Source organism: Acomys russatus, chromosome 14, assembly GCF_903995435.1.
Source record: "Acomys russatus chromosome 14, mAcoRus1.1, whole genome shotgun sequence".
Taxonomy (NCBI): Eukaryota; Metazoa; Chordata; class Mammalia; order Rodentia; family Muridae; genus Acomys; species Acomys russatus.
The window spans coordinates 48,708,726-48,769,673 of NC_067150.1; the positions used below are offsets into that span (position 1 = coordinate 48,708,726).

At 47.4% G+C, this 60,948-nt stretch overlaps 2 protein-coding genes and 1 pseudogene across 2 annotated transcripts; 1 reads left to right on the top strand and 2 right to left on the bottom strand.

Annotated features, from left to right (window-relative positions):
* Positions 1–1,514: 1,514 nt before the first annotated feature.
* Positions 1,515–10,792, bottom strand: Scamp5 (secretory carrier membrane protein 5). The gene is made up of 6 exons (XM_051156543.1): positions 10,732–10,792; positions 9,824–9,952; positions 5,277–5,433; positions 4,244–4,345; positions 3,737–3,854; positions 1,515–1,967 (listed from the first exon to the last, which is right to left on the bottom strand). The coding sequence occupies exons 1-6, from the start codon at positions 10,736–10,738 to the stop codon at positions 1,773–1,775; spliced, it is 708 nt and encodes a 235-aa protein (XP_051012500.1). The 5' UTR covers positions 10,739–10,792; the 3' UTR covers positions 1,515–1,772.
* Positions 10,793–42,889: 32,097 nt separating this feature from the next.
* LOC127197907 (tetraspanin-13-like) lies at positions 42,890–45,738 on the bottom strand (annotated as a pseudogene).
* Positions 45,739–55,628: 9,890 nt separating this feature from the next.
* Rpp25 (ribonuclease P and MRP subunit p25) lies at positions 55,629–56,494 on the top strand. The gene has a single exon (XM_051156547.1). The coding sequence runs from the start codon at positions 55,874–55,876 to the stop codon at positions 56,471–56,473; it is 600 nt and encodes a 199-aa protein (XP_051012504.1). The 5' UTR covers positions 55,629–55,873; the 3' UTR covers positions 56,474–56,494.
* The last annotated feature ends 4,454 nt before the right edge of the window (positions 56,495–60,948 follow it).

Consider the following 60,948-nt stretch of genomic DNA (forward strand, 5'->3'; position numbering starts at 1 on the left):
GACAACTGTTCTCCGGGGAGGGGGGGGCTAGGGGAGAGAATCACCTAAGCCTAAGGGGTCACGAGGAAGGGGACTTTCCAGAGTCTCTTGGTTTTTCTTACAAGGAAGAAGAAAACCAAAGCTCAAAGCAGCCTGTTGCCCAGGTCTTAGGTTCCAAGGAAAACCAACCTAGAATGGTTGAGTAGGGTCTGGTTTTCCAGTCTACCTGGCTCAGGTGGGTTTCTATTGAAAGGTGAGAAACAGGCAGCCGCTCCTTGGTAAGGTCTACCCACCTCAGGGCTCACACGGAGCTGGATCCACCACCAGGCAATGTCCACCCACTGTTTGAAAGAGACTGCCCCAGGGAACTAAGATCAGTCGTGAAAGGGATGAGGGTTCTAGCAGAACTAAGGGAGGACCAGGAGTCAAGTCCCATAGTCCTCTTGAATGGAAGAGGGAAGAGGGAGGGAGGGGCTGAATCCCACTAAACTCCCTGCCAGTCAGGAATCCTATTCCAGACATTGTGCTTGCAGCTTGAACCGAGCCTAGGAGCATCTCCACAGAATCCGCCCTGTGGGCTGGAAGGCCCTACTTGACTTCTCTTCTGATCAATCCTCCCTTCAGCCCTGGCCCTCTGAGCTCTTTCCTTTCTGCCACACTGAAACAATAGGTACTCCTCCCAGGAGTCCAGTGGTCACTCTGAGATACCTAGAAGCCCTTGTGGGCTGGGGCCAGCCACATCTCCCCCAGGGGCCAATGATGGGCTCTGTGCCCACTGTTCCAACAGAGCCTTTCCACCCAGCATGTGCCTCCTACAGCCCAGATCCACAGGAAATGCAGGGCAGCTAAGGTGGGTCTGGAGAGAAAAGGAGGGAAGGGAGGTCAGGAGAAGGAAAAGGAGAAGTCAGCCTCCACAGGCCAGGGCTTCCAGAACCACGGAGACCAGCTCTGCTTTTCCTTTCTCTGGTGTTGAGTACTAAGTGGCCTCTCCATCTCCAAGCTGTGTGCCCTTCCACATCAGGGCTGGCTCAGTTCCCACATCAGTGTCCTGGAACTGGGGAGCAGATCAGATTTGGGGATCTGGGCAGTCTTGGAAGCAGACATAACTGAGACACTCAGCCTTAGGAAGACAGAGAAGAGGTACATGGGGAGAAGAAAGATTCTGGGAGAGCCAGCTAGGAAAGAGAGCGCACAAAGAATCTAACAGTGAGGTGGAAACAAGAGGAGAAAGAGGTTGGGGGGAGGACTACAGGGAGCACGGAAACATCCTCTCTGTCCCATTCTCCAGAACCTGTCTATCACCATGAACGCTAAATACTGTTGCTGCTCAATGGGACCAAAGTCAGAAAGAGCTTCGGCTCCTAACTCCGCACCGGGTGCCAGGCTCTCTGCGAGGCCTCCCCCTGCCCTTGAGGAGTCCCTGGGCCAGGGTCAGGGGGGACAACCTGGTGGTGGTGGGGGCTGGTTTAGTTCTAAACGTACATCTAGCACCACAACAAGAGATCTCCACTGTACATTATTTCACAAAGGGACTCAGCTACCAGTCACAGGAACACTTCTTGTGCAGTCCGCAGCTCTTGGAGTGCCAAGAGCAGGACCCAAAAGATGGGGGCAGGGGAAAGACATATACATACATACATACATACATATATATATATAACTCTGATTCTTTGTACAAAGTTGGGGAGGAGAAAAGGGAGGGGGGAACCCTGCTTGGTCACCACACAGATGATGTGGCTTGAGCCCCCTGTCCCACTGGCCCCCAGCCCTGCCTCCTGGTGGGCTTGGCTGGCTCACATCTCATTAGAGTATGTGTAGTTGGGGGTGGCAGAATACTGAGTCTGCGGCTGACTCATGGCACCCTGTGCAGCCCCCATGGCTGCATTCTGGGCTGCCTGCTGCACATGTGGGTTCTTCCATGCTCCGGTGGTCCATTCCTCCTGAGCTTTGCTGAAACTGCCTCCGCTGCCCCGGTAGAACTTATGAACCTGTAGGAACAAAATCATAAGGAAGGGTTAATCAAAGACGAAAGCAGACGGGGCACGGTGTTGCATGCCTGCAATCCCTCAAGGGGCAGGAGAATCGTGATTCAAGAGGCTGTTTGAATCTTATCTAAAAGATAAGAACAAGCCAGGCAATGGTGGCACACGCCTTTAATCCCAGCACTTGGGAAGCAAAGCCAGGTGGATAGCTGTGAGTTAGAGGCCGCCTGGTCTACAGAGTAAGTTCCAGGACAGTCAGGGCTACACAGAGAAACCCTGTCTTGAAAAAACAAAAACAAAACAAAACAAAAAAAAGGGGCGGGGGGAGATAAGAACAAAAGGCCCTATCCTCGAAAAATAAAAATAAAAAAATTCAGGGGCTGAAGAGATGGCTCAGTGGTTAAGAGTACCGTCAGCTCTTCCAGAGGACCTGGGTTCAATTCCCAGCAACCACATGGCAGCTCACTACTATCTATAACCCCAGTTTCAGAAAATTCAATACCTTCACACAGAGATACATGTAAGCCAAACACCAAATGTACATAAAAATAAAGTAAGTAAAAAGGTTAGTAAGTAAGTTAAAGCTGGGTATGATGGCACACACCTTTAATCCCAGCCAGCACTTGGGAGGCATAGGCAGGCATATCTGAGTTCAAGGCCAGCTTGGTCTAAAGAATGAGTTCCATGACAGCCAGGCCAGGGCTACAGAGAAACCCTGTCTCAAAAAATCAACAAAAAATAAATAATAATAAACTAATTTTTAAGAATGGATGGATAGCTGTTCAAGAAACAGATGGGACTCTTCTGTGAAAGAAATCAGACCTCAGAGTAAGTTACTCAGAAGACTTCTGGGTTCTTCTTTAAAAAAAAAAAAAATGCTCCTGCGTTCATGTGGCTTCAGGTGTCAGAGGACAACCTCCAGTGTCAGTTCTTGGCTTCCACCTAGTTTGAGACAAGGTTTCTTGTTCTTTTGCCACTGTACACAGCAGGCTAGCTGGGCTACAAGGTCTCCTCCCATCTCCAATTCTCATCCCACTGGGATTACACACGCTCATAGTGCCTGGCTTTACACGGGTTCCACGTAGTCACACTCAGAGCCTCACATCTACACAGCAAGTGCTTTTACCCACTGAGGTATTTCTCCTCAGCACCCCACTTGTGTGTGCTGAATGCAAACACAGGAGGAGGTACGCTTGCCTATGCATGTACTTGTAGAGGTGTGTGTCTCCCTCTCCCTCTCCCTCTCCCTCTCCCTCTCCCTCTCCCTCTCTCCCTCCCCTCCCTCCCTCCCTCCCTCCCTCTCTCTCTCCTCTGTTTCTCTCTCTCTCCTGTCTCTCTCTCTCAAGCTTGCCCTGCCAGCTAGACTGGCTGGCCTTCTGACTGGACTCTCTGCTCCCAGCTCTGGGGTTGCGATCACTTGCTGCCAACGTCACGCTGTGGATTCTGGGACATCCACCCTCAGGTTCTCATGCTTAAGGCAGCAAGCACATGACCCACCATCTCCTCAGCCTCCCCAATCCTCCTGTAAGCTGGAGGAGGGATGGTTTCACATCACAGTCACCCTCCCACCCCACCCCCCAGTGGAGCACGCCTTTAATCCCAGCACTGGGGAGGCAGAGGCAAGCAGATCTCTGAGTTGAAGGCCAGCCTGGTCTACAAAGGAAGTCCAGCACAGCCAAGGCTACAGAGAAACCCTGTCTGGGGGAGGAGGGGTATACAGATCACCGTGTCCTCCCAAAGCCGCCCGTCACCTTGGATTTTATACATATACATACCATGCTAAGGGCGATGAAGGAAAAGACAGCCACAACTGTGAACATGACCGTGGGAATGAGCATCACCACCGCTGAGCCAATGTTTGTCCCGAAGAAGGAGATGGTGGCGATCCAGCCACTGTAGGAAGAAGCCAGCTGTGGGGCTACGGATGTAGAAAGAAGGAACCCAGGAGCCATCCCAAGGGTCATCTCATTGTCACTGGGAGGAGCCACAAGTGACCATATTTCTGATACTCCACAGCCTATGCTCCCAGAGCTCCTGAGCCAGGCTTTAGCTCCCCGGCTTTCCCACGAAGTCTGAGAGTCCCTGGCCACCCAGACACCCCTTCCCAGTTCTCCTTTCCCTCGAATCCTATGGTGAACACTACTCCACCACCCCAAAGCCCTCATTCGAGCCACAACAAGCCACTCAGTGCCCTCCAAAGCAAAGCATCTTAGTACCCAGGCAAGCCAACAATCCAAGTGCTACTCCTACCAGGCCAGGTCAGCCCTTTGCCTCCCTCTTACCAGACACCCCAGCCTGGGATTCCCACAGCCTGGATGATGCTGATGACCAACTGCGCCATGAAGGTGAAGAAGAATGCCATGAAGCTGAAGGAGCTGTCTGTCCTGTAGCAGAAAAGATGGCTTGTCACCTGGGCAGAGGCACTGGGCTTCCCTGCACTCGTGAACCCACAGCTCCTCTGGGTGTAAAGGACAGGGATGTTTAAAGGCTTTAGGTGAGAGCCTTCATGCACAGATCTTTCAAGGTTTCCATGAATTAGGTCTGTGTGCAAAAAAGGGATGGCCTCATGAAAGGACCATCCATGGCACATGGATCGATGATCCTACTGGCTCCATTGTGGGAGAAACAAGCACCTCCATTATCAAGGGACTGGAACAGGGTGGATGGCTCTATAGGCTCAGAAACAGAAAAGTCTCAGTGGCACTAGAAAAGATACCTTACCAACACCACAACAGTAGCTAATTGGCACATAAATGGTTAGTCCTATTGACAAGGAAATTTAAGGTTCCACGGCACTGAAATGTTTATTCTGCTGACACCAAGAATGGCTTGTTGCTATGTGCAGTCCTAATGGCACAAAAATTGAAAATCCCAGTTGGCACTGGATGGACACTCACTGGCACCAAGACAGCTAGCCCCATCAATACATAGATAGGTATTCCCTTTGGCACGGAGTTGGATGACATCATTGGCACTTGAATAGCATTAGTGGGTCTTGGGTGGCTGGTTCCACTGACACATGAACAAAGGGTTTTCTTGGTACCAAATCAGTCGTTCCCCACTGGTAAAAGGATGCACAGCTCCACCAAGACAGACCCATATGGCAAAATTTGACAAGAAGGGTAGAATGAAAAAGGAAGGACCTAAGAAGAGTCCCACTGTGCCCAACCCTCTCAGCCCAGCCTGGAACTCCCAGGAGTCCAAGCTCCACCTGACAGTCCAGTCAAAGGTGAACAAGGAAAATAGCAAAGACTGTGGGGAATAGTATTCAGAGGGAAATAGGGGTAGGAGCTGGGGTCAGCACCAACCACTTACTTGAAGGCCTTGTAAATGGGCCGAAACCAGCAGACGTAGGAGCAAGGTGTGAAGAGGATGAGCCAGAGAAAGGCGAGGCCAAAGTTGGTGGCTCCCCCGCCTCCGATCAGCCACGCGAGACAGCCCACCAGGTTCACGGCCAGCGTGACGCTGTTCACTGCAGACCCAGGAGCACATGCACACACAGAGACAGACACCAGGTACACAAAAGACACCAAAGTCCATACAGAGATATGTGAGTGTCCAGATATAAAGCCACACGCCCGGTATTCCATAGAGACTCATACCCAAATACATGACAACACAGACAGGCAGCAAGATCACACACATGAACATACATGCGTAAGTGCAAACACACAGAGCAGAGGGAGGGGCCGCAGTACCCACAAGCCATACCCGTACAACACACACACACACACACACACACACACACACACACACACACACACACACACACACAGAGTACAGACTATAAGAAAGAAAGCTGGGAGCTTGGGTCAACCCTTCCCCAACCCACCCCTAGCAATCTGAGAAATCCCAATCTGAGAGTCTCCACAGCAAGAAGAACCCAGCGCTTCTGCCCAGCAAGCCCCCTGGAAGGATCTCAATGCCTCAGGGTCCTGTCCTAGGAAGAAAGGCCTCTGGGGTAGAGGTGGGGGTGGGAATAGGGTGTAACTCAGTGTTAGAACTGGACTTAGCATGCAAGACGTTGGGATTCCAGCCACAAGACCACAACTCAGTCCTTGGTCCTCTAGATCCACATATAAAACACACACACCCAAGACAAGAGATCTTATATCTTATATCTTTTTCTTATGAAGTATAGACATAAAAGCAAGGGAGAAAAAGACCAAGAAACAGAGCTGGAAAGATGGCTCAGAGGTTAAGTGCGCCGACTGCTCTTCCAGAGGTCCCGAGTTCAATTCCCAACAATCACATGGTGGCTCACAACTACATTTAATGTGATCCGGTGCCCTCTTCTGACCTGCAGGTGTATGTGCAGGCATAACACTGTATACATAATTTAAAAATAAATTTAAAAAGCCAAGAAACATGTTTTCAAACCACTAGGCCACCTACCTGCCTAGTACTTCAATGTGGGCAGACAACAATGGCTCAGGGCTCAGGCCTTCTGGAATCCATTTCTTAGACTACTACCCCTTCTTCCTCCAAGATGTCTTCCTCTTTTCCTCTGACCTGCAGGTCTGGGTTGTTCTGTGGTTCCCCAAATATAATTCCAACCCATCACCCGGACTAGAAACCCCGCAGTGGTGAGGTTCAGACTCCACTTCCTCTTCCTCACCTCCCCTAGCCGATCCTAGACTCCTAATATCACCCGTCACAGCCAGCAGAGATCTAAAGACTCTTCACTCTACAGATTAGACAACGGGCATCGGCAGTAACATCCACGTAGGGCTTCGGACTGCAGAGAACCCTAGCTGTGTCCCCAAAGATCTGCCAAGCCAAGAAAGGAAGGTGGGCTCCATCCTGGCCTCAGTCAAGCACCTCACTCTGCTCATCTCTGGATCTCAAGGCTCATACACTTTTTTTCTTCAGGACCAAAGCACCTGACAGGCAGGCATCTAACAAGGACTTAAGGAGGTATTTATAGCCCTTAAATCCAGCTTCTGGACAGACCTTCTCACGTGGCAGAGCTCCAGGAGCCTGGGGCCAGGGAGAATGCTCCCCTAACTCTGCCCCAGCCTGATCACCATGTCACCTCTGCAGATACACCATCTCAGGGCCCCAGGAACAACTATGGACACTTCTTGCTTGTGTATTTAAGGTGTTTCCTCCATTCCTGTTCATTGCTGCTAAATTTCCTAGAGCTTTGCTATTCTTACTGATTTTGTTTGTTCTTTAAAAAAAAAAACAACACCAAATTCATGTGTGTGTGACTATGTCTGCTAAGATGCACATGTGAAAGTCAGAGGACAATTTGCATCCCTAACTCTGAGCTGGTTCTTTTCTTCCACTATGTGGGCGCTAGGGATTAAACTCAGGCTGTTCCCAGCAAGCCTCTTTACCTGCTGCTCTATCCTGCCGGCCTGTACTTGCTCTTCACCCAGGAAAGACACTACCCATTCACAGACTGACAGCATCACTCTTCCCAGGCTCTCCCATCTCTAGCTCACTTGCTCTAGTGTTGATGTTGCAATTCTTCTCTCCGTCTTTGCGATGGATACCCCCCGACTCAGCCAGTACTTCTCCAGCCATGAGGCATTTTGTCCTTTCTCTTCTTCTTGTCCAGCTTAGAGTCTACAATTCTTTTTTTTCTGTCTGTGTGTGTGTGCATGTGCTCCTGGGTCTGCAGTGAACAGCGTCACGTTGGCTGTGAACCTGGTAGGCTGTCTCACGTGGCTGATCAGAGGCGGGGAAGCCACCACTTTGGCCTGGTCTTTTTCTTCTTCTCTTTCTTTCGAGACAGATTCTCACTGTATGAACCTGGTTGACCTAGAACTTACTATGCAGACCAGGCTGACCCTAAACTCACAGAGACCCATGTGTCTCAGCCTCCTAAGTGCTGGGATTAAAGGTGTACATTAACCCAGAATGACCATAATACACATCTTTTCCTGAACTGAATGCCTCTAAGGAATAAAGGTGTTGCCATAGGAAGCATGAAAGGACCAGAAGTTCATGCAAGAACTTCAGATGACCCTGTGCATGCCTCAGAGACTTAGGTAGCTGGGCGTAGCATCCTTGCCTTCTGCCTCAAACACAGATACCCACTTTCCCCCAAACTTCCACCTTTGGCCCTCTTCCATATAGATATATATTGTTTTTAATTTTTAACCTTTATTTTTTATTGTGTATGTGTTTGAGTATTCTGCTTGCATGTATAACTAACTACCTGTGTACCTCATGCATATGCATGCCTGTGGAGGCCAGAAGAGGGCCTGGAATAGCAGCGAGCTTCCACACAGTGTTGGGAATTGAACCCTGGTCCTCTGAAGAGCAGATGGTACTCTTAACTGCTAAGCCTCCTCCTTATTTAATAGGAAAACCAGAAGCCATCAAGTGTAATTTCACTTTTGTTCCATCATCTCTAGGCTACTCACATCTATCCAACTCCTCCTCCTCTCATGTCATAGAGTAGAGCAGGTGACTGTTCTATGCCCATAGGCCATGGCAGGTCACAGAACAGAGCCCGACCCTCTGCTACTACTAAGTGTCTCATGAAGAGCCTGTTGTAAAGATGGTAATTTTTGTTTCTCTCCCCCCCCCCCTTTGTGTGTGTGTCTGTCTGTCTGTCTCCCCGCCCCCAACTCCCCCTCTCTTTCTCTTACATGTGTATGAGTCTCTGTTTATGTCTGTACTTGCCATAGTGCACATGTGGAAGTCAGAGGACAACTTTCAGGAGCCATTCTTTACGTCAAACTTGCTAAGACAGAGCCTCTCTTGTTTCTGCACTTTGTCCTCCATCTTAACCAGCCTTCCTAGCTTCCAGGTGCTGCGTGTCTCCTGTCTCTGCCTCCTACCTTGCCCTGTACTGAGATTACAGGCATGCGCTACCACATTTTACATGGGTTCCAGGTAGTGAACTCAGGTCACCAGGCTTGTGGACCAAGCACGTTCACTCCACCTTCACAAACTGAGAGACCTCAGTAGCCCAAGACAGCCTTCTTTACTACCTTCCTGACACCGCTGAAAGCAAGATGCGAGTCGAGGGCCGGGCAGTGGTGGCGCACGCCTTTAATCCCAGCACTCGGGAGGCAGAGGCAAGTGGATCTCTGTGAGTTCGAGGCCAACCTGGTCTACAAAGAGAGTCCAGGACTGCCAAAGCTACACAGAGAAACTCTATTTCAAAAAACCAAACAAACAAAAAAACCGATGAGAGTCAAGGCAGTGTCACCTATAACAGATGCCAAGTGCAGTCACACGACAGCTTGTCTCCACCTCACCTGCTTTAGCAGGATCTTCTGACGACCCTGATGACACACCCATTCCACTACCATGCCTCAGACCACGACACCCAGGCACCTCTAAATTCTCAGTCTTAAATCTTCAGAGCATTAGAACCCAGCCTATGCCATACAGCTACAAACATAACTGTCGATAAGCCACACTCTTTCCGCAATAGAGAACCTGCTACTTTGGGAAGTAGAACAGACAAACTGGATTCCATGTCTCCCAACCCCCAGCTGAATGCCCTTCTCTTTGAGCAACACATCAAGAAACACGAGGCTTTAAAGGAAGGGCTCTCCTCCAAACCCAGAGTCTTGGCAGCCAGCACAGGTTCCCTGGAAAAGTACTCCAGCGGGAAGGCGTGGGGAAGCAATAGGAGAAATAACACTGCAAAAAGAAACTCCACTCAGAGGCTCTGTGAACAAGAGACAGAACAAGGAAGGGACGAAAAGAGAGGCCAACATGGAAGAAACCAAGACCCAGCTGGGCAACTGGCCAGTGAAAGGGAGCTCGGCGGGGACCAGAGGGGGGGGGGGGGGGGAGACTTCCCAGGCCGTGTAGATGCTGCAGTTGGAAAGCGGGATGTGCAAGCACCCCTCCCCAAGGCCAGCCGATTCCCTCATGCCCACAGTACTCACATATCCAGAGGTAGTAGAGGCGCTTGGTCAAGCTGAGATGCTGAGGAGGGATGTCAGCCTCGAAGTCTTGGTAGAAACATGGCTTCAGCGGGATGAATTTGGGCAGCGGTGGGAAGTTGTTCACTTTCTCTATGGGCGAGAGACACAGCAGGGTATCACCGTGGATGTCTCCCATGGCCTCCTTTCTTGGCCCTATAGGTGCTGGATGCCCCTCCATTCCTGGCCGGGCTTCCTATAGATCCTATCTCCTCCTGGCCCTGTGCCCTCGCTGCTTTGCTATCTCCACCCAACTGTCCTTACTTCCTGAATCAGCCAAGATAGTCCCAAAGAAACCAAAGATGCTAAAACAGCATCTCTCAAAAGAACCCAAAAAGTATAAAAGCTGCCGTCGGGGTGAGGCGCTCTCTACAGCAGGGAGCATGATCTACGGCATGGGTGAGAGTGGGAGTCTGAAGAAGTGGGTCCCAGCCTCCACCCTATCGTTAGTGGCTCACACTCATTGCCCCTCTGCAGACCTCAGCTGCTCACGAATGGAATCTGGGCTCCCTGTTCCTTCAAAGTTCCCTTCAGCTTTAGCACTATGTACCTCTGAGCCTTTAGAAACTAGAGGGGAAAGTCTCAAAGTCCAATGGTAACATCAGGAATTGGGCAGGGGCCACTCATGCTGCTACTTGGTTAGCTGGAGGATAAGAGCCGTCAGGATGCTCAGCTCCAGTCCCCAGGCTCAAACTCTAACATAGGGCTAGATGGGGCTGTGAAGTTCTCAGACAAGCCACAGTGGAGGTGGGTGGTAAGAAATCAGGTGTCAAGAGTGCATACAGAAAGCAAGACTTCTGAAGGCTGGGACAAGGGCCGACTACTTTATGCTTCTGTTTGTGTCCACCCCAACAAGGCCCACCTCTCCTTACCTGCCATGATGGACCGGCCAGCTCAGTAGCCTGTACACACACCTCCTTGTCCTGACCTACAAGGAAAGAAAAACTAGATGAGCCTGAGGATCAGAGCGCTGTCTCTTGCAGCTCTGCGTCACGCTCTGAGGCCTGACACTGTGGAATGAACCCCAGCGGGGCAGCTCTTCATCGACAGGAACCAGCACTGGCCACATCTTTCTAGCTATTTCACCATGCTAGTTAGGTTTTGTTTGTTTGTTTTTTAAAGATCTATTTATTTATTTATTGTGTATATAGTGTTGTGCCTCCATGTACACCTGCACACCAGAAGAGGGCACCAAATCTCATCATAGATGGTTGTGAGCCACCATGTGAGCCGGAAATTGAACTCAGGACCTTTGGAAGAGCAGCCAGTGCTCTTCACCTCTGAGCCATCTCTCCAGTCCCACACTAGTTAGTTTTAAATGTTAACTTGCCGCAATCTAGAACCGCCTGGGAAAAGAGCATCAGTTGCCTAGATCAAGTCTACGGGCATGGCTGTGAGAGACTACCTTGACTATTGACTGGTGTGGGAGGACCACCATTCCTGGGCAGATGATCCTGGCCTGTAGAAGTGAAGCATCTATGTTTCCTTCTCTCTTCTCCTGACTACGAATGGGATGTCACTAGCTGCTTAAGTTCCTGCCTCAACTTCCCTTCGGTTCAGACCATAATCTAGAACTATAGGTATAACAAAGTCTTGCCTCTCCTAAGTCACTTTGGGCCAGCATGTTTTGTGTTGTGGTTGTATTTTGAGACAGGGTCTCACTATCCATCCCTGGCTGGCCTGATGCCCACTACACTAGACCAGGCCTTCTACGGCTCAGAGATCCTGCCTGCCTCTGTCTCCTGAATACTGAGATTAAAGGCATGCACCACCAACACCAGGCGGGCAGGGTGTTTTGTAACAGCAACAGAAATGAAACCAGAACAGCCTTTTGCCTCGAGGCACAAAGTCTAGCCTCACAAAACCCCACCCAGGGCTAATGAGACAACTCAGCTGATGGCTTTAGTTAGATCCCTGGAACCCACAGTGGGAGAAGAGAACTGACTCCCAAGACATGGCCTCAGACCACATGTAGCACACACAATAATAAATAAACAGACGGGAAGAAAACTCAAGGAAGGCTAGGAAAGGACACCTCGTTCTCTGGCCCTGCACAGACTAATCTGCCCTTCCTCCCACTAAGTGTAGGCAGTGGCGGCGCACTCTCCTTCAATCCCAGTACTTGGGAGTCAGAGGTAGGCAGATCTGTGAGTTCAAGACCACCCTGGTCTACAGAGTGAGTTCCAGGACAGTCAGGGTGCTGTGGATGACTGCGGGTTCAAGGCCAGCCTGGGCCACCACAGTGAGACTGGGATTCCTGAGATGACTAAGAGGCAAGTTACAAGGGACCTGGAGAGGGATCTGCAGAATGAAAGGATGGGAACTATCAAGCAGACTCCCAGCCACTTAAGACTCCTGGGCAGGTGATAATGGCCCATGACCAGAGCATGTGTGAGGGCCCAGGGAAGGCGAGCTGTGTCATGGGCGCCGTGGGAAGACTGCCGGGCAGGGCTTCATGCCGGCATTTGAAGGTCAGAAATTCAGCAGAAGCCTGGCTGGCACATGCATTAAGTCATTACTTAAGGCCAAGAAAGCCAGTGTGCAATCAACCTGCTAAGACAGGACCCTGAGTGGATGTATGTAATCGAGACCAGAAAATGAGCAATAGTCAAGTGCAAAGGTGATGTAACATTTTCAAAGCTTGGCTGATATTTATCTAAAAGTTCTCTTCTGTTTTTAAAATTAATCTTGAGATGTCAAATGTGAGGACACAGGGCTGGGCAAGATAGCTCAGTGAATAGAAGCGACTGCCAGCAAGCCTGATTACAGAGCAAATGCTAACAGTGAGTCCACCTGAGTGAAGACACATGGCACCCTGCACTACCCTTTTAACTTTTTAGTTTGGTGTGAAAGTTCCTAAATAGAAAGGAAAACGTGAATAAATGTCAATAATGGGTTACAGAGCACTGAGTGAACCGGTGCTGCCAGGCATGGTGCCACATGCCCTGTGTGATCTCAGCACCAAGCTGCTGAAGCAGGAGGAGTATAAGGGCCCTTGGACACAGCTCAGTGGTGGAGCACATGATTACAGTGTCCAAGGCTGGGGCAGGCAAGATGCCTTAGTAGATAACGTGCCGAGACCAAGCCTGACAACCTGAGCTTAACCCTAAGCCCCCCCCCCCCCGCATAGTGAAAAGAGAGACATGACTCCCACAGATTGTTCTAATTCCCAGAAGTATTCCACGAGGCTTGTATGTCTATGCGCATGTGCATTTTAAGGGGGGGGGGGGCTAGAGAGATGCCTCGGTGGTTAAGAGCACTGGCTTCTCTTGCAGAAAACCCAAGTTTAGTTCCCAGCAGAGACGTTACAGCTCAAAACTGTCTGTAACTCCAGTTCCAAGGGAATCAATGTCCTTTTCTGACCTCTGTAGTCTCCAGGCAGGCACATGGTATCCAGGACATATAAATGCATACAGGCAAACCATTAAGATCCACAAACGAAAACCAAGTCTTTCTTCAAAACAAATAGGATGAGCAAGGCCCTGGGTCTAATCATCAGCATCTAAAAAGTCCCTTTTTTCTATTTCTTTTTTAATGTGCATTATCTTATGTATCTAAGTGTTTTGCCTGACTACACCACGTGTGTGCAGTACCAGACGAGGGCACTGGATCCCCTGGAACTGAAGTGATGGATGGCTCGGAGCTACCATGTGGGTGCTGGGAATCAAACCCAGGTCCTCTGGAAGAGCAGCCAGGGTTATTACCACTGAGTCACTGCTAAGTTCTTTTGATAAAGCAGAAGGAAAGATGGAATTTTCAGAAACCACCATTCACTCAGTGGCTTTCTGTGCAAACTTGAGAGACCTGAATTTGAATCCCCAGTGCTTAAATTAAAAAGCTGGATGTGGCCACATGCCCGTCACCCATTGCTGTTAGCATCAAATCACTGGGGCCTGCCAGCCAGCCTAGCCAAAACCCAGCAAGTTCCAGGTAGGAAACTTGTCTCAAGGGAATAAAGTGGAGCGTGCTAGAACAAGACACCTGCTAACCTCCTCTGGCCCCTGCATGAACTCCCATGGGCACACGTGTTCACACACGCCAATATACAACACACACAATTTCCACTCTGTAACCCCTACATAACAACAGACACAGGCAGGGGTTGCTTGGCTACGAAAACCACTTGTGTGAAGGTTGCTATGGAAAACCAACAGCGTGAGTGTCAAGTTTCAGACTGCTTACTATTCCTAAAATGAGAGAATCTGGCAGACCAAATGATTAAACTTAGCATTCATGATAACAGAATAAAAAGGCAGTGTGTGCACAGAAGGAGACATAATCTGTATAATAATGTTGCCAAAAAAGGTTTAGTCTGAAAGTATGAGCCAAGCATGGTTGCGCATGCCTGTAGTGCCAGCAACAGAGAGACAGAAGCTGTAGGATCTGGAGTTCAAAACCAACCTGAACTACCAAAGGCCCTGACTCACAAAGAACGGGGTTAGTTACTTAAAACAGAGAAAACAGCTGTTCACAAAGTGACAACTTCCACATAGATGTACTTACATAAGATACTGATTCAAATTTACAGAAACAAAAAAATTAAAGAAGGTAGTTGATTGGGGCAAAGGAGAACCGAAAAGGGGGAGAGGTTTTTTTTGGGGGGGCTCTGGTGCCAGTAGGTGGGACAAGCCATGAACTGAATAGGTGGAAAGAAACAGACGCAGCCAAGTGTGTGGCCTTGGGATGCAGCAGGAGTCACCTCACACTCCCTCTGAAACTGTACTCACTGGAAGGAGAGGGAGGAGGCAAGAGCAGGGCACTCGGCTAGCAGGCAATTACACCACCACCTAAGAGCTCTGGGGCAGTAAACACGGAAAGTGTGGGAATCAGAACACCTCTGTGGCACCTACTGGCGGTGCCAACAAGGGCTCCACAGAGGAAGCTTTATCAGATCTGAATACTTGAAGGTGAAATAGGACTTAGCTGGACAAAGGGAGTGAGGAAAATAGAAGAGACCATAAGAGCTTCAAGTGGAAGGAGAAAAGACAAGACAAAAACGGTTGCTAGAGGCTGGAGCAATGGCTCAGTGGTTAAGAGCACTTATGCCAAGTTCAGTTCCCAGGCAGCTCACCACCACCCAGAACACAACACCTTCTGTTCTCCTTGGGCACATGGACCCACATGCACACACACACCCGCACACAGACACACGTATGTACACATAGCTAAAATATTATTAAGAGGTGGGGAGGGGTAAAAAGTAAATGGGAGGGGGGGGGTTATCCCTTTCTTCAAGGCCAAAGGCAAGGTCTGGTTTTGCTCTTAAAACCATGAGACATAATGAAGGACTTTGCCCTTGTAAAAACAACAAAATCTCTCAGTCTACTTTGGGTTTGTTTGGTTGGTCTAAAACAGGATGTCACACTGTATCCAAGCCTAGCTTAGAACTTAGTGTGTATCCTAGGCGAGCTTCAAACTCAAGACAATCCTGCCTCAGTGTATGATGAGATGACAAGACATTCACCAACAGGCACAACTCATATTTTTTTTTCCCCCAAGACAGGGTTTCTCTGTGTAGCCTTGGCTGTCCTGGACTCCCTTTGCAGACCAGGCTGGCCTCGAACTCTCAGAGATCCACCTGCCTCTGCCTCTCGAGTTCTGAGATTAAAGGCGTGCGCCGCCACCACCCAGTTCTGGATATTTTAAAAAATATAGCCAGAGAGCTAAAATTCTTTATCGTAAGTAAATTAATTAATTAATTAATTAATTAAACTTTGAGGGTTGGGGAGATAGCTGAGTGGGTGAAAACACTAGCCACAGGAGCCTGAAGATCTGAGTTCAATCTCTGGATTCCAGACAGCCAGACTTAAGGCTAATACTTGAAATCCCATTATACAAGATTAGAGGTAGAGACTGGGGTAAGAATGAGTTTTTTCTTTTTTTCTTTTTGGAATTTTAGATATGAGAACTGTTTTTACATTATTCTCCTTCCCTCCACTCCCCATCATGTTCATGGATTTTTAAAATTATTATTCCCATGTGTGTATATAGCATGTGTAACTATGTAAACACAGCAGCCTGCTGAGTATGTTTACTCTTGTCCATAAGTACCTGAGTTCAGGGCTGACTTGGTATTGGATAACCAAGTAGAAAGTAGAGGCTCATTCCTGGGGAACATTGATTCCCCCTAAAAAATATATCTTTTTAAGAGCAAAGCCAAAGTTTGAAGGGCACATACTTTTAAACCTAGTACTTGGGACATAAAAGCCAGAGGGTTAGGAGTTTGAGGACAACCTGGACTATCATGCGAACTTATCTCAAAAAAAAAAGAGAGAACCAGGTTGGAGACACTCAGTGGGCAAAAGTGCTGCCAAGCAAGCCTTGCGGCCTGTGTTCCAGTTCCAGACCCCACATAAAGGTGGAAGAACTGACTCCACGAGATTGTCCCCCAACCCCCACATCTGCCCACAGAGATAGAATTTTTTATTGCATGAGCTCAGTGAGATTTTATATATTTATACTTTTCAAATCCTGACCCCATTTCCCTTCCCTCTTCTCCTCCCAGTTCCTCCCCACCACCTCCCATCTGACCCCCAACAATATTTTTAAGTGTCTAAAATTAAAAATAAAAAACCAGCTGGGTGTGGTGGTGCACACCTGTAATCCCAGCACTTGGGAGGCAGAGGCAGGCAGATCTCTGTGAATTTGAGGCCAGCCTGGTCTACAGAACAAGCTCAAGGTGACCCAGAGAAAAACGTTGTCTCAAAAAACAAAATAAATGCCAGGCGGTGGTGGCATATGCCTTTAATCTCAGCACTTGGGAGGCAGAGGCTGGTGGGTCGCTGTGAGTTCGAGGCCAGACTAGTCAAAAAAGTGAGTTCAGGACAGCCAAGGCTACACAAAGAAACCCTGTCTCAGAAAACAAAAAACAAAACAAAATTAACTAATTAATTTTTAAAATTAAAATAAAAAACCTTCCAAAAAATACTTTCTCATCAGCCACTCCTTTAACTGCCTTTAGGCCTCTCAGTTTATATTTGTTTTTCTTGTAGCACCAGGGCTTGAACGCAGGACCTCACGGATACTAGGTAAGGACTCTACTCTTGAGCCAAACTCCTAGCCTTCATTTTAATGTATAGCTGTCTATACATCACAAAAATGAGATTAAAGATACTATAGCATAGGTTTTTTTGAGACAGAGTCTTACCATGCAGCTCTAGTTGGCCTGGAATTCTCATAATCCAATTTTTTCTACTCAACATTTTGGAGGGTGGTGTCTGCAGGTATATTTACACACCTTATGCATGCAATGCCTGTAGAGGTCAGAAGAGGGCATCAGATACCCAAGACTTAGAGTCGGCAGTCATGTGGGTGCTGGGAATCAAACCCAGGTCCTCCTCCGGAAGAGCAGCCAGTGAGCCATCATCTCTCTGGCCCCACTCAACAACATCTTATAAAAATATTTCAGTGCAGCTCTCCTGAGAAGCCTATACCCAGGCTGTGGACTATCCTTTCCCTAAGTGTCCCTCTTTCTTAATGCACGTGCTTAGGGCTATGCTAAAATCCTCCCTCCCCCCCTCCCTCCATCATTTTGGTTTTTCAAGACAAGGTTTCTCTGTGTAGCCCTGACTTTCCTGGGCTCACTTTTTAGACCAGGCTGGCCTTGAACTCACAGAGATCTGCCTGTCTCTGCCTCCTCGAGTGCTGGGATTACAGGCATGGGCTACCGCGTCCGTCTTACCTTTCTTAATATAAACTGTAACTTTGCTCTTTCTGTAAGTGGTGTGAGATGACCTGTGAAAACGGTTCACTCCTACTTTGAGCTAGAATACCCCACAAAATCACAAAGTCAGTAGCTTCAAACCTTTGTGTTCACTTTAAGAACACCTGTGAAACTGCCCAAGCGATCAAGAGCTTGCATAACTGGAAAGTAACAAGTATCTCAAAGCTGTCCCTTTAAAATAGCAATGAGTGGGGCTAGAGAGATGGCTCAGAGGTTAAGAGCACTGGCTACTCTACCAGAGGTCCTGAGTTCAATTCCCAGCAACCACATGGTGGCTCATAACCATCTATAATGATTATCTACTGCCTTCTTCTGGCAGGCAGGCATACATGCAAGCAGAATGTTGTATACATAAAAAACAAATCTTTCTTTAAAAAAAAAAAAAAAAGAAGCAATGAGTGCCATTCTGAAGGTACGGTGGTCAAGTCAGTAGGTATGCCTAGGCCAATAAGTGGGACTGGACACAGGATCAGTGGCCCAAAGAGAATAATGGGTTTTTAAAGCCAGATTTGGTGACTCCTACTTTAATACCAGCACTCAGGAGGTATAGGCAAGAGCTTCAGGAAGTTCAAGGTCATCCTTGGGCTATGTTTTGAGTTTGAGGACTCCTTGAGCTACCCGTGGCAGTGGTGTTGGAAAAAGGACTCAACAATTAAGAGCCGGCACTGCTCTTGCAGGAGACGTGAGTTTGATTCCCAGCACCCACATCAGAAGGCTTAGACCCCTGAGTAACTCTAGATGCACAGAAATACGGCACCTCTGGCCTCCAAGGGCACCTATGCTCACATGTGCACAGATATACACACATAATTGAAAATAAAATAAATCTTTCAAATAAGAAAAGCATAAGAAGCTCACTTGTGTAATCCTCGCACTTGGGAGGGCCTCAAAAAGGAAGGGAGAAGGGAAGGAGGGAGAAAAAAGGAGGGAGGGGGAAAGAGCTGGCAGATAATAAAGCAGAAGCTGGGGGGGGGGGGCGGGGGCGGTACACACACCTTTAACCTAAGCAGCACTCTGGAGGCAGAAGCAGGCAGATCTCTGTGAGTTCAAGGTCAGCCCGGTCTACAGTTAGTTCCAAGTTAAGCAAGGCTACGTAGGGAGAAATAATGCAGAGCCTAAGGATTTCAGATTCTCTGGATGTCGAACATAGCCAATCAAGCAAAACACCCAAGATGCACCATTGTCCACACAGATCTCATGGCTGGTTCAACCATATATAAGCTCCCCTGGCACACTGAAGAGGAACAAACTGTTCCTAAGGCAGTAAAGGAAGAGAAAAGGTCTCCCTGAAGAAACAAGACTGTATTGCATGGGAATAAATGTAATATAAAAAAAAGATAAACAAAAGTAAAATAAATATAAATCCTAACTCTGCTTCAAAAATTAAAAAAAAAAAGAAAGAAGGAATTAAAAAAAAAAGAGGTGTGGGGTTAGGGGTTGGAGAGATGGCTCAGCATTTAAGAGCACTGGCTGTTCTTCCAGAGGTCCTGAGTTCAATTCCCAGCAACCACATGGTGGCTCACAACCATCTATAATGCGATCCAGTGCTTTCTTCTAGCACACACACAGAACACTGTATATGTAATAAATAAATCTTTCTTTAAAAAAATAAAAGAGGCCCGTGTGGTGGCGCACACCTTTAACCCTAGCACTTAGGACGCAGAGGCAGGTGGATCACTGAGTTCCAGGCCAACCTGGTCTACAGAGTGAGTTCCAGGACAGCCAAGGATACAGAGAGAAACCCTGTCTTAAAAAACCAAAACAAACAAAAATAAATAAAAATAAAAGAGGTATGACATGATGGCTCATTAGGTAAAGGCACTTGTCACCAAGCCTGACAATCTGAGTTCCCTGGGACTCACATGGTAGAAATAAATTGATTCCTGAAAATTGTCCTCTGACTCCATAAGTATGCTATAGCACATACATGCACACAATAGAAATCAATCAATAAATATTTCAAGGGCTGGAGAGAGGGCTCAGAGGTTAAGAGCACTGGCTGCTCTTTCAGAGGTCCTGAGTTCAATTCCCAGCAACCACATGGTGGCTCACAACCATCAATAATGAGATCTGGTGCCCTCTTCTGGAGGGCACGCACATATGCAGGCAGAACATTGTATACATAATTCTTTAAAATTTTTTTTCAAAAAGATTTATATAATGTATTTGAGTACTTTTATCTACACGTATGTCTATGCACCATGTGTGTGCAGTGCCCATCAAGGCCAGAGGAGAACGTCAGATCCCCTGGAACTAGGGTAACAGATGATTCTATGTGGGTCCTGGGAGCTGAACACAGTCCTTTGGAAGAGCCACCAGTGCTCTTTACCACTGAGCCATCCCAGTCCATAAAAATATACTTTAATGAATTTATGTGTGTAAGTAATTTGCCTGCAGGTATGTATATACAACAGCTATGTGCCTAGTGCGTGCCACAATCCGAAGAGGCATTGGAGCCCCTAGAACTGAAGTTACAGATGGTTGTGAGCCACCATTGGTGCTGGGAACTGAATCCAGAACCTCTGGAAGAGTAGCCAGCACTCTTAACTACTACACCTCCTCTCCAGTCCCAAGAAAAATGATTTTTGTTTTTTCTGGGGTTTTTGTTGTTGTTGTTTTGTTTTGTTTTGTTTTTTCGGAGACAGGGTTTCTCTGTGTAGCCTTGGCTATCCTGGACTCACTTTGTAGACCAGGCCGTTCTCAAACTCACAGAGATCCACCTGCCTCCCAGAGTGCTGGGTTTACTGGTATGTGCCACCATGCCTGGCAAGAAAATATTTTTAAAGAAGGAAAAAAAAAAACCTTTCCTATTAATGAGTATAGATCTATCTGAATCTTTTTAATGACCAACCAACTAGGTCAACAATGGCCATGGCTATGGAGCAGTGAGGAGTGACAGAGGCTGACCTAAAGTCAGTAGGTCACAGCTTCAAGGAAGTGGCAGAGTAAAAACCATGCTGCCAACAAAGTAGGAAACTATGAGAAGTCTAGGAGCTGAAGGGATGGCTTAAGTGGTTAAAGGCAAATCAGGTGGTTAACTCCACCTCCAGGGGATCCGACGCCTCTGGCCTCCACAGGCACCTGCACACACACGTGCACATACCCACAGGCAGACACACCCACCCACACATCATCAGAAATAAAATCTTTAAAACAAGGAAATCCAGCCTGATGGTACATGCCTATCATAGCAGCATTTGGGAGGAGAAAGCAGGAAGCCAGCTTGGGCTAAGGAAAGATCCCGTATCAAAACCAAACAAGACCAGGGCTGGGGCTGTAGCTCTTTGCATGCACAAAGTCCAGGGTTCAATCTCCCAACACCCTATAGAAGGGGTGTGGTGGAACACACCTGTAACGCCAGCACTTGGGCAGTAGAGGCAAGAGGATCAGTCCCAGGTCATTATCGGCTGCATAGTGAGTTACAGGCCATCTTGGGCTACATGAAGACATTGCATACACTGCCCCCAATCACCTGCCAAAGAAAGAGAGGCTAAGTCAAGCCTGGGCTACACAGTATGAGACCTTGTCGCAATAAATGAGCAAAACTATCACAGCGATGGCACTGGGATAGAAAGCCTTTTTCTAGGTCGGGGAAACTTAGCTACATTTACAAACCAGGAGGAAGATATCAAAGAAAGCAGGATGGACAGGAGAGCCTTGGGAGACACAAAGGGTCAGAATCCACAGCACAGAGTAGGGCTTTCCACAAGGACCCTCCCTACTAGAATTCAAGAGATGCATGAAAAATGCCCAGCGTGGTAGCACATGTCTATAATCCGGCATTTAAGAAGGTGAGGCAGAAAGATCAACATGGGTAGGACAGGAGCCTGGCCTACAGTATGAGATCCAGTCTCAAAAGAAAAAAAGGAAGGAAGGAAAGGAGGGAGGGAAGAAGGGAAGGAGAGATAGATAATACAGATGTTAAGAGCACTGGCAGCTCTTCCAGAGGACCAAGTTGAATGCCCAGCCTCCACATGGCAGCTCACAACCATCTCTAACTCCAGTTTAGCGGATCAAACACCCTCTTCTGGCCTCCAAAGGCCACCTGGGCATGCACGTGGGACACAGACACATATGCAGGCAGAAAGACCCATGTACATAAAATTTAAATGTGAAGAAGTGGACAGGGCGAGAAGCAGGACCAGAGGTATGGCTCCATCTCCCGTAGCACACCCTGATGACCCTCTCTCTACCCGAGTAAGGACTTTAGGAACACAGTCCAGGTTGGGAGATTCCTCTCGTGGAACAGACTGGAGAGCAGATGAAAGCAAGGCAAGGTTTCTAGGCTTTTTAGATGGCGTAGGGCGATGACTAAGACAGGACACCCTGCTGGAAGCAGAGTCAGACGGCCCTGGTCTCCAGGGCTTTTCTATAGTCTTGAGCGTAGCATCTAGAACTGGGATCTGCTCCTCAGGAGGGAGCACAGGCAAAATGGCCCAGTGGTCAAGGACAAGGAGCCCAAGGACACAGAAGGGGCGCTGCTCATGCCACAGAGAAAACAGAGGTGTCAGAAGACCTCATGTTCCATCTCTAGCCCTGAAACCCAAAGCAGGTAAGTCCCTGAGGGCAGGGAAGAATTCTAAACTGCGTAAGTGACCAAATGCCAATGATAACAAGACAGGGTGGCTGATTGGGGCACTGCCTTCCCCCAAAAGGAATGGGATGTGCGATGAGAGCCTGCTTCTGCAAATAATGTCCCCCAGAAAAATGTGGAAGTAGGGAAAGGAGAGTAAAAATTAAATTATAGGAGCCTCAGCTGGGTGGTGGCGGTGCATGCCTTTAATCCCAGCACTTGGGAGGCTGAGGCAAGTGGATCTCTGTTGAGTTCGAGGCCAGCCTGGTCTACAAAGCCAGTCCAGGACAGCGAGGGCTACACAGAGAAACCCTGTCTTGAAAACCCCAAAATAAATCAATTAAAATTATAGTATCCTCAAGGAGGATGCACCCCTAATTCTGACTCCAGCCAGACCCTTATCACAGGCCCCAAGTTATCTCTCAAAGGTAAGCCCAGAGTGACAGAGGAGTCAAAAAGTCACTAAGTGATCCAGAAGTGTGGTTTGTTGCTATAGGTATGGGCTGCAGGAGGCTAAGATCACAGAAATCTGCGTCTGCAGGGTCCTTTGTCCTTAGGAAAAGGCTACCTTTTCCTTAGGGGGAAGGATGAAAGAAACCAACGGCTTTAATAGCTGAAGTTCTTAGATGGAGAATTAGCAATTTGTTCTTTAGGTGAGAATCTTTTCAAATTGGGGGGTGGGGCAGAGGATGTTACATTGCTCATGAAAACTGTGGGCTTAATAAACCATCTTATTACCAAATAGACACCTGACATTTTGTTTCGCTTTGGTTTAGTTTGTTTTGACACAGGCTCTTGTTGGGCAGTCCTGGGTGGCCTTCAAACTCCAGCAACCCCGCTTCAGCCTCCCAGCTGCTGAGGTTACAGGCACGCTCCATCACAGCTGACCCGAGAGAACCTGAAAGTTGTTTAAGAAGCCCAGACTATAAGTCATTCAATTCCTTCATGTGGCTGCAATAATAAAAATAAAGTCCACGGTAGACACAAGAAATTCGTGAAGCCTGGCTGCACACTCTCCTGCAAATCCTGCACCTGGCATTCCAAGCTTCCTGCCCATCAGCCACAAAGCCCCCTCTCCCGTAAGGTTTCCCTACCACAGGCTGAAGCTTCTATACACCCATCTTTATGCAGAATAACGTGTCTAGCCACCCCAGGGACCCCACCCCAGCAGCCTGTCACCTTCTCTAACCTTCCCACACCTCCTCTGTGTACCCGCCCCCCGCCCCAACATCCCTGATCTGCATCCCACTGCATCCATTCTAAAGCAGCCACTGGTGCTTAGCACACTCCTCATCTGGTCTCAACATAGGTCTCTCACAGGTGGACGCTGTTTTGTTTTGATATAGAGTGTGGCTCAGTAGCCCAGGCTGATCTTCAGTTTCCAGCAATCCTCCTGCCTCAGCCTCCCAACTACTGGGCTCCATACAATCTGGAGGTTGAACCCACTGATTTGTTCCACTCTTTAGTATGAAGTTTGGGGAGGCTGGAATGGGGAGGTGAAGGTGGGTCCTAGAGTAGAGAAAAATCAGGCCCATGCTGGAGAAAAGGTTTCATTCAGACTGGGCCAGAAATACCCGACACTGAGCACAGTCAACCATAGTTAGTACTTAAGACTCTGGCTATCCCGCAGAGGGATGAGAGCCAGTAGACTGAGCCCTTCCCCTAAACAGGCAAAGACCAACACTTCTGTGAACCCAGCCCCATCACACTTCCTTCAGGAACCTTTCAGACCCCAGATTGACAGCAAGGCAGGAAGTGGAGCATGGAGAGGAAATGGTGAGGAGGCGGCCAGATGGGCAGGAGAGGAGGAAGGAAAAGGAAGCGCTCAGAGGGCTCTTTTAAACTAGAACGAGACACTTCCTCAAGGGAGGTCGCTTTTACTCCAATTATGTTGTCCCTAGAGAAAGTGTTAGCAGAAAGATACCCAAAGAGGGGTATCAATTGTTCAGCAGTGACCAGCGGCGGGGCGGGGGGCGGGGGCGGTCGCTAAAGAAACAGCCACACTGGGGCTGGAGAGCCGGCTTAGTGTCTAAGACCACTGGCTGCTCTTCCAGAGGACCCAATGCCCAGTACCCACATGGGCAGCTCACAACCATTTCTAACTCCAGTCCCTGGTGATTTCCACGCTGTTGTCTGAGGACACTGCACACAATGGTGCACATACATGCAGGCAAAACACCCGTACTTATGAAATAAATACAATTTTTAAAAGAAAGAAAGAGCCACAGGGCCCAGGACTCATAACCCTCTCCACTAACACTCCATTTTGTGTGGTCCATCCATCACAAGGTCCTCTCTCTCTCAGGCATGGAGAATCCGTGTTCCCAAGTTCCCAGAAAATCCAAACAAGTAACCCCAAGCAAAACCTCTCTGGCAGCCGTGCCCTGCCAGCCACATCTCCCTCTTTCACAGTCCTGAGGATGAAGAAATAATAGATAAACCACATATTGCAAATTTCTCTAGACCATCCCTCCCCCACACACCACGGACAGGCTGGGGGTGGGGCAGCTGTGCTTCATGCCGACGTCTGAACTTTGCCCATCCCACCGCCCTGTGATGTCCGCTCTTGCTTCTGCCTCCTTCCGAATCCCACCCTCCAGAAGTCCCCTCCCGACAGCTCCTGCCTCTTGGCTGTCTCCAGCCCTGGCTTTTGCTGATCTCTTCAAGCCTGGACATCGCAGGTTTAAGAGGCCTTTGGCAGGCAATTCTCAGTCCTAGTCTCACTTGGCTCCCACAGCATCCAGATCAGGAGAACCTCAAGACAAGGACAGGGGTTGCTTTATACACATCTCCCCGCCTTCCTCGTGACCGATTGGTGCCAACTGGATGCGCTACATCCGGCACCTCCATCCCACTAGCCAAAGCCTGAGATGGTATCCGGACCCAAGCCGGTGCACCCATCCCCCTCCTCCGAAATCAGGCTGTTCAGACCCGCGGTACAAAGGTCGGTCTCCCAGGAGTAAGTACAACTTGGATCCACCTGCAGGCACCTTTTGTGATACCACGGTTACTCCGTTCTAGTCGCTCCCATCTCCAACCGGCCATATGCACCACCCCAAAAGGAGGCGGCTGGTTTTCAGGGAATGCCAGGTGGAACTGGGGGTTTTGTGGGGTGAAGGGCCCAAGGCTCAGGCTCCAGCATCCAAGGGTCTGACGTCACCCAAATCCCGGTCTCCCTCTACGGGGACAGGGGATGAGAAAACAGAGGTTGGGGAGGAGGGTTTAGGGGTCCCCAGGGAGCTCTCTTCACCGCCCCAAACAGGAAAGGTCACCTCGACTCCCCACGTCTCCAGCAGGTCGGCCTACCCCCTTAAATGAAAAGGGACGCTCAGAAGGCAGAAAACTGGAGCTGCTGACGCCTCTCCGGCCCAGCTTGCAGCTTCCTTGCAGAGCCCTCCTCGGGTCTCCAGGCCCAGGACTCACCAGTCCTGACCGCTCAGCTGCAGAAAGGCAGTCCCGTAGCGCCGCGCTGAGCTGCGCTGCACCGGGCGATCAGGCGCGGAGCCGGCCGCGAGCGGCTCCCGGATTGGGGGCGGGGAGCGTGTGCGCGCGTCCGAGGCGGGCCCCGCGCGCTCCCGCGCCGCCTTGCCTGCTGCAACCACTCTCGCGAGACTCCTACTCTGCTTGTAGGGCCGCTCCACTAACACTCGCGAGAAGGCGCAGTCGCCCCCGTATCGTGCAGGAGCTGTCCAAGGTGCTAGATCCTCGGCCTTGCCTCAACCAGGTGGAAGGTGGGCGGCACCTTGGGGGACAAGAGCATAGAAAGTGCATAAAAGGGAGAGACGCAGAGATGGGGTCTCTAGTGCCAGCAACCAGCGCCTCGGCTTCCAAATCTGTAAAGTAGGGAGAATAGCCACCATACCAATCTCAGGGACTTCTGGGATGTACCAGGAAAGAGTAAGAAACAGCTCAGTAATTAAGACTACTTGGGGCTCAGAGCCTGGTGTGGTGGCGCACGCCTTTGATCCCAGCACTTGGAAGGCAGAGGCAAGTGGATCTCTGTGAGTTCGGGGCCAGCCTGGCCTACAAAGAGAGCCCAGGACAGCCAGGGCTCTGTGTAACAGAGAAACCCTGTCTCAAACAACAACCACCACCAGTACTGTGCTCTTGCAAAAGATTGGGGATTCCTAGCACCTATATGGTGGCTCCATATACCTAGTTCCAGAGGGATCCAACAGGCATGCACATGGTAGACACACAGAGATGCTGGCAAAACATTCATTCACATAAAATAAAAATACATAAGTTATTTTTAAAAAGAAATAGATAACTTGATAAAAGAGATGGTGCCGGGCATGGGGATGCATGCCTTTAATCCCAGCACTTAAGAGCCAGAGTCTGTGAGTTTAAAGGCAGCCTAATCTATACAATGAGTTTCAGGCCAGTTGAAGCTACATAATGAAATCTTGGTGATAGAGACAGACAGGCAGACAAAGAGCAGCTGTGTTATTTTGATTCATACCTATAATCCTAGCCCTTTCAAGACACGGGCAATGGGATCAATGCAAGTTCAAAGTCAGTTTTATCAACACAGCAAGTTCCAGGCTACCATGGATACTGTCTTTTTTAAAAAGGAATAGAAAGACAGGGAATGGCTCTAAAAAAAGACAGGGGGAAAAAAGAAAGTAAAGAGATAATAATATACAGATGTTAGCAGCAAGAATGAGAGAAGACCAAGGTAAATGCTTAAAGGCACAGAACTTGTGTGGCTCTGCGACTCCTTGGAGACTTGAGGCTGTAAGGAGGAAGGCAAGCTGTTACTGTGAGTGGTGTTTACATAGTAAACCCCTGTGGTTCCCCCCAGCCAAGGCCATTCCCTGTCCTGCCAACCAAGTGCTTCTGCCCCTCACCCACACACCCTGGGCCTGCAAGAGGGCTCCAGTGGGTGGGATACACTGCAGGGATTCTTTGTCAGGAATAAAGGCTCATTGTTTGGCCCTAGCCAGCCAGAACTGGGGCCTCGCTCCCACAGCTGGCATGGAGGGGGTGGGGGGTGAAGAAAAGCAGAAAAGACCAGAAGAAGGGCTGAGAGGGCTGAGCAGGAAGCAACAGAAGCCACCAGCCCAACCAGAAGGGAGAGTCCTGGGCTACAAGCGGGACAACTTGGTTCCTCTTTTAGTTTTGTCCTCAGCTCACCCACATGGTAGCTTATTCTGTTTAGTCCAAAGATGTTCTGTGATAGCTATACTTTCAGTTGCTTTTAAATTTTTTCATTATTATTTCTATGTATATGGGTGTTTTGCCCGCCTGTATGTCTGTGCACCGTATGTACGCAGTGCCTTTAGAGGTCAGAAGAGGATGTGGGATCCCTTGGGACTGGGGATGGTTGTGCTCTGCCATTTAGGGTGCTGGGAATTGAACCCCAGCAGCCAGTGCTCTTCACCACCGAGCAGTCTCTCCAACCCCTGTACTTTCAGTTTCAAATGAGTGAGTATATTAAGCAGGTAGCAAACAAAAGTAAAACAACAAACAGCAAGCAGCAGATAGAGAATAAATATCATCTATCATGTGCTGACAACATCTAACAGAGATAGGGTGCCTGGGGGGGGCGGGAGGCATGATATAGCTATGCTGTAGCTCTCCCAACTGACAGTGTCTTCATCAAAGTTCTCCTGGCTTCCTGTTCACCTTGTAGGCAGATTTACAGCATGGGATAAACAGCTGTAACGTATTTGGGAAAGGCGTGCCTTCCAGCTATTACCAGGAACACAGTGATTTTATTCTTCTCTCTACCTGCTACAGAAGCAGGGGCCAGGCTGTCCCCAGACAAAGCGCTTTGGGCCAACAGGGTGTGGCAGTGCCTTTGATCCCAGCACTTGGGAGGCAGAGGCAAGTAGATCTCCATGAGTTCAAGGCCAGCCTGGTCTACCGAGTTCAGTGCTACACAGAAAAACCCCCCCTTTCTTTCAAAAAAAAAAAAAACTAGGGAGGGATCTACTCTGCTTCCAGTTTCTCAATAAACATTACCAGCATGTTTTGTTTTACACCGCTGTTGCCCATCCCTGAAATAAAGCAAGTTTATGCTGGTTTTCAAAGCTACGGGAAAACTAATGAACTTGTGAGGCCTGAGCGAGACCACTTGGACAAAAAGGGACCTGTCGAGATGATAAAGCAGTACTCCATGAGGATAAATATCTGGACCACATGGAGCTTGCAAGAGCTAACTTGTGGCTCAGATGGGCCCTAGAGGGAAGATGTTGGTGTTCTCATATACTAACCACATTATTCATAAATAACTTTCCCCTCATCGTGCAATCGAGAACCTCACCAATACAAAGAATGAGATAGGAAGAATGGCCAAGCTCAAGTTCAAAAGATAAAATAAAATAAAGTAAAAACAAAAGTCTGTTCTTGTCCCAAAACATTGCACCCTCGGCACTTAGGCGAATGGAGGGGAATAATAGTGTAGCGGCGATGACCATTTAAACAAGCGTTTATTTAACCAGCATTTTTTCTGATCCCCTAATAAGAGAAGCAAAGTAGGACAGTGGTTAAGAAGATGGAGAAAAGAGGTGAAGGCCCCTTCCTGAAGTTGATACTCGCTCACCCTCGGTGACCTGTGGTTATGTGACATAGTGATGACAATCACAGGACCCAAACTTCAGGGGTTCGTGAAGATAAACTGAACTGACACAGTGTCTTAGATTCTCCGCCTGTTGCTGTGATTAAATACTCATTTGAGGATAAGAGAGATGAATCAGCCAGTAAAAAGCCTTGCCACCAAGCCTGAGGACCCAAATTCAATCCCCAGAATTCTCAAGTTGGAAGCAGAGAACTGCCTCCCAAGAGTTGTCCCTCTCACCTCTACACGTGCTGTGCACATCGCACACACATAAATAAATAAATAAATAAATAAATAAATAAATAGGGAAATCTGCCAGGGGAAAGAGACAGCTCAGTGCTTAAAAGCAACCGAGGCTCAGTTCCACCTGGGAGCAGGTAAAACCCTGAGTGACTGTGTATTATTGTGAGTTTACCCATATCAAGGACCCCAATGCCTCAGAGATATGAGGATGGCAAAGCCTTTCCTTGGTACAGTAAGAGTGTTCAGGAACTTTTGACCTTTAGCTAAAGCCAGTGCGTGCACAAAGCATCAACTGCAGCCTCCACATCTAGATGTTGACCACACCTTCCTCCTCAGGCTTGACTGCAGCCTGAGGCTGCTCCCCGACAGAGATCTCCTGGATCCTACAGAGATAAGCTAACCAGCCTCCTCCTCGCTGCTGCATATGATGTGCTGAATTTCCAGGCACAAATCCATCAGAATTCACAGCCTACCCAATCCCAGCTTTTCTGTATGTGTCTGTCATCTCTCCATTCCCCAGAGACTCAGTTAAGTCAGGCCCTGAGCTGTGCATGTCATTGACACATGTAAATAAAAATAATCAAAGTAAATATTTTTTAAAAGAAGGTCATTCCCCACATGCATGCACTGAATGGCCATTTCATGGGTAGTTCTGGATCTGTCAAGCTGACCGTTAACACTAACCTTTACACACACATAGACATACATTACATATGAGACAATGTCTGGTACATAATAAACATTCAATGAATATTTAGCTCCTACTGTGTACCAGCAATGGGGATGTTTGTTTCCTATGGGCAGAAGTAGGGGAGCCTGAGCCAACCCATGTAACTGGATTAACATTTCAAGCTAGAGCAATGCTACATCTGCTCCCATGCCTTTGCTCAAAGCATGTCACAATGTTAGACCCAAGATGGGTCCAGAGAGGAATGCTCCCTATAGAGGATGATGAGCAAAGTCACATGACAAACAGCAGTGTTTAATCCCATTATAAGGAAGGAAAAATTACTGGGAGCAGGAATTTCATCAGTTACCCACAGGGCCAGGTTCAAGCTACTTGTCTTCCCTGTTTTAGCTATGGCCAGACATGGCATGTCCACCCTAGGATCTCCAGGACAATATCTATATTACAGATCAATAATCAAGTAAGAACATCAGCTTTTACTGATCCTTTGATTCATCAAGAGATGCTAAGGCTGTGACTATCTTATAAAAACAATCACCATTATCCCTATTATCCCCAAGGAAATAGAATGGATGGACCTAAGAAATAGAAGATTCATTATCTTTTTTTTTTTAGAGCTATTTAATTTATTGTATGTTTATATGTGTTTTTTTCCTGCATGTATATCTGTGTACCACATGTGTTCCTGGTGTTCTTGGAGACCAAAAGAGAGTATCAGATCCCTTGGAAGTGAGGTTACAAATGGTTGTGAGCCACTTTGTGGTGCTGAGAATCAAACCAGGGTGCTCTTAACCTCTGAGCCATCTCTCCAGCCATTGTCTTGAGGCTGGGTGTGGTGGTCACCCAGGAAGGGAGTTTCAATGAAGATCCTATAGATTAGGTTGGTCTATAATCATGTCCATGAGTCACGTCCATGGAGATATATCGTCATTTCTTCATTGAAGTGGGAAGACTCATACACTGTGGCCCCGCCCCCTAAGCAAGAGATCCTGAACTATATAAAAGCGGAGAAAAGGGGCTGGAGAGATGGCTCAGGGGTTAAGAGCACTGGCTGTTCTTCCGAAGATCCTGAGTTCAATTCCCAGCAACCACATGGTGGTGCATAACGATCTATAATGAGATCTGGTGCCCTCTTCTGGCCTGGGCCTGCGGGCAGAATACTGCATAAATAATAAATAAATCTTTAAAGAAAAAAAGAGTGGAGAAAGGAAGCTAAGCAATAGTACACATAACATTTCTTCCTGCTCTTGATTGTGACTGTAACGTAAATAACTGTCTCCCTAAAATTGCTTCTGTCATGGTATTTTATCACAGCAACAGGAAATGAAACTAAGAGGCTGGGTTTTTCCAGAGTCAAACTCTGCAGTAAGAGAGCAAATACAAATTATCTCTGTAGGCTCAATTTTATTAACAATTATATTTTATAATGAACTTATTAAATGAGCCTACTTCCCTTACAACCTGACTAGCCTAAGTAAGAGGGAAAGGAGATTAAGGAAAACAGCAATAAAACCTGAGTGTCAGTTCCTAGGAACGATTCTCCCGGCGTAGTCAGCAGGACTTCAGCAGACCAGCAATCCCACCGAAGTTGCTGCTGGAACCTGGAGTAATCTGAACCTGAAGCCTCAGCTGGAATCCAAAGCCGGAATCCTGGAGCGGTTCTAGGGATAAACAGCAAAAAACCAAATCCCAACAAAAAAATTCTGCCTCCCGTTTTTGGGCTCATATATATATCCTCTCAGTCTGTTCAAGAATGTTTTTTAGCTGGCAACAACCAAGTCTCCCAGGAAGTGGTTCGACTTCTAAGTGGGAAAACATCCTGCTCTCTCACATCTAAGTGGTAAACATCCTGCTCTCTGCCCCATCCCACACTTGGGATCAAAACAAAAACAGGTTTATCTCTCCTACAGATCTCTTTAAAACATTCACATCAAGAGAAACAACGTGAGAGACAATAATGGGCTCGCTGGCTACTAATGCAGGCAACCAGAGCTCGACCCCACTGCGGTCTTCAATACAGAACACAATTTGGACTTTCCACCAAAGGAGTGCTCACTCCTGGCGCTTTTGAGCAGAGAGTGCGGTCAGGCAGAAAATACCAGGAACTTGCAGTAAAAACCACCAGGAATGACGAAGGGTTTAGAGAGGATGCTCTGCTGCCTTCATCAAAACCAGTTATCACCCATACCTGTGGATGTTTGCACTGTGGAGTCTCCTTTGTTTTTTAACAGTGGGAATAGGCATGGGACCAGGACTCAGAACCTTTTGTATTCAAAAGAAGAAAGAAGACTCCAAGGACTTGAGATGTAGCTCAGTGGTAGACCTTCAGCCCTTGGAGTCTCCTTTTCTTCCGTGTGTGTGTCTGTGTGTCTGTGTGTCTCTGTCTGTCTGTCTGTCTTTGGGGTTTCTTGTTTGGAATTTTAATGTGGTTTGTTAGTTTAAGATTTATTTTAGAGCTGGGCGTGGTGGCGCATGCCTTTAATCCCAGCACTCCGGAGGCAGAGGCAGGCGAATCACTGTGAGTTCGAGGCCAGCCTGGTCTACAAAGTGAGTCTAGAACATCCAAGGCTGCACAGAGAAACCCTGTCTCGAAAAACAAACAAAACAACAACAAAAAAAAAATATTTTATTTATTTTTTAAACTTTATGTATATGAGTGCTCTATATGCATGTACTCCTGCAGGCCAGAAGAGGGCATCAGATCACAGTATAGATGGTTGTGAGCCACCATGTGGTTGCTGGGAATTGAACTCAGGACCTCTGGAAGAGCAGACATTGCTCTTAACTACTGAGCCATCTCTCCAGCCCCCTTAAGATTTGTTTTATATTATGTTGTTTTTGATGTTTGGTTTGGCTTAGTTTTTCAGTGGTTGGTTTTGTTTGGGGCTTTTTGAGACAATGTTTCTCTGTGTAGCCTTGATCCTGGGACTCACTTTGTAGACCAGGCTGGCCTCAAATGCACAGAGATCTGCCTGCCTCTGCCTCCCTGAGTGCTCAGATTACAGGTGTGCACCACTGCGCCTGGTTTGTTGTTTTGTTTCTGATGATGGTGGTGTTATGAGTCAGGGTCTCTCTATGTAGCTCAGGCTGGCCTGGAATTCACTTAGTACACCAGGCTAGCCTCAAACTCACAAAGATCCACTTGCTTCTGTGTCTCAAGTGCTAGGATTAAAGGGGTGTGCCATCATGCCTGCCTTTATTTTGATGTGTGTGTGTGTGTGTGTGTGTCTGTCTGTCTGTCTGTCTTTCTGTCTGTGAATGGGTTTATGCAGGTGAATACAGTGCTCATGGAGGCCAAAAGAGAGTGTTAGACTCCTTGGATCTGGGCCATCATGAGCTGCCTGCCATAGGTGCTGGGAACTCAGCTCAGGCCTATAAAAGCCTTACTGAGTCATGCTTCCAGCTCCAGTAGTGCTCTTTATCTCAAGGCAGCTTTGGAAGACTGATCCTCTTACTTCAGCCTCCCAAGGGCTGTGATTACAGACATACACCACCATGCCCAGCCATGGAGTTTCCTTCCATAAAAGAGAGCCTCTTGCTCTCATGACCCCAGGCCATATTCTGATCTTATGAAATGTCAAGTCTCTGACACTCACCATCCATTCCGCATTGCTCAGAACCAAGGAACCAATGTCAAATGGCCCTGCCTGCAGAACCAAGATGTGGGGCATCCCATCCAGCTCTCTCACGAGTTAGGTGGCACCCCTGGGACTCAGCGCATGTCCTAGACTTCTCTGTACTGGGCTTCTCTCCACGCTGGTGCCTCTTTGTGTTTGGTCTCCTCCCCAACTAGACTGGCAGCACCCAAGACAACCCATAGAATGTGAGGAAGTATTTGCAAGCCATGTCTCTAATAAGAGACTCATCTATGGATTTATAAGGAAGTCTTACAGCCCTATCACAAAAAGGCAGACAACCCACTTAAAATGAGTGAGCTAAGAGCTCGGTGTTGTGGCACACAGCTTTAGTCCCAGCTCCCAGAAAGGGGGCGGCTGGAGCAAATAATCCAAGCAATCTAAATAAAAATCTCTCCAAAGAAGATATATGGAGGCTAGAGAAATGGCTCAGTGGTTAAGAGCACTGTCTGCTTTTCCAGAGGTTCTAAGTTCAACTCCCAGCAACCACATGGTGGCTTACAACCATCTATATTGGGATCTGATGCCGTCTTCTGATCTGCACTCATATACATAAAAGTAAACAAACAAATCTTTTTTTAAAAGGAGATATAGGACTGGCCAATAATCATAAGAGTGCACACTCAACATAATCTATCATCAAGTAAATGCATACCAACTCACACTCACTAGGATGGTGTGAACTTAAAATCATGTAAGTGTTGGTAGGGAACAGGGGCAACCGCACTAATGCACTACTGGCAGGAGTGTAAAAGGTGCCATCACTTTGGAAAGTGGTTTCACTATTACTTAAGTTTAATTAATTTTTTTTTTTTTAATGCTAGGGATCTCATCCAGGGTCTGGTGCATACTCAGCACATGCTTTGTCACTGAGCTACTGCCCCAGCCTACCTAAAAAATTTAAACGTAGGGTCAGACACGGTGGTGTCCACCTATAATGCCAGGACTCTGAGGCCAAGGCAGGAGGATCTTCAGTTTGAGGCCTGTCTGAACTCTATAGAGAAATCTTGTCTCAAGAAAGGAAGAAAGAGGAGCTGGTGAGATGGCTCAGTGGTTAAGAGCACTGGCTCTTCTAGAGAACCCAGGTTCAAGTCCCAGCAACCTCATGGCAGTCCACAACTGTCTGTAACTCAAGTTCCAGCGGATCTGACTCCCTCACACAGATATTCGTGTATACCAGATGCCAAATGTACATAAAAATAAATAAATAAAAATTATTTTTAAAAAAAGAAAGGAAGAAAGAAGAAATAAAGAAAACCATTTCACCCAGCAAATCTACCCCAATCTAATGAGAACATTGACAAAATGGTCATAGAAAATTTTAAAATAGTATTTAAAACCTGGAAACAACTACCAACAAAATAATAAATTACTTTATTCTATTTCAAATATGAGCTGTTGCTCTTGCCAAAGACCCAGTGTTGATCCCAGCACCCATAGGGTGGTTCATAAGCATCCATAACTCCAATTCTAGGGAATTGGATGCCTTTTTCTGACCTCCTCAGGCACTAGGCACACAGTGTGTGTGTGTGTACATATATTCATATATAGATGAATGAAAGCAAAACACTCATATACATAAAATTAAAAAATAAATCTAAATAAATAAGATAAAATATGGACCAGACACAGTGGCTTCTGACTTTAATCTTAGCACTTGAAAGACAAAGGCAGGTGGATCTCTGTGAGGTCAGGGACATTCTGGTCTACATAGTGAGTTCCAGAAACCCAGGAATACATAGTAAAGCCCTGTCTCAAAAAAATAATAAAATAATAAAGAATCATATATTATTGAACAATAGAATTAAATAAACAACTGACACAAAATACAGATGACTCACAAAACCAAGTTGGGCAAATTAAGCCAAATCAGAAAAATAAATAAAAACCCGGCATGGTGGCACATGCCTCTAATCCCTGCACTGGGGGGAGACAGAAGCAGATGGATCTCTGTGAGTTTGAGGCCTGGTTTACAAAGCAAGTTCAGGACAGCCAGGACTGTTACACAGAGAAATGCTACCTCTAAAAAAAAAAAAAAAAAAAAAAAAACCTTTAAGAAAGGAAGGAAGGAAAGAAAGAAGGAAGGAAGAAAGAAAGAGGCAAGCAGAGCACTGTGGCTCTGAGTTCGAGGCCAGCTTGGTCTACTAAGAGAGTCCAGGATAGCCAGGGCTGCACAGAGAAACTCAGTCTCAAAACCAACCAAACAAACAAAAAAAAAAAAAAAAAGAGGTGAAGGATGAACCATAGGGTCAGAGCACCTGTCTAATATGTGCAAGGTCCAGGGTTCCATGCCTATCACTGGGGGAAAAAAAAAGAGGGATAACTCTGAATAAATAAAGCTGGATACAATGACAGACACCTATAATCCCAGCCATTTGGAAGGCTGAAGCAGGAAGATTGCCAAGTTCTAGGCCAGCCTGGGCTACATATGTGACCTTGTCTCAAAATGAAAGAGAGATGAGGGGGATGGAGTACAGCTCAATTAGCATAGTGCTTGCCTAATATGCAGGAGGCCCCAAGTTATAGCCTCCACACTGCATAAGCCAGGCATGCTAGTGCCTGCCTGTAATCCCAGCACCCAAAGGGGGATGGATGCAGGAGAATCAGAAGCCATCCTTGGCTATGGGAGCTCTAGGCCAATCCTTGACATACAGGACTCTGACTCAAAACAGTCAAGATTTGTGCATTTTACTGTAAGCTAACTATAACCCAGAAAGGCTGCTATCATAAAAGAAGAGTGGTCTCTGTACAGCAGGAATATAGGAACCGCAAACAACCCCCAACCTCCTACTTTATCCACGGTCCAGTGTTTCTTCTTGCAGTGCCAGCAGTGAACCACTTGGGGGCATGCAAGCCAAGTAAGTGATCAACGCCTGCCGAGCTAATTCTCCACATCACGACAGCTTGCCCTGTAACCAGAAGTGCACTAGGCAGCTCGCAGGCATACAAACAACCAACCCTAATCACCGTGGTGTTTTGCAGCCTGGCCAGCAACACTGATCATGGAATCCAGAGCACAGACTGCTGCTCACACATTCAGTTAGGAATCCTGCCAAACCTGTTCCTACAAACCTCCCGGAAAGAGAGAATGCCCTCCACACATCCTAGCCTAAGCCTGGCAAGCACGGACCCTGGGCACCAGCCTGGCCCCTTGATGTCAAAACCACAAACAAGATACGTTCTGGCCTCACCTGCCTGACCACATTCACCCCCTTCTTAGCCTGACACTTCTATCGCTGGCCATGTTGCCCCACCACGTCCTCAGCAAACCCCCTCCCCCAGCCCTGTCCCTCTACACAGAAAGTCTTACTTTTCATTCTTTAAAAACATTTTGCATTTGTTTATTTATTTAGTGGCGGTGAGTGTTCCACAGGACACATGTGGAGGTCAGAGGACATCTTGCAGGATTCAGTTCTCTTTCCACCATGTGGGTTCCAGGGATCAAAGTCATCAGACTTGGCAGCAATCACCATGGCCCATGGAGCCCTCTTGCCAGCCCACATCTTACTCTTCTTTTAGGACTATGGTGTAGATACCCTCATGCACAGGGGCTATTTCCTCTCTGTCATCCAGTTAGGAGCCAAGACGGGTACTTGGTGATCACTGTCCTCAGGGACACCATGTCCTGTTTTTTGGTTTTTTGTTTGTTGTTATTGTTGTTTTAGTGCCCTTTTGTGCTGGTTGTTTGGTTTGGGTTTTTGTTGTTGTTGTTTTGTTTTGTTTTTTGAGGCAGAGTTTCTCTGTGTAGCCTTAGCTGTCCTGGACTTGCTTTGTGGACCAGGCTGGCCTCAAACTCACAGCAATCCGCCTGCCTCTGCTTCCCAAGTGCTGGGATTAATGGTGTGCACCACCACGTCCATGGTTTGGTTTTTGTTTGTTTGTTTTTGGTCAACTTGACCCAAGCTAGAGTCATCTTTAAAGAGGAAGCCTTGTCTGAGAAAATGCCTCCTTAAGATTGGCCTGTAGGCAAGTTTATGGGGGTATTTGCTTGCTTGATGATTGATGTGGAAGAGCCCAGCCCACTGTGGGCGGTGCTGCATCTGCGCAGGCTGACATAGGTGTATATAAAAGAGCAAACTGAGCAGGAAGTAAAGCCAGGAAGCAGTGTTCTTCCATGCCCTGTGACTCTGAGTCCAGCCTCCAGGTTCCTGGCCTGACTTCCCTCCGTGGTGAAGGGTGACCTAAAAGCTGTAAGACGAAGCAAACTTTTTCCTCCCAGAATTGCTTTTGGTCATTGTGTTTATCACAGCAGCAGAAAGCAAACTGAGACACTTTAACGTTTCAATTTTGCTTATAACAACTGGGCCTTTGTACATGTATTTCTTCAGGCTGGCTGATGCCTACTTGCCCTTCACGTGTCCGCGTTAGTCTTCCTTCTCTCCACAGCGCCCTGGACTAGCTCAATGCCTTCCCTCCTGGCCACACAGCGCCAATATTTAAGAATTCCTGTCTACTGGTTAGATCTGGGTAGGGGTTCAAAGTTTACTGCATGTATTGTCCTTGGCTGGTGCCATAGTTTGAGCAGAACCCCTAGGCCCAAATCCACCCATCATAATGTTCTTCTTGTAGGTTTCTAGGACCCTCTGGATCCTTCTATTTCCCCATTCTCCCATATTTCTCTCACCGAGAGTCCCAATAGGATGTCCTCCCCTCTATCCCACTTTCATGGTAAGTGAAGACTTTCATGGGACATGCCCCTTGGGCTAGTGTCCAGTTATAAGTGAGTATATACCATTTGAGTCTTTCTGCTTCTGGGTTAACTCACTCATTATGATCATTTCTAGTTCAATCCATTTGTCCACAGATTTCAGGAATTCCTTGTTTTTAATAGCTTAGTAGTATTCCACAGTGTAAGTGTACCACAGTTTCTTTATCCACTCTTCTACTGAGGGACACTTAGGCTGTTTCCATGTTCTGGCTATTATGAATAAGGCTGCTATGAACATGGTTGAGCATATGTCCTTGTTGTGTGCTGGAGCATCTTCTGGGTATATTCCAAGGAGTGAAATAGCTGGGTCTTGAGGAAGGCTTATTCCAAATTTTCTAAGATAGCGCCAGATAGATTTCCAAAGTGGTTGTACTAGTTTGCATTCCCACCGGCAATGAAGGAGTGTTCCTCTCTCCCCACATCCTTGCCAACACGTGGCGTCACTTGAATGTATGATATGTGGAGGTACTGTGTGTCATTATATCTGTTTGCAGATCAGTGGAAACTTGTGGGGTTTGGTTCTTGCCCTTCACTGTCTAGTTTTTCAGGATTGTATTTGGGTCATCAGGTTTGGCTGCAAGCACCCTTTACCTTCTGAGCCATCTTGGCTTTCTAGTAATGTATTTTGAAAGAACAGGTTTTTTTTTTTTTTTTGGTTGTTTTTTTTTTTTTTTTTTTTTTTTTTTGGTTTTTCGAGACAGGGTTTCTCTGTGTAGCCTTGGCCATCCTGGACTCACTTTGTAGACGAGGCCGGCCTCGAACTCACAGCGATCCGCCTGCCTCTGCCTCCCGAGTGCTGGGATTAAAGGCGTGCGCCACCACGCCCGGCTTGAAAGAACAGTTTTATTTCTATGTTTTATAATTAAAAATATAATCTATACTCACATTTCTGAGTATGTGTATCTATGTACTGTATGTGTTATGTCTATCTGCATATTCTACACTGTGTTATATAAAAGATGAACTACCTAAAAAAAAAAAAAAAAGAATTCCTGGAGTTTAGAACTGGCATGAAGCTCAGCCCACATCAGTATCACTTTGTCATAATGCCAGTCTCAGACAAAGGAAATTGTGGCCATGACACATTGGTAAATGTTGAAAATCAGTTCTTCAGGGAGAAAATGTAGTGTACATAAATATATGTCTATTTATTGTTCAATTTTCCTGCTACAAAAGACATTTAAGGCTGGGAATGTCATATACAAAGCCCTGAATGTAGGAGGGGTGTGTGTGTATGTGTGTGTGTGTGTGTGTGTGTGTGTGTGTGTGTGTGTGTGTGTGTGTGTATGTGTGTGTGTGTGTGTGTGTGTGTGTGTGTGTGTGTGTGTGTGTGTGTCCCCAAGTACTATGATTACAGGTATGTGACACCCTTTGATTTTACCAATAAAACTCGGGAGCAAGATGCAAGGTGAAACCCTGCTAGATCACAGAGACAGAGAAAGCACCCAACTGACCTTCCTACTCAGCTCATGTCTCAGAAGGGAAAAACCCAAAAAGCTCACTAGCTCAGCTCACAGCCCAGGAGGAAAAGCCAAAAACCTAACCTCTTTTTTGTTTGTTTGTTTTTGTTTTTTCGACAGCCTTGGCTGTCAGAGAAACACTGTACATAGGGCGAGGGAAGACATCATTTCAAATAATAACAAACTAGGTTTGGGGCCCAGGGTGGAGCTCAGTGATAATGTGTTTGATTAACATGTATAATTTCTGGCTCACTTCTTATCAAAACACACACACACACACACACACACACACACACACGATTTGTTTTTTGTTTGTTTGGTTGGTTCTTGGTTTTTGGTTTTTGGAGCCAGGGTTTCTCTGTGTATCCCTGGCTATCCTGGACTCACTCTGTAGACCAGGCTGGCCTCAAACTCACAGCGATCCACCTGCCTCTGCCTCCCGAATGCCAGGACTAAAGGCGTGCGAAATAAATAAATCCACGCCCGGCCCGTATTTGACATTTATAAGCATTTGATGCTATTGTTTTGGTTTTATTTTTTGAAACAGGATCTCATGTAACCTAGGCTAGCCTCTAATTTCCTATAAATGCTGAAGATAGCACCTTGAATTTCTGATCCTCCTGCCTCCTCCTCTCTGATGCTGGGATTACAGACATTAGCTGCTATGCCTGGCTAGACATTTTTGTTTTGGTTTTTTGAGACAGGGTTTCTCTGTGTAAAAGAGCTGACTGCCCTGGACTTGCTTTGTAGACCAGGCTGGCCTCAAACCCACAGAGATCTGCCTACCGTGGCCTCCCAAGTGCTGGCATTAAAGGCGTGTGCCACCACCACCCGGCCTGGATAGACACTTTATTTCAAACTAAAAACATATAAATGTTGCCCACATATGCTGGCCCAAGCTTTTATCCCCCCTCAATTTATTTTCCTCTTGTATATTACATGCCAATTGAGCTTGCCCTGCTCCCTCCTTCCTGCCAAGTCCCTCTCCCACAAGCTCTGATCCATTCCTCCTCCTTCCCCTTCAGAAAAGAGCAGGCCTCCCAGGGATGTCAATCAGACATGGCATGTCAAGTTGCAGTAAGACTAGGCACCCCCCCTCCTTATATTAAGGCTGGACAAGGCAAGCCAGTAAGAGGGAAAGGGTCCCCAAAGCAGGGAAGAGTCAGGGACAGTGCCTGCTCCTACTGTTAGGAGTCCCACAAGAAGAACAAGCTGCACAACCGTAACACATATGCAGAGGGCCCAGGTCACTCCCATGCAGGCTCCCTGCTTGTCTGTTCAGACTCTGTGATCTCCCATGAGCCCAGGTTAGTTGACTCTATGGGGGTTTTTGTGGTGTCCTGGACCCTCTGACTCCTACAATCCTTCTGCCCCTTCTTCTGCAGGATTCCCCAAGCTCTACCTAATGTTTCACTGTGAGTCTCTGTATCCGTTTCCATCAGTTGCTGGATGAAGCCTCTCTGATGACAATTGTTGCTAGGCTCCTGTCTACGAGTTTAGCAGAACACCATTAGGAATTATTTCATTGACTTTTGTTCGTTTGTTTTTGTTTTTGCCAGTCATGTTTGGTTCTATCCAAGTTCTCTGGGCTGTCCTGTCTCTCTCGTTCCTGGCTTTCCAGGCAGGGTCAAGGCTCTTGGCATCAGAACCATCTCAAGCTGGACCAGTCATCAGTTGGCCACTCCTAGTTTCTGCACCTCCCTTACACCAGCACATCTTGCAGGCAGGACAAATTGTAGGTTGAAGGTTTTGTGGCTGGGTTGCCACACTGAGGATGATTTTTTTTTTTTCTAGTTCCATCCATTTGCCTTCAAATTTCATGATGTTACTTTTTTTTTTCTTTTTCTTTTTTTTTTTGGGGGGGGCACACGGGGGTTCCAGACAGGATTTCTCTGCGTTGCACTGGCTGTCCTAGACCCACTTTATAGACCAGGCTGGCCTCCAACTCACAGCGATCACAGCTGAGTAATACTCCATTGTGTAAACGCCCCACAATCTTTATCCATTCTTCAGCTGAAGGACGTCTACTTTTAATTTCAGCACTTGGAAGCAGAGAGGTGGAGCCCTGTGAAATCAAGGCCAACCTGGACTCTACATAGTGAGTTCCAGGACAACGAGCGAGAGCTATGTAGAGAGACTCTGTTTCAAAAACAAAACCAAGGAAAACTGAGCAAAGCAAAATGAGGAAACAAACAAACAAACAAAACATGTAAGTATGGCCAAGTGTAATTCTACAAATTTGGATTCTCAGCACCAAAGAGGCTTAGGCAGGAGAGTCGTGAGTCTGAGAACAGCCTAGGTAACTTAGCCAGCTCCTGTCTCAAACAACAAAAACAGCAGCAAAAGCCCACCCTTAAATTAGTGATCACTTGTCTGTCTTTGAATGGAATGCAAAAGCTCTTAAAATCATGTGTTGGCTAATTATAACTCTACTTGGGGGTTTTGGAGGCTGGAGTCTCCCCCCCCTCCCGCTTTTAATTTTTGTTTGTTTGTTTTGTTTTTTGAGACAGGGTTTCTCTGTGTAGCCCTGGCTGTTGTGGACTTGCTTTGTAGACCAAGCTGGCCTTCGAACTAACAGAGATCTGTCTGCCTCTGCCTACTAAGTGCTGGGATTAAAGGCATATGCCACCACCACCCAGCTTTTAATTTTTAATGTAATGTAAATTTTAATGTAATATATATACAGAGCCACAAACACCATTTCTCTCTCAATTTATGGGTAGTAGTGCATTCAAATATGTTTAGATTTGACAACTTGCTATCACAATACCACAAAATGTTATTTAAAATTTACTTTTTGACCGGCAATAGTGATACATGCCTTTATTCCCAGCAGTTGAGAGGCAGAGGCAGGTGGATCCCCATGAGCTCAAGGCCAGCCTGGTCTACAGAGCTAGTTCTAGGGCAGCCAAGGCTATACAAAGAAATCCTGTCTCAAAAATCAAAACAAAACAAAAGTTTCTTTTTAAACGTAATCAAATATCTTTTGTTACATGGGCCTTAGCCTGTGTATTGATTGCAAGTTGTTTACATATACAGTGTTTTGGACTTCAAATTATTTTAAAAAAATGAATGTCAGATTATGTAGATATATACTCTATCTTTCTGAAACTCTTTCCATTTTGAAAGTTGAAGTATCACACACCAAAACATTTCCCAAAATGCATCTCCTTTGCCTTTGACTATAAAAGTCAAAATCTAAACTGGGCGTGGTGGCACACAACTTTAATGCCAGCACTCGGGAGGCAAAGGCAGGCGGATCTCTGTGAGTTCAAGGCCAGCCTGGTCTACGAAACGAGTCCAGGACAGCCAAGGCTACACAGAGAAACCCTGTCTTGAAAATAAAACAAAACAAAGCAAACAAAAAAACAAAAAATTCAAGAACGTGAACAAGTTCAACACAAGAAAGCTTCTTTTTTTCTCATCAGAGGAAGGCACTCAGCTTGGCACGGGTTCTTTCTGGTTTCAGTATCTGTAGGTCACCCAAACACCCAGGATCTCTGTGAAACTGAAGAAGAGGTCAATGCCACCAACAAACCTCAAAACCTCTCCAACATACTCCCCGATTATGGGGCGCATGGTGAGCAATTCTGGATACTATTAGCACAGCTAGCCAGACAGGTGTCACCTGGGTTAAAACTTCGGTAGGCACAGCAGTTCAAGTTCCTTTGGATGTTATTTCCAGCGCTCGCTGTATTGTCCCAGCCAACCTCCAGCAACTGGCCCCGTCGCTCCTGATTCAGAGCTGAACAAGCAAGCACAAGATACAGAAACCAGAACGATAAATACAAGTAAGAGAATAATCATATAAAAAAAATAGCAACACCTGATGTTGTTTTACAGCTCCAATCAGCCCCACTGAGGCAATCAGAAACAGGAAGATGCCCACTGCGATGACCACACCCACCACCTGGAGAGTCCTGAGATCAGTCCAAAGCCGATGCCCCAGGCAGTAATCCCAATGAGCAGCAGGCTGACCAACACAGCTCCATCTGTAGCTGATTTCAAATGATAGCATGGGATCTGTCTCCTTCGGCTGCCCAGACTGGATACGAGGAGTGTATTTTCATAACTGTTCCTGTCCCGGCTGCTTCTGTTCCATCAGAACAGCTCTCATGGCCATGTGCTCATGGTCCACACTGTCCCATGGCGACTTCCTTCCCTTGGGGCTGGGGTTCTTTTGGTTTTTGGTTTTTTTTTGTTTTGTTTTGTTTTGGTTTGGTTTTTCGAGACAGGGTTTCTCTGTGCAGCCTTGGCTGTTCTAGACTTGCTTCGTAGACCAGGTTGCTTGACTCAACAGTGATCCACCTGCCTCTGCCTCCCGAGTGCTGGGATTAAAGGCATGCGCCACCATGCCCGGCCCAAGGGTTGGGGTTTTTTGTTTGTTTTTTGAGTTTTCAAGACAGGGTTTCAGCCAGGCTTGGTGGCACACACCTTTAGACCCAGCACTAGGGAGGCAGAGGCAGGTGGATTTCTATGAGTTTGAGGCTAGCCTGGCCTACAAAGCAAGTCCAGGAGAGCCAGAACTACAAGAGGAAATCCTGTCTTGACACAAAGAAAAAGACAGGGTTTCTTTGTGTGGTCCTGGTTGTCCTAAAATTCACTCTGTTTCTCTGTGTAGCCCTGGCTGTCTTGGAACTCACTCTGTAGACAAGGCTGTCCTGGAACTCTGAGATCCAACTGCCTCTGCCTCCTGAGTAACTAAAGGTGTTCATAACCACCGTCCACCTGAACACCTATGCTTTAAACAATAGTTTATATATTTACTTATTTATTTTAGGAAGTGGTGCCCATGCCTATGTGTGAAGTCAGTTATTTCCCAATTTGTAAGAGTGTAGAATCAAATTCAGGTCATCAGACTAGGAAACAAGCACCTTTGTCTGTTGAGCCATCTTGCCAGCCTTCATTTTTATTTGTTTTTAAAAACTAATTAATTTGATTATTGATTTTGAAACAGTATCTTTCTATGTAGCCCTGGCTGTCCTGGAACTCACTTTGTAGCCTAGGCTGGATTCAAACTTACAGAGCCTGTCTCTGCCTCCTGAGTGCTGGAGTTAAAGGGATTGGCCGTGTCTGGCATCCTCACCCCCCTCCTACATTTGGAGACACGGTCTCCTGTTGCCCAAGCAGGCGTCAAACTTGCTTTATAGCTAAGGATGACTTTGTGTTTCCGATCTTCCTGCCTCCATCTCCCAAGTACTCCAGTTATCAGACTATCCTGCCAAATGCTGCTTCCAAGTGAGTTTCTTTAAAGTTTCAAATAAAAACTGCAACTTAAGAGATACTACACTCAGTTTTACCCGGTGCTAGCTATTAAACAAAGGGCTTTCTATACACTAGCCAAACACTACACCAGAGCTACATCCACAGCCCACAACATTTATTTATTTTGTGTGTGTCTGTATTATGTGTGTATGTGTGTGTGTGTGTGTGTGTGTGTGTGTGTGTGTGTGTGTGTATTTGGGCACATGTGTGCCACAGTACTTGTGGAAGTCAGAGGATAACTTGTAGGAGACCATGCAGGTCCTAGGGGTTGAAGTCAGGTTGTCAGGCTTGGTGACAAGTGCCTTTAACCACTGGGCCATCTCACTGGCCCTTGAAAGCATTTGGAAGCAGCCAAGTTACCTATTGTGACAATAACAACACCATTTCGTTTGCCTCATTTCTGTGGTTTAGCTATGGTTCCATTACATTGTGTGACTGAAGTAGTAATTAGGACAGCCTGGGGAGGTTGAGGCTCTGAGGCGACATGGTGGGAACTCCAAAGCAAGACTAAGTCTGTACAATGTGGAAGCTGCTTTCAAACCCCTCTCTGTAGCTCATTGTTAGCGATGTTCCTCTGACTGTGTAAAGTGCCTTCCTAAAACCGTTCTCAGCACTATGTGTACTAGAAAATACAGGCGCCGTTTTCACAAAGGTGATTTGAAATACAAGAAATAAAGACAATGCATAGGCTTTCCAATAAAAGACACTTGAAGACTGAAATATTTCTTTTAGGGAAATGAGAGACAGCTGGGGGAAGTTGAAAGTGACTCAACATGAAACCAACCTGAGGCTCCTGAAGGACGGCAGAAGGAAGCTTGCTGGCTAAAAGCCCGATTAGGGTTTTCAATTTTCAATTTAATTATTATTGTGGAAGAAAGGAGACTTGTGTGCACATGAGTGGAGGATGCACTTTTTCTCTTCCCGTGGTGCAGTTCCAGGCTTGGGTGGCAAGTGCCCTTACCCACTGAGCCGTCCACCAGCCTCCTCAGAAGCTGCTTTCCAAGGACCACGCTCAGGTTCATCTTCCAGGGATGGGTGGGACAGAGTGGATCCCACCCACGCTGTCATTAGCTGGAGCCATCTATGCTGTGGTGATGGATTTTAGAGTAGTCCTTGGTTAATTTGAAAAGTTGTTTCCCTGGTTACCGCAGGCAGCAAGCATGGCTGAACCTTAGTGTGCTGGCTCTCTGGATTCGGCTCAGAATCACAGAACACAAGAAAACACAAGTAATAAGGCCTTGAGTCAGAAAGAGCCCAGAAATCAGGTTGGTGCCTTTAAGAAAGAGGGCGGTGGGGGCTGGAGCAGTGGCTCAGTGGTTAAGAGCAGTGGCTGATTCCATAGGACACCTATACACACAAAATAAATAAGGAAACCCAAAGAAAGAGGGCAGTGACCCTTGAAGGAGAGATAAACCTATTTTTGTTATGATCCCAAGTGTGGGATAGGAATGGTCTTGTGAGAACAGGTGAGGTTAATCCACTAGAAGACAAACCACCTTGTGTGGGAGCTTGATTGTTGCCAGCTGAAAAGATCTCGTGAACAGACTCTGGGAGGAGATATCTAAATGAGCCCCAAACTGGAGAGGGGGCCTATGGGGCTCCAGCTCTTGCTGAGATTCTGGGTTCTGGTTACTCCAGGTTCCAGCAGAAGAAATCCTGCTGATTACACCTGGAGAATCGTTCCTCAGAACTGATATCCTTATGGTTTTGTTATTCTTTAAATCCTCTTTTCCTGTTGTTTCGGTTAGTTAGGTTATAAGGGACATATGATTGGTTAATAAGTTCGTAATAAAATATATTGGTTAAGAAAATTGAGCCTCGGGGCTGGAGAGATGGCTCAGATGTTAAGAGCACTGGCTGCTCTTCCAAAGGTCCTGAGTTCAATTCCCAGCAACCACATGATGGCTCACAACCATCTATAATGAGATTTGGTGCCCTCTTCAGGTGTACATGCAGGCAAAACACTGTATATATGATAAATAAATAAATCTTTAAAAAAAAAAAAAAAAAAAAAGAAAATTGAGCCTATAGACCCTCTTAGCCTTTATGTCAGTGTTTGTTTTTTTAATTTTTAAGTTACATATTTTTTTTTCACAAATAGGATTTTTGGGGGGTAACTATTAAAAATCTGGATTTTAACAGGCATAGTGCTACAAGCCTTTAATCCCAACACTCTGGAGGCAGAGTTCAAAGCCAGCCTGCTCTATATAGTAAGTCCCAGGCCAGCCTGAGCTGCATAGTAAGACTCTGTCTCAAAAACAAACAAACAAACAAATATAACAACAAAAAAAACTAAAGAGAGGAAGAAAGGTCTCATGTAGGTCACAAGACTCCCTTCCTCTGACTCAAGGCCCATCTCTCACAGCTCAGAGTGTTACTGTCATTGTATGAAATCTTCCTAGGGCTATGGATACTCAGGAAGTGACTTCTGTGTGCTTTGACAACTGGTACCTGTTTATATAATTTACTGCCAGTCAATTAGAAGGTAGTTTGCTATGAATCATCCTCCTTTTATGAGGAAGGAAGATCCATTGGCAACTCTGAGTAGTGAACACCAGATCCCAGTATAGACAGACAGTTGGGAGCCACCATGTGGTTGCTGGGAATTGAACTCAGGACCTCTGGAAAAGCAGACAGTGCTCTTAACCACTGAGCCACCTCTCCAGCCCTCAGATCTTATTTTTTTTGAGCCAGGATCTCCTACAATCAGGAGTTGGATGCTTTGTTTAGATTACCTAGAAAGAGATCCACCCATCTATTCTCTGCCAGTCCTCCATCCTGCACTTGTCACTGTGTTCGGCTTTCATGTGTGTGCTGGGTCCTCTCATTTACACAGCTAGTGCTTTGCCTAAGAGCCACCTTCCCAGTACCCAGCATTGTGTTCTTCAATTCTGTTTTCAGCTCTGCTGTTGTGTATTTTACTATTACATGCAAATTAAAACATTACTATGAACATTGCTCCAAAATTTGACTCTTTTTACACTAATTAAACAATAAGTAGTCAAGACCATCTAAACCATTCCTGAAAGACCTGGCACATGCATGAATCTCAGAGTTTGTTCTATAGATGTCCTTCCTCGATGCATGCACAGGATACTGGGCTGCAGGACACCTGGGCCCCTCAACCTCCACTCAACGCTGCTGGCAACCCACAGGAGGTAAAGGCAGATGAATCTCTGCGTTTGAGGATGGCCTGGTCTACAAAGGGAGTTTCAGAACAGCCAGGACTACCTACATAGATGTACTTACTGCCAAGCCTGATTATCTGAGTTTGATTATAAGGTCCCACATGGCATGGCCAGTTCACTCTCTCTCTCTCTCTCTCTCTCTCTCTCTCTCTCTCTCTCTCTCTCTCTCTCTCTCTTTCTCTCTCACACACACACACACACACACACACACAAAATAAACTAAAGTTTAAAATATTTTTATTGTCGGGTGTGGTGCTGCACGCCTGTAACCCCAGCACTCAGGAGGCAGAGGCAGGCGCATCACTGTGAGTTGGAGGCCAGCCTAGTCTATAAAGTGAGTGCAGGACAGCCAAGGCTACACAGAGAAACCCTGCCTCAAAAAACTTTAAAAAAAATAAATAAATAAAAATAAAATATATATATATATCAAGAAAAAGTAGCGTTTACTCCTTCTCCCCAGGAGCTGGGGGCAAAGCTTTGTGATGTGAAGGGAATGTGACAAAAGCTAGCTATGACAGCCAAGGCTGGATCATAAAATGCCCTGTACTGAAAGCCTGGCTCTTACTGTCTTATCAGCTCTTCACCCTTGGCAGTCAGGCATGCTGTCAGAAGCCCAAGGCAATGCATGCAGAAAACTACTTCCCTCTGTGCAAGTTGGAAGCTTCCATCCCTCAGCACCAGCCAACAGCCTTAAGCAGCACTTAGATTGTCACAGCTTCCAGCCTTGGCGCCTCCTAGCTGAAATCTCAGATGTCACCGAGAAAAGATAGGCCACCCTCACTGTGCACGGCCTAAATTCCCAGACCACAGAATCTGAGAGTGTAACAGATGGCTGTTTTACACAGCCAAAATCTGAACAACATAGCCTTTCTAGTTTGTTTCACTTCCCTGAAATGTTATCAAGGTAAAAGTAACAAGTAACAATTGCAAACATAAACTGGCCAGTGATGCAAAGTAACAATTGCAAATATGAACACAGCAGTGGTGCCAAACACCTTTATTTTTTGTTTGTTTGTTTGTTTTCGAGACAGGGTTTCTCTGTGTAGCCTTGGCTGTCCTGGATTCACTTTGTAGACCAAACTGGCCTCGAACTCACAGTGATCCTCCTGCCTCTGCCTCTCAAGGGCTGAGATTAAAGGGGTTCGCTACCATGCCCGGCCTACCACACACCTTTAATCCCAGCACTGGGAAGATCTCTGAGTTCAAGACCAGCCTGGTCGACGGAGTTCCAGGGCAGTCAGGACTACATACAAGAGAGACCTTGCCTCTGTCACCACCCCCCACCAAAAAAAACAAACAAACAAACAAAAAACCTTGACGGGAGGCAGAGGCTGCCAGATCACTGTGAGTTCGAGGCCAGCCTGGTCTACAAAGTGAGTCCAGGACAGCCAAGGCTACACAGAGAAACCCTGTCTCAAAAAAACAAAAACAAAAACCTTGAATTTTTGGTTTCTTTTCTAGAAATACTTAACTTACCTGCTCCTCAGGCAAATGATTTATCCCTGAGCCGCTCATCTGCAATTCAGGGCTGAATTTGACTTACCCCCAACCCCAGTGAAGATCTGTTGCTGCTGCAGAACAGCTGCTTTCTGGGCAGAAGTTCTGCTGCCCCATCCCCAAGGAAAGAACGAGAGGAGCTGGCAACATCCAATCATAACTCGGGGAGCGCGGGGCTCCTTCAGCCGTAGAGTACTTGCCTAGTATGTGACGCCACAGGCTTGATTCCCCAGCAACACAAGAAAAAGAAAAGCAACAATTGAGAAAGAGTGGGTGGGAAAATGGTACGAGCCGGAGGATGGGAGAACAATATAAGATGCTATGTTCTGGGTATGACACAGCCATTGCAACGATGAGCATCCTGCAGCTGTGCCCACGTGTGTAAAAAAGAGAGGGCTCATGAGACAGCTCAGCAGGTGTTCTGGTTTGCTGTTGCTGTGATAAGCACCATGACCTAGAGCCACTTGCAGAGGAAAAAGTGGATGTATTTGCCTTGTGTGTCTGGATCACAGTTCATCACTGAGGAAAGTCATGGAAGGCAATACAGCAGGAAGGAAGGCAGGGACCACGGAGGCCAGGATGCTGCTTTTTGGCTTGCTCCCCATAGCTTGCTTAGCTTACTACCTCACCCGGCCGGGCACCACCCACGGTGGGCTGTGCCTTCCCACATCAATCATTAATTAACAAATGCCCCCCCCCCACAGACCAAGGTGACGAAGGCAGTCTCCCGGTGACTCTAGGTTCTGACAAGCTGACAAAAGCTAACCAGCACAGTGGGTAATGGCATTCACTGAGCCTGAGCTGGATCCCTAGGACCTACATGATCAAGGGACAGAATTGATGCTCATGGGTTGTCGGCTGGCCTCCACAAAAGTGTAGTCATACATGCAAACACCACAAAACACACACACACACACACACCAAAATGTAACTTAAAAAACAAAAACAGGGCGCTGGGTGGTTGTGATGCACACCTTTAATCCCAGCACTCACAGGCAGAGGCAGGTGGATTTCTGTGAGTTCAAGGCCAGCCTGGTCTACAAAGAGAGTCCAGGACAGCCAAGGTTACACAGAAAGACCCTATCTCAAACAAACAAACAAACAAACAAACAAACAAAACCAAAACCAAAAAAAAGCATAGCCAAGAACAAAAATACTGGCCAGGCGTGGTGGTGCATGTCTTTAATCCCAGCACTCGGGAGGTAGAGGCAGTAGGATTGCTGTGAGTTCAAGGCCAGCCTGGTCTACAAAGTGAGTCTAGGACAGCCAAGGCTACACAAAGAAACCCTGTCTCAAACCACCACCCCCCAAAAAAAAGAAAACAAAAAGAAGAAAAATATACTAGGGCAGCCGGTTGGTTCCCAAGTTAAGGGCACACACGCTGTGGAAGTCTGGCAACCTGAGTCAGATTGTTAGAACCCTGGAACCCATTAAAGGTGAAAGGACAGAAGCACCTCCACAGTGGTCCTCCGGCCTCCACAGGCACACACATCATGCCGTGCACATTCACTGAATAATAGCAAATCGAAAATCTAAAACCAAACCATCTATATCTGTCCTGAGGCGGGGTTACCGGGCAGATCATCAATCAGCAAGCGTGGGACATTTGGGGCCAGAGAGAATTCTCCCAGGAATTCTGCAAACAAAAACATGTTCTTTTCTACTGTAAAATAGGCTGTCTGCCAGAATGGGTCAAGGTGCTTGGTGCTTTTCTCCAGAACAGTAGGTTTGATTAAACTTCATTTTTCACTCAAGAGAAAGAAATACAATTAATTACCTGCTGGTGACTGGGGACGCTCACTGTCATAAAGCGAATCTGAACAAGTATCTTCCTGAACTGGGAGGAACCCAGCTTCATCTAGCTTGCTTTGGGATTCAGTTCCGGGATGGCAGGCTGCAAGATGAGGATGTCGGGGATGGTTTATGAAAGAGCTGTTTCCACTCTCAGTATCCAAGAGACAGGGGCAACTGCAATGAAGAGAGGTGACCTCCATGAGGGAGACTTTTTCTTTTTTATTTGCAGGTGTCTTCCCAGTACACCAGACCCTAAGGGTCTGTGTAGCAGTGAAATGACATTGTTAATCACGAGCCTGACTCCACAGGCTGTGAAGGAGAACGCTATACACAGAGCATTCAGAAAAGCTGAGTCTGCCACTCTCCATTGAAACGAAGCAGAAAATGTTCAATCATGCAATCAAAAATAAAAGCACTGGGCCAGCATTCCAGGCCATAAACAGCAGCTGGGCCCAAGCTCCAGGTGCCCAGTGGAGCCAGGCACCCTGCTAGGCCTTACCTTCTTACTCCCCTCCACTGCCCTAAAGGAAAAAAAAAATTTAAGGCTTACTTGCTTATAAGCTCCACTGTTCCATAGCTAATCCTTGAGTCAAGGATGCAGTCTATCTGAAAAGCAGAGCATCCAGGCCTCCAGCTAGGATTATAACATAGGGCAGATCTAAGAGGTAGGCAGTGTAATTGTTTCCTTTTGGGGTTTTGGTTTACATTTTTGTTTGTTTTTAAAGATAGATTTGTTATTTATTTATTTATTTATTATGTGGTATTTGGCCTGCCTGTAACACCTGCAGGCCAGAAGAGGGCACCAGATCTCATTATAAATGTTTGTGAGCCATCATGTGGTTGCTGGGAATTGAAATCAGGACCTTTGGTGAACCATCTCTCCAGCCCCATGTTTTTGTTTTTCAAGACAGGGTTTCTTTGTATAGTCCTGGCTGTTCTGGAACTCACTCTGTAGACCAGACTGGCCTTGAACTCACAGGGACCCACCTGCCTCTGCCTCCTTAGTGCTGGGATTCAAGGTGTACACTACCACACCTGGCTGCTTTTATTTATTTATTCATTTATTTATTTATTTTGGTTTTTCCAGACAGGGTCTCTCTGTGTAGCCTTGGCTGTCCTGGACCCACTTTGTAGACCAGGCTGGGCTTGAACTCACAGTACTCCACCTGCCTCTGTCTACCGAGTGCTGGGATTATAGGCGTGCACCACCACACCCGGCTTTTAATTTCTTTTTTCGAGACAGGGTCTTTTTTGTTTGTTTGTTTGTTTTTAATAGCGCTGGCTGCCCTGTGCTTGCTTTGTAGACCAGGCTGGCCCCCAACTCACAGAGATCTGTCTGCCTCTGCGTCCGGAGTGCTGAGATTAAAGACGTGTGCCACCACGCCCAGCTTTCAATTAAAAAAAAATTAAAATATTAAAATGTGGCCTAGGATGGCTGGAATTTGCTATATTGCTAAGAAAAACCTTAGGCTTCTGATTCTCCTAACTCCACCTTCTTAGTGGGTGGATTACAAGCACGCACCAACACGCCTAGTTTCTGTGGAGCTGGGGAATCAAACCTAGGGCGTTCTGCATGCTAGGCAGCACTCGGACCAACCGAATTACATTCCCACCCCTCCTTCTGCAATTAAAAACTTTTATTTTAATCACAACTTATGAAAAGTAGTATCAGCTAATATGTCCGAAGAACTCAGGAGCACAGCAGGCCAAGTTACTATAATTATGCTCCTTTTACAGGTGACAAACCAAGGCACAAGGGTTAAGTCAATTGTCCAAGGTCACAAGAGGCAGAAAGAGGCTAACAAGGCTTGGCCTGCCAGGTCAGTACCTCAATTACACAGGCTCTTCCAAGACTTTAGGATGGCTTAATTTCCTATTCGTATTTTGTAATCCTTTGCTTAAAGAGAGCAACAAAATCTGGATGTAGCTGCAGAGGTAACAGATGCCAGTGTGCAGTTTCCTTGTAGGTATTTAAAAATTCATTTACATATGCAAACGTATCTGCAGGGTTTGGCGGGCACCCAGCTTTTTCAGTTATATGGTCCTGACTGCTTTTTCTAACCATGATGTCGTCGTGTGCAGCAAAGATAGTACCTTTATTTACCCACTTTCCCCAAATTGAACCTTCTCTTTGCTCCCTCGGTCGTCTGTCCCTTTCCGGAAGGTTCCTACCCATTTCGCTTTCTCCTTTGGCCTTCTTCCCATCCTAGTTTCTCTCCTTACATACCCCTTCCTCTTCATCCTCACTTCTTATTCCTCTTCCTTCTAGCCTCCCGCGTTTCTCCCTTCTCTCTCACCACGGTTTCTTCACGACCCAACCGGTTTCTTCAGCTCACCGCCGCTCTGCCAGTTCCCGGCAGCGGTTACCGCGCTGTCCCCGCAGCCTTTTCACCACCACCTCCCCCGCTGCAACCCCTCCCCGGTCGGGAGGGAGCGCACAGCCGGCAGGCGACCGAGCGAGCTGACAGCGTAATGAATGGCTTCAGCTGTAATTAGCGACCCCGCGGCTAATCACGATGTGCATTTACATTTTAAGTGCTGCAGAGGGAGCGAGGAAAGGAAGCGCGGGCGGAGAAAGCAGGCCTTTTCTGTGTTCTCCCGCCACAGACTCGGGAATAAAGTGAATGGGGGAGTCTTTGGCAGAGAGTGGTGGTACGGGGGGGGGGGGTGTCTTTGAAGGCCAGCTTGGGTAGAGGCGTTAACCACCCAATCCTCATGGAATAAACCCGCAGCTCCCAGGATGCTGTCCACATCCCCCCCAAGTTGTTTAGCCCAGGCTTGTATACTCCCAGGGACACAGGGCTCGCATCTTTTTTAACCAGCACATTCCTACACAGCTTCTAGTCTTTCTGGAACTTTTCCTCCGGCCAATCCAAAATTGCCGGCTTCAAGTCCCACCACTTGCCCAAGTCCACTGCAGTCTTCGTGTCTTCCCAAGGCTTTGCCTCCAGAACCTGCTCCCCCACCCCTGCTGGGAATCCTGCAAGAGTTGGGTGCAGGCCAGAGTTCCAGTTCCAGGCACACTCCTAGGGCGTGAGCAGGAGATTAAAGTCAGTCAGTCACTCACACTTGAGTTCAAAAAAGTCCACTGCAGCCACCCACCAAGAAAAGATGAGATAGATATAAACCCGGTGTTCTGAGCTGCGGGGTCGAGAACTGTCACAGATAGCTAAGAGGAAGAAGAGAGCAGGGGAGCCTTACCCCTAGTCTGAAGTCCAGGAACCATCTTGCCTAGCATACTGATACTTTCAGGGTCAGCTGCTCGCTAGAGCCCTCCGCGCTTCTAACAGGTCTGTCTGGCTCCCTGCATTCTGCGGAAAGCCGGTTTGGAGACTGAGGGCATGGTTTCAGGCCAGGGTTAGAAGGATCTTTCCGCCTATCAGTCCTTTGTCCCCAGCTAGCCTCATCTCACCTCCCAGCAGAGCCCCAAGCCCTCCTTAGATTCTGTGGAGTTTCCAGAGTGTCCAGGTACCTGGTACTCTCAATAATCCCTAAAGGCATCCGTCCAGCCTCCCATCTCTTAAACCCCGCCTTCTTTCAGTTTCCTTTTAGCAAAATCAACCTTCTGGATTTCTAGGGGCCAAAGCAGACTGGCAAGGAATTCTGCCTGAGATTGGAAGTGAGGAATCTGCTTTAGCAGGGCCGGAGCCGGGCACATAAAAATGCATCCAGCTCTAATAAAGGATTTTCAGGCATGAATATGAGAACTTAAGCCTTAGCGTGGTCCTCAAAGCGAGTACAGGACAGCCAAGGCGCAGAGAAACCCTGTCTCGAAAACAAACAAACAAAACTTAAGCCTTGGAAAAATGGTCTCCTTCTCTTTCCCCATTCACTTTAGGCGGGCTCCGCGCATCACTTCCTGCCTTTTAGGGGGTTGGGGGGTGGGTGGGTGCCGGGAACCTGGAGATCTGGTCAAGAGAGGGGAAGGCTGAAACTACGTCTCTCTTAGCAACTACACAAGGATCGTGCCACGACGTAGCGGTCTGAGCCCAGGGAAGGCGCGGCGCGTAGCCGCAGCCAACGCCTCCCACGCTCTGCTGACCATGCACTGTCCTTGAGGCAAGAATATAGGAAGAGGAAGGGAGGAAGGTTCCTGGAGAGCTGGAGGAGCGAGGCCCCAAGAGGAGGTTCGGAAATCTCTTACCTAGGAGGGGTCTAGGGATGCCCTTGAGTTGGAACCCTACCAGGCTCGGGGGCCAAGCTTGAATTGACCTTTGCAACTCCAGCGTAGATTTTTATTTAGGTTGCTCCTGCATGAGGGCTGGTTCAGGGAGAACTGATGGTGACTTTGGAGAACTTCGCCTCCCAAATCACCCCTGGCGCTGTGACCGCAGCCGCTAAGCACCAGCGCCTGATCCCAAAGGCTGGAGGGGCTGGGACTCGGACATGTCACGCAGAGTTGGGGCGGGGCCTGGACTAAGGGGCGGGGCTTCTCCGGTTCCCAGGCGGAGCTTTTGCTAAAGGCGCGGAGCACAAGGCGCTGAGGGCACAGAGTGATCAGTACTACCCCGTAGAAGTCTGAGCTGAAGACTGCGCGTTCCCAGCCCACCCTCCAGCTTCCACTCGGTGCCGGCGTCCCAACCCCTGCCCAGCCCTCGCCCGGAGCAACCTGCGGCCATGCAATCCCGGGCTTGAGGTGGCCCCATGGCAAAACCTGCGATCCCAGCGACGACGGCGCATGGAGAACTTCCGTAAGGTGCGCTCGGAGGAGGCGCCGGCGGGGGAAGGTGATGAGGGTGGCAGTTCGAGCTCTGGCCCTTTCTCAGATCTGGCGCCCGGCGCTGTACACATGCGGGTCAAGGAGGGCAGTAAGATCCGCAACCTGCTGGCCTTCGCCACCACCAGCATGGCGCAGCCAGCCACGCGCGCCATCGTCTTCAGCGGCTGCGGCCGGGCCACCACCAAGACCGTCACGTGCGCCGAGATCCTCAAGCGCCGCCTGGCGGGCTTACACCAGGTCACGCGGCTGCGCTACCGGAGCGTGCGCGAGGTGTGGCAGAGCCTCCCGCCTGGGCCCACGCGGGGTCAGACACCTGGCGATCCGGCCGCCAGTCTCAGTGTACTTAAGAATGTACCGAGCCTCGCCATACTACTTTCAAAGGACGCACTGGATCCACGACAACTTGGCTACCAGCCTCCGAACCTCAGTCCTAGTCCTTCGTCCCCTCCTACGGTGTCGACGTTCAAGAGGAGCCTGGGTGACTCTGCTGCGGGAGAAGGCACTGCTAAGCGGTCTTTGCCTGAGCCAGAGCCTAAGAATGAGGAGCAGACTGCCTGAGCACTCCTGGCCCTGAGCCACCTAGACACACTGGATCTTATATCCTCAGCACCCTTACATCTATATGAACCTTTCATATCTGGGCTTTAAGGTCCTCAGAATGTCAACGCGGATCCCAGAGCGACCGGAGAGGGAGCTCAGGAATGACAAGAAAGGATCCCCGAAGTCCAAGGAAACTTTGTGGGGCTTGTGGGGCGTGTTGCCAGAAGCCACGGAACTCCACCCACACCTTTTTTTTTAAAGGCCGTACTAGGATCTTTCTTAGGGACCTGTGGTGGGTAGTGGGACTCTTGAGCCTTCTTGGGGACCCAGTTGTTAAAAACACCCAGCATGCATGAAGGCTGATTGTTGAGGCTCTTGAAGTCATTCTTGCTGTTCACCGAGAGCAGGAGCTGTAAAGCTGATTCCTTGAGCGTGGCCGAGTTGAAAATGTCGGGACCCTTATTCTTCCCACCCACCTCCTAGCAATTCCCTTTTAGCTTTCTTTCCTCTTAGCATCCCCCCCCCCCCACGCCTTCGCCCCCTTTGCATGGTGGCAGAGAGAGGACCCAGGACAAAACTTGCCATGCCGCCTCCTCTGAGTCCTGCTGGAGTCTTGCTTCCAATAAAACAAACATGAAAATGGCTCCGTCCCCAGTTTTGTTCTATTTTATTTTTCCTTAGCCACTCGCCTGTGCAGAGACCTCTTTGGCGTGCTTGCCTGCAGTCCTATTAGCCTTTGGAGTCTTCAAGGTCAGACACAGAGACTGGGCAGCGTCAAAATGTCGGAAGAGGGACTTGTGGTAGAGTGGGCGGCGGTCTGTGTCCCTGTTGCATCCCCACAAAGGGAGAGAAAGCAGTATCCCTGCTTTTCTGGAAGGGGAGAGAGAGAGAGAGAGAGCACTGATGAGCTGGAGGCGGCAGCCTGCCAAGGCTGGCAGACCATGCTAAGGTTCTAACCTTGCACCCTCCTCCGCGTACTTGCCCAGAAGGCAGGCACAAAGCCCCATGAGGAGGAGCTCCCCTTCACTGCCCTCTCTCTGCAAAAGGACAGCACACCCTTGGGAGAGGGGGAGGAGGGAAACAGCACAAATCCACTGCTGGAAATTACTATTCAGCAGAGAAGCCTGGGCTGTGAATCACTGCAGGCTCCCTGATAAGCTGCTGCCTCCAGCCCTGCACAGCTGTGTGTTGAGAGATAACAGCCTCAGATGCCTCTCAGCCCAAATCCAAGTCTGAAGGGGGTGGGGGTATGCTGCGTGCTGGAAGGCCCGGAGCTGTGCAGCATGCAGCTCAGGATCTTCAGAGCAGACACCACCCCCATGGAACTTAGCACCTCTGGAAAGGAGATGGGAGAGAATACATTTGTAAGGCACTTTGCTTGCAGAACCTTGAAATAAATCCTGCTGGCGAGGACATGGGTTTCTGCAGCTGATGGAGGGGCTCCTTGGGGAGGCCTCTTCTCTCCTTTCTATATCTCTGCTTGTGTTTTGGATCACTGAGTCCCGTCATCCAGACTGTCATTCACTGCCCTGCACCACCACCACCCTCCTGATTGATTGATTGACTGATTGATTTTTAGAGGAGGTCTTGCTGTGTAGTGCAGGCTGGCCAGAAAGTGGTCCTCCTGCCCCAGCCTCCTGAGTGCTGGGATTACAGGTGTGCCGTTAATCCAGCTCTTGAGGAATTTCTAGGGAGGGCCGAGGCATTTAGTCGGGTTTGTTGGTCCCGCTCAGAGATGGAGCAAGAAGCATGGAAATAATGAAAACTGGCCTGGGGATGTAATTCGGCTCATGGGATATTTGCCTAGCATGCGTAAAGTCTCATTTTTCAGCTCCCAGCACCATATAAGCTTGTGATGGTGGCATATGCCTGTAATACCAGAATCTAGAGGTGAAGGTAGGAGGTGTAAAAACATAAACTCAAGGATTTCTCTCTTCCCTTTTCTCTATATTTCTTAAGGAGAAAGGGATTAAAAAGAAAGGAGACGGGTGTGATTGCGCATGCCTTTAATCCCAGCACTCGGGAGGCAGAGGCAGGTGGATTGCTGTGAGTTCGAGACCAGCCTGGTCTGCAAAGTGAGTTCAGGATAGCCAAGGCTAACACAGAGAGACCTTGTCTCCAAAAACAAAAGAAAGAAAGAAAGAAAGGGCTAGGAGGTGGTGACGAACGCCTTTAATCCAAGCACTTGGAAAGAAAGAAAGAAGAATATAGGGTATTGAATCTGTGTTTCAACTTAGAGCTTTAACTGTTATTCTCCAATAAGGTTATTTTTGGTTACATTGGTATAGAATTCTGAATATAGATATAAATGTAAAAGTAATGTTGATACACATATATGCATGTTTCAACTCTTGTATAAGGTATTAGACCTTCACAACTCATTTAGAAATGCAAGGTTTATTCCCAGTCTTTTAAGGCTGTTATTACGAACTATCTGGCATAATTAAGTAATACAAGATAATGTTAGTCAGTCAAATTCATGATCCTGCCAGATACTAGTCTAGCACAGAAATATGCGTCCTATGTTAAATAGATAGTAAATAGTTAGAATAAGCAAAATTTGCCTGTTCAAATTTAAGACAGATAGATAATGATTCTAGAGACTTACAGAATACTGCATTTAAGATGTTTTTATTATTTTAAGGCCTCTTCACCAATAAGATATGTCAACTAGCAGCACCTCAACCTACCTCAAAGAAGATGATGACCATTGAAGAATTTCCATCAATAGATAGCTTCAAATATGGCAAGCTAGCCAATGGGCAAATGCCCCCATTCAACCACAGACAGAATGCTGTCTGAAAGTAGACAAGACTTGGATGCAGGCTAAGTTGACTCCCTCCCTCTGCCAAGGCGGGGTAAGTAGGTCCTTTATAGTTCCTGCTTCCTAAATATGGGCCAGAAGGCTGAAGATGATGCTCCAACAAGATAACAAGATTTTTGGGTGACTGTCCAGGCAGCAAACTGTCTGAAATTTTTTTTTTTGTATTGGAAGTGGCTTGCCTGTACTTCCTATACACTTAGGAAAAAACCAAAAATAAAAAATACCAAAAAAAAAACAAAAAACAAAAACCCAAACAAACAAAAAATAATAAATAAAAAATAATCATTATAGGCTTTTAACTATTTTTATTTTCTACAATAGTAGGCTAGCAAAAAAAATTTTTTTTTAATGCTTTTTAAAATGAAAAAGTAAGCCAGGCAGGGGCAGTATACTCTCTCTTTTTTTTTTTTTCCGAGACAGGCTTTTCTTTGTGTAGCCTTGGTTGTCCTGGACTCACTTGGTAGACCAGGCTGGCCTCGAACTCCCATGGATCCACCTGCCTCTCCCTCCCAAGTGCTGGGATTAAAGGCATGTGCCACTGTGCCTGTCTCTAGCACACATCTTTAATCCCAGCATCGGGGAGGGAGAGACATGCAGATCTCTGAGTTCGAGGCCAGCCTGGTCTACAGAGTGAGTTCTAGCACAGCCAGGGCTACACGGAGAACCCTTGTCTTGGGGGAGGGTGAGATGTGGGTTGAAAAGAACCATTGGAGCTTGAAAGCTACAGAGAGGTAAGAGCTGAAATTCTGGGCATGGGCATTGAGACGGGGCATGCCTTAGAGCTGTCAAGACTAAGCATCTCACTACCATTCAAGGCAGCATAAAGTGAGCCTTCTGAGCATTGATCCTGGCCTGCCTTTCCAGCATTCCAGGAGTGACACCCTCTTAAGGACCAAACGGGGGAGGGGGAGGGGGAGAGGACAGTAGCATTCCATAGGCTTCAGGAGCTGCCGTATATTGGGCATAAATGTGGCAAAGTGTATTCACTTTCTAGAGAAGACGCCCAGATACATGCTCACCTTCAACCTTTGCCTTCTATTTTCCCAACCTCATTACTTGACCCAGTTTTTGTCATCGTTCTAACCAACTGGGACAATCTAATCCCCTTTATTTCACTTGGATATTAGAATACATACAAGTGTCAGACGGGAGTAACTGAAGAAGGTGTGGGTGGAGGGCAGAGGGGGCTAGAGAGATGGCTCAGTGGTTAAGAGCACCACCTGCTCTTCCAAAGGTCCTGAGTTCAATTCCCAGCAACCACATGGTGGCTCACAACCATCTATAATGTAACCTGGTGCCCTCTTCTGGCCTGCAGGTAAACAAGCAGACAACGCTGTATAATAAAATAAATCTTTTTTTTTTTTTAAAGTTTTCTTTAATAATATATAGGGCTGAGAAGGTGGCTCAGCATGTAAGAGCACGTCCTGCTGCTATAGAGGACCTGGGTTCAGATCCCAGCACCTGCGTGGCAGTTTACAAACCATCCTTAACCCCAGTTCCAGGGGATCTAGTGCCATCTTTTGGCTTCCATGGGTATCATGCATGCTCACAATGTACTTATATGCAGGCAAAACACTCACATACCTAAAATAAATACAAATAAATGTATTAAGATAAAATTTAAATGAAAGAGTTGGAGAGAGAGGAAGGAAATAAACTTCTGCCACAG

Bases quoted from the DNA above. Each gene is read 5' to 3' on its own strand.
- Scamp5 (XM_051156543.1), bottom strand. The intron at 5,434-9,823 runs GTGAGTACTGTG...CTGGGTCTGCAG, and splicing joins CCTCTACTACCTCTGGATAT to TGAACAGCGTCACGCTGGCC. The intron at 1,968-3,736 runs GTATGTATATGT...TTGTTCCTACAG, and splicing joins CCTTCATCGCCCTTAGCATG to GTTCATAAGTTCTACCGGGG.
- Rpp25 (XM_051156547.1), top strand. From the start codon at position 55,874: ATGGAGAACTTCCGTAAGGTGCGCTCGGAGGAGGCGCCGGCGGGGGAA.